The 72089-nt window shown below is 39.6% G+C and overlaps 1 protein-coding gene and 1 pseudogene across 1 annotated transcript; one reads left to right on the top strand and one right to left on the bottom strand.

Moving 5' to 3' along the window:
- Nucleotides 1-24506: 24506 nt before the first annotated feature.
- On the bottom strand, nt 24507-24876 carry LOC100338813 (gamma-aminobutyric acid receptor-associated protein-like 1 pseudogene; annotated as a pseudogene).
- Nucleotides 24877-31016: 6140 nt separating this feature from the next.
- ZC3H15 (zinc finger CCCH-type containing 15) lies at nt 31017-57227 on the top strand. Its single transcript, XM_002712328.5, has 10 exons — nt 31017-31486; nt 40977-41078; nt 46248-46359; nt 47822-47974; nt 48209-48300; nt 49723-49905; nt 51495-51641; nt 51793-51894; nt 53158-53281; nt 56417-57227. Exons 1-10 carry the CDS (start codon nt 31412-31414, stop codon nt 56605-56607), a joined length of 1281 nt encoding a protein of 426 aa, XP_002712374.1. The 5' UTR covers nt 31017-31411; the 3' UTR covers nt 56608-57227.
- The last annotated feature ends 14862 nt before the right edge of the window (nt 57228-72089 follow it).

Raw genomic sequence — 72089 nt, 5'->3', positions numbered from 1 at the left:
ATATGACTGGTTTAATTCTGTAATTAATACACAGTTATTCTTAAGTGTTGAAATTTAACTGAAATGTGATCCCTGGTAAACATAAGAGTGGGAATAAGAGAGGGAAGAGATGTACAATTTGGGACATGCTCAAGCTGACTTGCCCCAAATGGTAGAGTTAGAAACATACCAGGGGATTCCAATTCAATCCCATCAAGGTGGCATGTGCCAATGCCATCTCACTATTCCAAGTGATCAATTTCAGTTCACAATTGATCATAATGAAAGGACTAAGAGTCAAAGGGAGCACATAAACAAGTCTAGTACCTGCTAACACTAACCGATAGAATAAATAAAGGGGAGAGTGATCCAACATGGGAAGCGAGATACACAGCAGACTCATAGAATGGCAGATGTCCTAAATAGCACTCTGGCCTCAGAATCAGCCCTAAAGGCATTCGGATCTGGCTGAAAAGCCCATGAGAGTATTTCAGGCATGGAAAGCCAAGACACTCTGGAAAAAAAAAAAAAAAAAAACCCTAAATGAAAGATCTCTGTGAGTGAGATCCCAGTGGAAAGAACAGGTCTTCAAAGAAGGAGGTACCTTTCTCTGAAGGGAGAGAACCTCCACTTTGACTATGACCTTGTCTAAACAAGATAAGAGTCGGAGAACTCAAAAGGCTTCCATCGCCTTGGAAACTCATGACTGGAGCATAGGGAGATTACTGATGCCATAAACAAGAGTGTCAATTTGTAAAGACAACAACAGGAGTCACTGTGCACTTACTCCTCATGTAGGATCTCTGTCCTTAAGGTGCTGTACATTGAGATTTAATGCTATAACAAGTACTCAAACAGTATATTTCACTTTGTGTTTCTATGGGGGTGCAAACTGTTGAAATCTTTACTTAAGGTATACTAAACTGATCTTCTGTATATATAGAAAATTGAAAATGAATCTTGATATGAATGGAAGGGGAGAGAGAGCGGGAAAGGGGAGGGTTGCAGGTGGGAGGGAAGTCATTGTGGGGGGAGGGGGATGCCAATGTAGTCCATAAGCTGTACTTTGGAAATCTATATTCATTAAATAAAAGTTAAAAAAAAAAGATGTATTTATTTATTTATTTAAATGTCAGAGTTAAAGAGAGAGACCGAGCAAGAGAGGGGAAGACAAAGAGCTTTATTTTCCATCAGCTGGCTCTGCTGAGCCAGGCTGAAGCTCCAGGAGCTCCATCTAGGTCTCCTATATGGGTGGCAGGGACTGAAGCACTTTAGGCATCTTCTGCAGCTTTCCCGGGCCATTAGAAGGGAGGGAGCTGGATTGGAAACAGAGCAGCTGAGACTTGAACTGGTGCCCATTTTGGATGCTGCTGTCACAAGTGGTAGCTTTACCCACTATACCACAAAGCTGGCCCATCTAATTTTTTTTAAAGATTTATTTATTTGAAAGTCAGAGTTACACAGAGAAAGGAGAGGTCTTCCATCCACTGATTCTCTCCCCAATTGGCTGCACCTGTCGGAGCTGTGTCCGTCCAAAACCAGGAACCAGGAACCTCTTCCGGGCCTCCTACGTGGGTGCAGGGGCCCAAACACTTGGGCCATCCTCTACTGCTTTCCCAGGCCATAGCAGAGAGCAGGATTAGAAGCGGAGCAGCTGGGACCTGAACCAGCACCACATGGGATGCTGGGACCACAGGCAGCGGCTTTACCCGTTATGCCACAGCACCAGCCCAGGCACCTCTAACTTTGATGTTTATACCATCCCACAGGGTCTCTGGAGAATGGAGTCTTTAAGGTTTCAATGACCACTTACATGGTAATGATTTCAAAGTCTATATTCAAGACCTGTATTTTCCAGTACTGAACAGTTTGTTCCTTTCGGATTTCCCACAAATACCTCAAATTCAATATTTTCAAAATAAATTTATAATTTTAGATAAGCAGTCAGAATATTTTTGTACAGTAGGGTGCAGAACCAAGTAAATAGTTATTAGCACAATCATCTAATTAGTTACTTGGGCAAAAACCGAGTAATTATCTAAACTTTACTTTTTCTCCATCATTTGTCATTTCCAACTAGTTAATAAGATACATGGATTTTCTGAACTCAGTTCATGCTTCCCTCTTCCTTATTTACTTTGTAGTGCTTTAGTTGGACTCATCTCTTGTAAAAGGTTAGTAGTATCCCTACTTTTCATTTTGGCCTCCTCTGGGCCAATCCCCTTTTTGTTATCAAAGTACTCAGAGTAATGTTTCTGCAAGCATTATTTTTCCTCTAATTAAAATTCTTCAAAAACTCTTTATTTCCAATAAGAGTCTTTGTATACAAGGCAAAACCCTTCTTCCAACTTGTCTTCAAATACAGTAACTGTGGGGAGCAACTCGGACTAGACTAAGTTACTGGAATTAAGACTTATTCTATGCATCTGCTCTCCCACAATATGGCGCTGAGAGAAAGAGACCAAACAACCTCTACTCAGCTGCCTCATCAGTTTGACAAGCTGCAAGAGCTGATCCTGCTCCTGATTGGAGGAGAGCAGTGTGCTCGGCGTGTGGGTAGCAGAGTTGGGATTGGTGGAAGGGGACTATAAAGGAGGAGAGAGACAACATGCACCAGGAAGATCTGAAGGAACACCTGAGCAGCCCCTGAGCGAGCCGGCCGGTGGTGTGCCGCTTCTCTGCGGAAGTGGGGAAAGTGGCAGGGGGAGCCGCCCTTCCACGGAGGTGGAGGGGTCGGCAGCCAACCCGGGAAGAACCAGCAGCAAACCCGGGAAGAGCCGAGCAGACGAAAGAACAACGCAGGGTCCTGTGTCGTTCCTCCGCGAAGAGGGGGAGCAACAGTAACCCTATCTTAACATCACTATTTCTCCAACTCAACAACTTTTTAATATACTAACTATCAGCTATTCATTGTCAGTTGCTTCCTGCTTTCCAACAACAAATCAAAAAGAGACTTTCCCCTTCACATACATACACACATGCACACAAATACACAAATCATTTTCAGCAGTAAAACCATTTTTTGGTTCCAGTAGACACAATTCTGTCTCAAGCTGTGACTCTTCACAGGCTGGTTCTTTTCCTGCAGTTATGGTTTTCTTTTCAGTATTTGTAACTCCAGACTCAATAAAATGTTCCCACATGGTCTTATGCTATGGCTTTTCTGAACATTGTAAAATTTTCTTTTTCTAAAATTCCTGACCTCTTAAGACAAAGTTAACTATTGCCTCTTTTGTATTCCCATTGTCCTTTATAGATTTGTTATAAGTATTGGATTAATATATTTTAGTTTTATTATTATATTTATTGTTATTAAATATATTTATTATTATATTTATTTATATTTATTATTTAGTTTTATTATTATATTTTAACTTTGTATCTATTACATGTGTTTGAAAGGGAGAAAGAGAGAGCAACGTACCGTCCACTGGTTCATTCTTCAAATGCCTATAGTGGCCAGAATGAGGCCAAGCTATAGTTAGTAGCTGCAAATATAATCCAAGTTTCATACTTCCATGGAAGGAATACTACTACCTGATGCATCACCTACTGCTTCCAAGGATGTTCAATAACAGGATGTATTTTTATTTTTTATTTATTGAACTCATTATTTAGTAGAGATGTAAAACCTTTGACTATAATGTATATTTAAAATGTGTTATAGCAAAAAATTTTAAATATAAAAATAAGTAAGTCAATTATAAAAAATGGTTATCTTTGGTAAATAAGACTAACAGTGGGAATGAGTGAGGCAAAGTACTGATGTTTTTAATGTCTTTTTGATTTTTATATCCACATAGAATATAATTTTTAAATAGGAAATTTAAGTTTTTTTTAGAAATCTCTGGGACTATAATAAATATCTGCAATTCTCAAAAAAAAGCATTAATAATTCAAAAAGAAGAAAACTAAGTTTCCAGATAGCTGAATCCTAAAAGCATGAAAAGTATACATTTGTGGTCATGTTGCAAAACTCTGTCTTTGGGGAAACAAAGCAGTGAATATAGAGTATGACATTTGTGATAGATTAATTCCAAATAAAAAGGACCCTAATTATCTATTTTTCCCTATATCCTGTATCCATACTCTTTGCAATGTGAATTCAAACACTTTTCATCAAGCAACAGAGTATATTTCCCTAGCACTTGGATGTTTGGCCAATTTGCATGTGGTGGAAGAGATAGTGCACCTATCCAAAAGTTAAAGCTTTATGAGTTCTAGTCCATTTCCTTCCACTCTCTTTTGGAACCCTGAAATCACCATGAGAGTAAGCACGCAATAGACAGCTGGAGGATGAGTGATCAAGAGAAACAGAGCTAAATCATCTCAGACAAGGGCAAGGGAGGCTACCTTATTCTCAGCAGACTCACCTACTGACCACAGACCCATGAGTGAGTCCTGTTGGCACCCAGTAGACCAGACCAGTCCATCCATATGTTCAGCAGCAAAGAAATAAGTGCATTTTTGTGTCACCAAGTATTTGTGGTTTCTTATTTTATATCACTATTGTGGCAATAGGTAGCTGATACAGCACTCTTGATCACAAATCCATGGTAGTTAAAAGAGTCTGTCTCTCCTTCTGTGTAGATTAATAGCAATATTTGGAGATATGTGATGGCTATGCCCCTTATCTGGACCCACTGATGGAAGACCAGTCATGGAAAGCAGTGATTTAGACATGAATTTCTGGAGAGCAAAGTTTTAGCTGTGGCTTTGCCACTAAGAAAAAACCAAGTGCTCCTAAATCTGGCTATAAAATAAAAGCACTAAGGAATTTTTGTTGGTGTTTTTGTTGTTTTTCAAACACAAATTCCCAGTAGATCAGAGGTGATACCAGAAAGAACTTTTAAAAGTTTCTTATCTGTAAGATTGGAGTCTCATAGCCTTATCTTTCCCATTCATGTTACACCTGTGATGATTCCTGATATCCTTCTTTATTATGAGATTTTCTTTGGTAGGTTATTTGTATGAATAAATTTACTTAGAAAATAAATGGTGCATCAGCATCTAAAAAAATAAAGATGAAGACCTTCCTTATGAATTAACCAGTACAATATGAAAACTTCCAGGTAATTTCTATGTACATTGGGTTTATAAGTCCATTTGTGGTAGGCAGAATTCTAAGCTTTCTAGTTCCTCATATATACACACACCTTCTCTCATTCAATCAAATGCCAGCCTGAGTGCTGGTGTGAAAGGCATTCCACAAATGTAATTAAGGTCCTAAAAACAATTGGCCTTAAAATAAGAAAATCATCATCAGTGAGTCTGCCTTAATCAGGTGAGCCTTCAAAAGAAATCGTGTTCTTCTTGACAAAGGAATTCAAAGCATGAGAGGTTCTGATGTGAAGGAGATTCTCTCTATGACTGGCTTTGAATATAGACAGAAGCACATGACAAGAAATGTGAGTGACTTCTAGAAGTTGAGAGAAACTCTTGGATAACTGTCAACAAGGAAATAGAGACCTTGTCCTACAACCACAGGATACTGAATCTTGCCACAGCCACCAACGTTTCAGAGAGAACACAGCTCTGCCAATCCTTGGATTTTAGCCGTGTAAAACCAGGAGTTCAAAACTCCATTGAGCCACAAACTAACTTCTGACCTTCAGAACTGTGAACTATTAAGTGGGTGCCTTTTCAAACAGTAAAGTTTATGACAACTTGTACAGAATTACAAAACCAGCACACTGATATAAATAGCTGTGTGTTTTAGTTTTAGAATTCTGGGAAGATGGGGGCCGGTGCTAAGGCATAGTGGGTAAAGCCACCGCCTGCAGTGCAGGTATCCCATATGGGTGCCAGTTTGAGTCCCGGCTGCTCCATTTACAATTCAGCTTTCTGCTGTGGCCTGGGAAAGCAGTGGAAGATGGCCCAAGTGCTTGGACCCCTGCACCCATGTGGGAGACCCGGAAGAAGCTCCTGGCTCCTGTCTTCAGATCGGTGCAGCTCTAGCCATTGTGGCTATCTGGGGAGTGAATCAACAGATGAAAGACATACCTCTATCTTTCTGCCTCTGCCTCTGTGTAACTCTGACTTTCAAATAAATAAATCTTAAAAAAAAAGAATTCTGGGAAGATGAACTTCCTGGATTCATGGCTATATTTGATGATATGACTTGAAACAAGGCAATCATTGTCCTTGATACCTTCCCTTACCCTGTAGAAGTACAAGGCAGCTTAATATAATACAAAGTAATATTTTCAGAAATTAAAATATTCCCTTAAAATAAATGAATAAATAAAATTTTCACTGGATTTGGTACTCTTTTCTTGCATCATGAAGAATTCCTCTTACCCATTATAAAAATGGGTTGATTTTAAGTCTAACCAAATAATGAATGTAATATTCTAAAAACCTCAGTTATCAGTTCTGACATATTTTCCAAAGACTATTATTACTGCTTCATATGCTTAATTTTTAATGCTGCTGAATATTCATTAGTATTAAAACTTATTCTTTAGTCCTACTGCTCTAAATGTAATTCCAAGCTAACATTCTGTAGAAACTACTGCTCTGAAAGCAGGGGAGAAGGATAAAAGAGAAATCTCTTCAGCTTGTTTCCTAAACTACTCTGAGCAAGCTCTTAAAGCACACTTACGCAGAGATAGCCACATTTAGAAGTTCAGTTTCAGAATTTTCCATGATTATTTCAGTGCTGATGTTATTAAAATAAAGAAACCACATGAGAAGCATTGCCATGATAAAATATCAATGTAAGTCATTTATTCTGCAAAAGGTGTTGGCTGCCATCTCTTGGACTGTCTGAGCAATGTATTTTCAAAAAAGAACAAATTAGGACTTCAGCCTTTAAATTGTTACTATTTCTTCACAAAAGAAATAATAAAAGTGATAAACAATTCAGCAGCAAAAAGTATTATTTACATGTACTTAGCTATTTACTAGAAATCTAGTTTACATGGCATTTGTATATGTGGTTAATTTTTCCTTGATGTGTTAAAAAATTTTTATAGAAATTGGAAGTCTAAAAGAGTACACATTATCCTAACTTTAAACTTCTTGTTTTGACACTTGAGAAAATGCTCAGGATCACTGGCCATCAGGGAAATGCAAATCAAAACCACAATGAAGTTTCACCTCACTCCAGTTAGAATGGCTCTCATACAGAAATCAACAAACAACTAATGCTGGTGGGGATGTGGGGAAAATGTTCCTTGGTCCACTGTTGGTGGGAATGTAAACTGGTGCAGCCACCATAGAAGACAATATGGAGATACCTCAGAAATCTGAATATAGGCCTATCATATGATCCAGCCATCTCAGTCCTGGGAATTTCCTAAACCAAAAGAAATCAGCATCTGAAAGAGTTATCTGTACCCCCAATTCACAATAGCTAAACTATGGAATCAACCCAGATGTCCATCAATTGTTGACTGGATCAAGAAATTATGGTGTGTGTATATATATATACACACACACACACACACACACACACACATACTATGGAGTACTACTCAGCTGGAAAGAAACAAAGAAAGAAAGAAAGAAAGAAAGAAAGAAAGAAAGAAAGCAAGAAAGGAAAAAAGAAACCTGTGTTTTACAACAAGATGGATGCAACTGGAAACCATTATACTTAATAAAATAATCCAATCACCTAAAGACAGATATCATATGTTTTCCCTGATCCGAGGTAACTAATAGAGTACCTGAAATGTAATGTATTGGAGTGAAATAGTCATTTTGAGATTCAATGATTGTTTACAGCCCTTGTCTCCTCGATTGAGGAACAGTGTTTTTGTTTGTATTTTCTTCATGCTATTTGTTGGACTCTTTTACTTAGTGTTGGGTTAACTATATGGTCATTAAGTAAACTGAAAATAGATCTTTGGGGCAGGTGCTATGGCACAGTGGGTTAACACCCTGGCCTGAAGCACTGGCATCCCATATGGGTGCCGGTTTGAGTCCTGGCTGCTCCACTTCCTGTCCAGCTCTTGGCTATGGCCTGGGAAAGCAGTAGAAGTTGGCCCAAGTCCTTGGACCCCTGCGCCCATGTGGGAGACCTGGAAGAAGCTCCTGGCTCCTGGCTTTAGATCAGCACAGCTGTGGTCGTTGCGGCCATCTGGGGAGTAAACCATCGGATGGAAGACCTCTCTCTCTCTCTCTGCCTCTCCTCTCTCTGTGTAACTCTTTCAAATAAATCTTTAAAAAAATAGATCTTTGTAAAAATTAAGAATGGCAATGTGAGAGGGAGGAAGAGAAAGCGTTGGAACATGGGTGGGAAGGAGGTAAGGGGGAAGTGTCAGTAAGTGTTCCTAAATCTGTATATATGAAATACAATGAAACTTATACAACTTAAATGAAATTTAAAAAAAAACTTCCTATTTTTATTTAGCGTGTTATCTGCATATCTCTCCATAATGCCTCTTCTGGTTTCTTGTATAAGGGCTAGCATTGTGGCATAATGGAATAAGCTACCACCTGTGACTCCGGCATCCCGTGTGGGCAGTGGTTCAGGACCCAGCTGTTCCATTTCCAATCCAGGTCCCTGCTAATGACCTGGGAAAGCAGCAGAAGATGGCCCAAGTGTTTGGGCCCCTGCATCTATGTTGGAGACTCAGAAGAAGCTCTTGGCTCCTGGCTTTGGCTTGGCCCAGCCTTGGCTGTTCTGGCCATTTGTGGAGTGAACCAGCAAATGGAAGATCTCTGTCTCTCCTTTTCACTCTGTAACTTTACCTTTAAAATTTAAAAACAAACAAACAAACAAACAAAAACTAAGCTGAGATTCCAAGGCTGATGTAATATTTCTGAAGCTAATTGGTAATATAAATCCTTGAGAAATAAATGATTATGGTTTCTCATTAGAATCAAGTTTATTTTTATCTTGCATACATTATACTGTTCAGCAAATTAGAAAAAAAGAAAGCTTAACTGATGCAAAGATAGAGTCCAGGTAAGCAATATTCATTTTATGGAAGTTAGTGATAGAAATCTACATCTTCTCCATTCATTACTGCTTCTGAATGGCATTTGCACACATTTTCTAAATGCTTTATATATTAACAATTTTCTGAAAGTGAAAGACAAAGTATGTGAGAAGACTCAGTATCTAAATATATATATTTTGTTTTACCTACGAGATATTTAAAATAAAAGACTATTAAAATGAAAAACCACAGAATATTAAGACAAAATATTTCTCTCTCATTTAACAAGGAATCCTGTAACCACCTGCAAATATCCAAACAAACAGTCTTAAATGATTCTGCTTTTCAAAGTAATAGTAAGTGTGAACAAGCTCAAACATCATAATCCCTTTGGGAACTGACTGTATGCAAGAAAGTAGAAACCTCTACTGGGAATTAGTCCTTTGCAGTAATGGTATGCACTTTTGCAAAAGAATGTTTTGTCACCTTTAAAAACTTCAAATTTCTAATTTTAATGTGACCTACTAGACAATTTGACAAAGTAAAAAGAACACCATGTAATTGCTTTTGAAGTTACAAAAAATTCTTGAGTATTTGAAATTTGCAACTTTAAAATAATTACCATTATGTTGTTAAGTATTGAGTGTGATTAAAAGTCATAATTATTTGCTCTTTTACAAGGCAAGTCTTCTGGGATGAAATTACAGAAATCATTTTTAATTTGAACTTAATTAGTAAAAATTTACATTGTTTGATTTTTTTTAATTACTTAAGCAAAACCTTCAAGTGAAATTCCAAATACACTGAAAGTGAAAAAATGTGTGAACACAAAGAGAATCCCAAGTCTTATCAACAAGAGAGAGGAAAGTTGCTGGGGCTGCTGGCTTAAACCTGTAACCTTATTGACACCTGGTGGATGTTTTTGAAAAGACAAGTGATAGCAGTTTGCAGCCCAAAACAGCAGCCTCTACAGCTACTGAGCAGGTAAAATGTGCCTAGCTCAAAAGGAGATATTGTGTTCAGATACTTAGTATGAAAATTCATAACATCTCATCAAGGTTTTACCTTAACTATATGTTGAAATGATAATATTCATCTTATGGATTAAAAAAACTATTAAATTAATGTCATCAATTTTTGTTGTATTTTTCTATGTGGCTACTAAAAAAAATTTTAAGTTATATATGTGGTTCATTTTTGACTTGCATTATACTTCTATTGGATAGTGCTATGATAATATCTAAGGCATTTAAGCATTTCAATATTTCTCAGCCCAATAGTGAATATAAGAAAAAATGTATGTACTTTAAAGATTAACTATGGTAGGTAGAATTTTAAAATGACTCCCAATAATGTAAATTAGTACAGCTATTACAGAGAACAGTATATAGGCTCCTTTTAAAAAGCAAAGCAAAACAAAATTGAACTACCATATGATCCAACTATCTCACTTCTGAGTATATATCCAAAGGAAATGAAGTCAGCATGTCAAAGAGATACATGTACTCCCTTGTTTATTGCTGTACTATATTGTCACAATAGCTAAGATACAGAATCAACCTAGAAATCTATCAGTGGATGCATGAGTAAAGAAAATATGATATATATATACAATTCAATATTATTCAGCTATCAAAAAAAGAGTGCTATGCTATCGTTTGCAGCAAAAAGGAGGTAACTGGAGGGCATTAAGGCAAATACCACATACTAGCTCTTATTTGTGGAAGCTAAATTTTTTTAAAGTCAATCTGAACGTGAAAAGTGGTTAATAGAGATTGAGAAGAATGTGTATAGGGGGTGATAAAGAAGTTGGATAACAGCTACCAAAATACAAGTAAGCTAAAGGACAATGGAGGGATTATGGTTGATAATAAATTGTAATATATTTGATGAATGCCTGAAAGGGAAGAGCTCAAAGACTCTGACACATGAGGTGATGACAGGGGAGAGGAAACTATTAATTGCCCAGATTTGATCAATACACATTGCACGTTCACATATGTATTGGAGTGTCACATTGTATCCTAGAGTCATGTTCTTTTACTTGTATTAATCAAAAAATTGTTTAAACTGTTTAAGGAATTGAACATACTAACTGTCCTATGTGATCATTCACCTTATAGCCAAATGATGAAGTATCACACTGTACCCTACAAAAGGTAAAATAAAAACAACTACAGAAAACATATAAAGCAAAATAAAGTTCCTTTGAACTTGAAAATAGATTAGTAAAATTGCTCCAATGACACACATTCACATAATCCCCTCTCCACGGGTCAAAGAGGACCTGTGAAAATGATGGGATTTCATCCCCCTTTGGAGTATATTATATAGCAAAAGTGAAGGGATTTTGCATATGTAATTAAGATCTCTAATTAGTTGAATGAGTTAAAAGAACATTATTCTGTGGGGCCAGAATCAATCAGATGAACCATTAAAGTACCCTCAAAGCAGCTGCAGGCATTCTCTTGTTGGCTAAGAAGCAAACTATGATGTTTGTGAGGACAGCCACACAGCAAGGAACTACCAACAGTCTCCCAGATCTGCAGGCCTCAGTCCTTCAACTGTAGCAAATCAAATTCTGCTGACAACCAATGACCTTGGCAAAGAAATCACACCTCAGATGAGGCTGTAGCTCTGTCAGCTTCCCTGTAGCCTTGTGTGATCCTGAGGAGAAACATGGAAACTGAGAGGTAATATGTGTTGCTAAATTTGTGACAATCTGTTACACGATTCAAAAGAAAGAGAACACTGTACATATCAGCTTTTTTTTTTCATTATTACTAATAAACACTAATTATTTCATTGTTAGTCTAAGACATCCTAAGAATTCAAAATCAGCAATGGAACAATTGTTTTACAGCATATAAGTTCTGTTACTTTATTCATTTTATCATAACATATACAATGGAAACAAACAAATACAATAAAATTACATAAAATCTAACATAAACTTCTCAATAGAGAAGTTCCACAGATATTATAATAGCCCCAATTCAGATCTCTTAAACTTAAGGCAGTGATACATCTTTTTTCTATTTAACACAGTTTTGGTACTTAGGGTTAGTAGACTCCTAATGGTTTAGAAATGGATGAGTATCAGTTCAAGTGAAATCAGGGGCTGGCACTGTAGTACAGTAGGTTAAGCCATGGCCTGCAGTGCCAGCATCCCATATAGGCACCCATTTGAGTCCCAGCTGCTCCATTTCTGATCCAGCTCCCTATTAATGCACCTGGAAAGGCAGTGGAGGATAGCCTAAGTCCTTGGGCTCCTGGCCAAGCCCAGTGGTTGTGGCTATTTAAGGAGTGAACCAGCAGATGGAAGATCTGTGTGTGTGTGTGTGTGTGTGTCCTTCTCTCTCTAACTCTACCTTTCAAATACATATTCTTTTAAGAAGTGAAATCATGGCAAGTGGAGAGGTAAAATCAATCCCTATGAGCTCAAATACCTCCAGGAAGACATTTAAACAAGACTTTTAAAGAACTAAAAATTCATCTAGTATCAGATTTTTCACTCTGTTTCCTTGAATTCCCAAAATTTATACCATGGTCTTGACCCACAGTTTCTTGAGTTAAAGATTGGCTCAAATAGTAGTGCACAAAGAGCTGTGCCCTGCAGCTTTGCCAACAATTCTGAAAGTGGTGACTGCCCCCTAGCCCTTCCAATCAACTTACTTTTCATCAAACTCGCTAGAATCTCTCTAGATTCTCGAGCCTTTGCATAAACACCTGGTTTTTCCTGGAACAAATGTTCCATTGCTTCCATGCCTGGAAAACATCGCTTCCACTGTGAACCATTCCCATTTCCTCCTGTTGACTCCTTGCACAGCTTGTTCTTTTTTCCAGTTAAAAATTTCTTCTATTCCAGGGCCAGCGCTGTGGCGTAGTGGGTAAAGCTGCCGCCTGCAATGCCGGCACCCCATATGGGTGCCAGCCTGAGAGCAGTGGAAGACGGCTTAAGTCCTTGGGCCCCTGCACCCACGTGGGAGACCAGGAAAAAGCACCTGGCTCCTGGCTTTGGATTGGCCCAGTTCCGGTGACTGCAGCCATTTGGGAAGCCATTGCAACCAGCGGATGGAGGATCTCTCTCTCTCTCTCTCTAACCCTGCTTTTCAAATAAATAAATAGGGGCCCGCACTGTGGCGCAGTGGGTTAACACCCTGGCCTGAAGTGCCGCCATCCCATATGGGAGCATATGGCTGCTCCACTTCCCATCCAGTTCTCTGTTATGGCCTGGGAAAGCAGTAGAAGATGGCCCAAGTCCTTGGGCCCCTGCACCCATGTGGGAGACCTGGAAGAAGCTCCTGGCTCCTGGCTTTGGATCCGTGCATCTCTGGCTGTTGCGGACAGTTGGGGAGTGAATCTCAATCTCTCTCTCTCTCTCTCTCTCTTTCTCTCTCTCTCTCTCTCTGCCTCTCCTCTCTCTGTGTAATTCTGACTTATAAATAAATCAATCTTTTAAAAAAATAAATCTTTAAAAAATTTATTTTCTTCTATTCCATGATGCTGACTAGAGAATGTGTGTGGCAACATGGCTTGGCAATTTTGTGTTTTGTCTCACCAGAGTCAGTGAAAGAAGCTCTAAGTTTGTAGTACCATAAAAAGCTCTTACAAGCATAGGCTTGGATACACATATTAATCCACAAAGAAACAAGCACAAAAACTCCCTTTGTTTCTTCACTTGACCACCTTCCCCTGGGATTGCATTCACATATTGTAGGTTTCTCCAATTTGCATGTTATTGTAACAGAAAGTTACCTATCTCCTCCTTGCTGTATCCTCCCCTGCCCCACCCCCACAGTATGATGGTCATAGGCCATGTGTCTGTTTTCTATCATTATATTTTGGGTTCTGATTTTTGGAAGAGTCCTCTTTTTCTTAACTTCTTTTATTTACTTTATCAACATATTTCCAAAATACTAGAAGACCTACTTTTATGTTCTATTACATTTCTTCTCATCCAAAGGCAGAGTTGCTTCAGCATTGTAGTCTCAGAACAAGACAGACTTCTGTTAGAGAAGGTACCACGCTGTTAGCTACTTCAAGTCTACATCTGCTGTTAAACTAGGAACAGGAGTCATACCAGATTCAAACTTGCAGTCTTAATCTCTGGAAGACAATAAAATAAAACAAAACAAATATATAATACACTATGTCAGTTAAAACCTCACTGAGCTTAAACATTTTAAGGAAACTAGCATAATCACCAACATAAACTTTCTTCTCTCGGCAAATAAGTTAAACTACTCAGTTGGGTGAACTGTAACTATCTGAGGCTGGGTGGTAAGCAGGGGAGTGGGCAAGGAGAGCGAGGAGAGGCTGTTCCATGCTCCCTCTTCCCTTGCCCCACACACCCACAGTGATTTAACCAATGCCTTTATTTCAGAGCTGGAATTTCTTTGACAATAATTAAGATGTGGCTAGAAACATGATCTTCCTTTAGGTGAATTTGATGTTACAGATTATAGGACAGAGCAGAGGTAAAAAGAAGGATATAGTTCTTACAGAGAAAAACATGACAATAGGTCTGCTCTGATTTCATCATCATTTAAAAAAAAATCATCTATTATTTTTCACTTTATGTTTCTGTGTGGGAGCAAACTGTTGAAATCCTTACTTAATGTATACTAAGCTGATCTTCTGCATATTAAGATAATCGAAAATGAATCTTGATGTGAATGGAAGGGGAGAGGGAGTGGGAAAGGGGAGGGTTGTGGGTGGGAGGGACGGTATGGGGGGGAAGCCATTGTAATCCATAAGTCGTACTTTGGAAAATTATATGCATTAAATAAAAGTTAAAAAAAAAAAAAAGATGAAACTATGCTCTTGTTTTCCACACTAAAAGTCATGAGTGTCCTTGAGAGTGTTTTGGTTCGCTTTATTTCTCATTACTGGTGATGTTTATTTGGATAATTATAATGTAGGAAAGTTTTTAAGTGAACATTTTGTGACTCCTGTATTTGTCTGAGTTATTATCTCTGTATGAACTTAACTATTGTTTGAGCCTGTCTCAGCCAAGTTTATTGGCAATTCCAGTCTATTTTCTAATAACTTAAGAAACACTCATTTTAACTAAAGTATGCCCCACTCTTTAGATGCAATCCTGCCTTGAGTTCATAAAGCCAAATCGATAGAATCATTCAAATCCAAGGTTAGCTCTTATCTTGGAACCAAGCTCATTCCTATTGATTAAACTTGTATTTTTGCCTTATTATGAAGAACAAAAGGACCTTGGGAGTGCTGTTGGAAGAAAGGCACCCTAAAAAATCTATTTATGTTCCTATGGAATACCAAATTAATTCATGAAATTCTTACTCCTTATTTCATTCCAAATATAATAGGATAAGGTGTTGGTGGTATAATGGTGAGCATAGCTGCCTTCCAAATATAATAGGCTGTCTCCTATATAATAATTATTTATTTCTGGCTGATGGTAAGGTTTTTCAAATACTATTATTAGCACTTTTTAAAAAGTATTGGGGAAAAAAAATGGAAGCAAATTAGACATAATGTACTTGAAACAGTCCCAATAGATTTCTATAAAATCAGAAATAAAAATGTAGGTTCTTATTTCTAAGGATTAATCTTTTCTTTTTCTTTTTTGTCAAAGATTTATTATATTTATTCAAAAGGCAGAGTTACAGAGAGAGAGAGAGAGAGAGAGATCTTCCATCTTCTGGTTCACTCCCCAGATGGCTGCAACAACCAGGGCTGGGTCAGACTGAAATCAGGAACCAGGAGCTTCATTCAGGCCTCCCATATAGGTGCAGAGGCCCAAGGACTTGGGCCGTCTTCTGCTGCTTTCCCAGGTACATTGGCAGGGAGCTGGATTAGAAGTAGAGCAGCTGGGACCCGAACCAGCACCCATATGGGATGCTGGCATGGCAGGCGGCAGCTTAACCCGTTATGCCACAACACTTACCTCAGAATTAATCTTGTTTGGTTAACATTAACATTGTATTACGTGTTATGAGTAAACTAGAGACAATTCAAAGTATATGGGAGGATGTGCATAGGTTATAACCAAATACTACATGTATGATTATAAGACTTGAGTAATGCTCCCCATCAGAGTCTTGAGCATCCACAGATTCTGGAACCAACCCCTCATGGATACCAAGGGATGACCGAATAATTGTACTGCATTTTCGACTACAAATAGTTGTGAAAGAAATGTCAAATTCCTATATTTCTTTTCAATCCAATTAATTCCAACTCCATGCTCCTAGCACATGTGCCAGTAGGATATTCAACTTCAGTGCTTAGGGTTTGTAAGCATCCTCTCCATCTCTGCTTACCATGTTCTCCTTTGATATGTTATTTGACAAGGTCGTTTGTCAGTTCCTAAAGGAAGACAGCTCTTTTCAGACAATGTCAAACCTGACCACAAGAATCTTTGTCAAAGCTGGGAGTCCCATTGTGATGAGCCTATTCTCTCCGGAAGAACCACAAAGCAAACCCCCTCAAATGTCTTGCTGGTTCCTGAAGGTACTGCCAAGGATGACATTATTGGAATTCATGAACCCCTAGTTTTGGTGGAGAAGTCGTTTCCTTCACTGGAATTCAGCTTGCTCCTCTACACTGAATATTTGTTAGAAGCTCAGATCTCCACATAAAACAAAAGCCCCCAGAAGGCAAGCCGTTTGCAAGAAATATCTACTTTCTACCATGTAACACAAATTCTTCATGAGATAAAAAAGAACAAGGGCCAAACTTTCTGCTAGTAATGAAGGAGAGAGAAAAACTAAGATGAATAAAATTCTAATCTTTCAAGAAATCATCATATTCAGTGATACCTTGATACATGTTAACTGTGGGGAGCAACTCGGACTAGACTGTTACTGGAATTAGGACTTATTCTGTGCATCTGCTCTCCCACAATATGGCACTGGGAGAGGAGAAAACAGCTTCTACGCAGCTGCCTTTTGCCAACTTGAGTGCTGACCTCCAGGAGCTGATCCTGCTCCTGATTGGAGGAGAGCAGCGTACTCGGCGTGTGGGCAGCCGAGTTAGGATTGGCGGAGGAGGACTATAAAGGAGGAGAGAGATGGCATGCACCAGGAACATCTAAGGGGAACATCTAAGGGGAACACCTGAGGGAACACCTGTGCAGCCCCCGAGAGAGCCGGCCGGCGGTGTGCTGCTCCCCTGCGGAAGTGGGGAAAGTGGCCAGGGGAACCGCCCTTCCACAGAGGTGGAAGGGACGGCAGCCAACCCGGGAAGAACCAGCAGCAAACCCGGGGAGGGCCGAGCAGACAAAAGAACAGCGCAGGGTCCTGTGTCGTTCCTCCACAAAGACGGGGAGCGACAGTTAACAAATTAGGTCTTTGGTTGGGAGGAGAGGTGAAAGGAACCTTAATTTTTAGGATTTGTATACTCCACATTGTAAATACATTGTAGGTGATTTCAGCTTAACCATGACATAACTGAGCACAGAGTTCAAAAGAAATACGCAGTAGCACAAATTATGTGTGATATTTCTACTAAACAACACACTGCTTAACATTTATTATTTCTCCATAATGCAAATTATTTTATTATAATCTTATGTACTTAGTCATTAACAATAGCTATTTAACAACTGGATCACAAAATTCCAGAGAATTTATCAATCCTCTTTTTTTTCCACAGCCAAAACCAATTTATTCAAGAAAAATAAATTTGCAGAGGTGGCCTGCACACAGATGGAACACGTGGCAAAGGACACAATTCTCCAGCAGACGGGGCCTTATACATTCTTGGTGGGGGGCTGAGGGTCCAGAGAGGGAGTCGAGGGCAGCAGTGGTGAGTTTCTCAATATAGGTTTCTCAGGTTTTTCCTGGGCTTTCACACTTGGAAAAGAATGCAGGGGGTGGGGTGGGGAACAATGCAGGGCAAGGGGCTGAGCTGGTCTCTTGAAAGAAGGCAGGGTTAAGGGGTAAGAAGGACTTTTATCTACTTTCACGCAAAGAACTAAAATGGCTGAGGCTTATGTCCTTGTTCCATCAATCCTGACTCTGAGCATGGATAAGGAAATGGGGTGCCAGTTTCCTTCTGGTTACTTCCTGCTGATACCAGGTGTTGATGTGGAGCAAGGTATCTATACTCTGGATTGGACTGATTGAAGAAGATTACTCTTACATCATTTCTGCATCATGGCTTGAGATATAGTAATTATTCATTCCTAAAAGAACTTTTGAAATATATTAATTGTATGTGGTAGGAATAGTAGCAGTATGATTATGAGGATACAAGGAAATACTTAGAGACATTGCCCATGGCGGAAAAGATAGCCAAAATGAAGACAGAGGGGGAAACAGGAAAGCAAGAGTACAAGTCCCTGTCTAGTTAGTGAGAAGACAGATATACGTCTGGTTGCCACAGAGAAAGAACACTCCCATTTTGTTTAGTGTGTATGTGCTGACAAGGAGTTGTGGGATGGAGTTGGTGTAGCCTGCTTCTTGTCCTGGGCCCCCTCATTTCCTCTCTGCTTATGAAAACCCTGGTTTTCGAGACCCGGCTGCTCCACTTCCCATCCTGCTCTCTGCTATGGCCTAGGTAAGCAGTAGAAGATGGCCCAAGTCCTTGGGCCTTTGTACCTGCATGGGAGATCCAGAAGAAGCTCCTGTCTCCTGGCTTTGGATCAGCACAGCTCCAGCTGTTGCAGCCAACTGGGGAGTAAACCATCGGATGGAAGACCTCTCTCTCTCTGCCTCTCCTCAGTCTGTATAACTCTGACTTTCAAATAAATAAATAAATAAATAAATCTTAAAAAAAAAAGAAAGAAAGAAAACCCTGGCTGCTGTCAGGGGTTAGAGTGATAACCACTCTGGCTGTTTCAAGCTAAGTAGAGGCAAAGTAGGAACCTGTGGTCAAGGTTCCAGTGGGAGGTGGCCTCTCGAGGGGGCTGCAGTGGCAGCTCACAGAAACTGTCTCCATTCGAGGTTTCATGTGCATGGCCAACTAGAATTTCAGTGCTTCAAGTCTGGAGGGAATATATCTAGCAGATTAATACAAATACACAGGGTCCAAAACAAAGGACAGATCAATCCACTTTTGTGACACAAAGTCAAATAAAGGGTTGCACACCTCTGATCCCATTGCCTTGTGAAAGACCCCAGGACTGACTTCAGTGGGAATTCTGTTGCTACGGTTTGAATGTTTGTGTCCCTGCAAAATTCACATTGGAACTTAAACTTCAAATTCATTGTATTAAGAGGTGGCACCTTTTGGAAAGTGATTAAGTCATAAGGATGCTGCCCTCATGAATAGGACTAATGTAAAAGCAGCTACAGAGAGCTGTCTGCCCCTGTATCTCTTCTAGCATATCAGGACAGAGTAATTGCCCAGTTTTCTTCTTCTGCCATGTGAGGTCCCAGCAACAAGGCACCATTTTGGAAACAGAGAGCAAGTCCTTACTAGATATCATGTGCCAGTGCCTTGATGGTGGGCTTTCTACCTCCAAAACTTGAGAAACTAATACCTACTGCTTATAAGTTACCCAGCCTGTGATATTTGGATATAGCCTCAAGAACACACTAAAATACTTGTGTAATAAAAGTTGACTCATTTTTGTCATCCTTGCAAACAAGGGCTGTAAACCCAATGTATTTTTACCTCTTCAGGACAGGTGGAAACCTGGCCTGCTCAACTCAGGGCACCCAAGCTTTCGACCAGATCTGCTTTGTGGATTGCCATCAACAACACCAGCTGGCAAACCTGATCTCATGATCACTTAGCACTCAAAATTACCAGGAAACCAACGAACTTTTGTTTATTAAGGAAAATCCCTCAATATTTATCACATTAGAAGTTAATACTAAGAAGTTTCTTTAATAGTTACTTTCCATTTAAAGCAACAATAATTAACATATTACATATTAATATAAATAACATATTTTGTTAAATAACTGTATTTTATGGAATAAAAAATCGATGAGAATAGCATTGTTTTCCTCTTGTGCAAATGTCTTTAATGTCTGTCTTAACAGAAAGTGGCTGGCTGCTTACACAGTAGCTCTCCCTTATCCTTAGGGGATATGATCCAAGACCCAGAGTGGAAGCCTGAGGCTGCAGATAGGACTGAACCCTATGGAAATATACTGTGTTTTTATCACTATACATATAGACAGCACAGCATAGATACACTGGATAAAGAGAATATTCCTAGCCCAGGAGGGAAAGAAAAAGATGGCTCGAGATTTCTTCACGCTACTCAGAATGGTGTACAGTGTAAAACTTATGGGTAATTTATTTCTGGAATTTTCCATTTAATATTTTCAGATCACAGTGGGTAATGGGGTAACTGCAACTCTGGGTAACTAAAATCACAAAAAGAAAAACAATGAATAAGAAAGGACTATTGGCCGGCGCCGTGGCTCAATAGGCTAATCCTCCACCTAGTAGTGCCGGCACACCGGGTTCTAGTCCCGGTTGGGGCGCCGGATTCTTTCCCGGTTGCCCCTCTTCCAGGCCAGCTCTCTGCTGTGGCCTGAGAGTGCAGTGAAGGATGGCCCAAGTGCTTGGGCCCTGCACCCCATGGGAGACCAGGAGAAGCACCTGGCTCCTGCCTTTGGATCAGCGTGGTGTGCTGGCCGCAGCGCGCCAGCCGTGGCGGCCATTGGAGGGTGAACGAACGGCAAAAAGGCAGACCTTTCTCTCTGTCTCTCTCTCGCACTATCCACTCTGCCTGTCAAAAAAAAAAAAAGAAAGGACTATTATATCTGCTTCTGTATTCAAAATATGTTATTTTGCAAGATGCTATTTTGTTTAAATAGAAGATGAATATCCACTCTGATACAGGTACACAATGGGGCTTCAAAGAGTTTGTGAAAAAAGATAATGCACATTTTTTTTCATAAACCTCAAGAGACGTTTTTGTGTGTGCGTGGGTTTTTTAAAGATTTATTTATTTATTTGAAAGGCAGAGTTACGGAGCAAGGGTTGGGGAATATGGTGCAAGTCAGGGAGAGATTTTTCCATCTGCTGGTTCACTCCCCATATGACCACAAAGGCTACAGCTGGGTCACGTCAAAGCCAGGATCCAGAAGCTTCATCCAGGTCTCCCACACAAGTGTCAGGGGCCCAAATGTTTGGCCTATTTTCTGCCACATTTCCCAGGACATTAGCAGGCTCCACATCCAAATAAGCTCTGTGCCTGGGGCACAGACCTGACTCTGATGGGCTGGAATCACATGGTGGTGGTTTGACAGGTCTCGGGTCTTGAGTATGGCCCCACTCCTGATGCTCCACTAGGCACTGCTCTAATGGGAGCTCCTTGCAATTGCCCTGCTAATACTAGGGCTTTTGCACTCTGGGCCTGTAGTAGGGATAGCAGTCCTTATGGTTTCTGAGGATTTTTCAAATTTTTAAGTTCTGCTTCCTTTTTGAGCAACAATTCCACCCTTAAGATAATTTTCTCTTCTCACATTTTACTATAAGCAGTCAAAACCAAGCTGTTGCCATAACATTTTGCTTAGACATAGCTTCTGCTGGGACCAGTGTTGTGGCATAGCAGGTAAAGTCTCTGCATGCAAAGCAAGCAGCCAATATTGGCCTGGGAAAGCAGTGAAAGATGGCCCAAGTACTTGGGTCCCTGCACATGGTGGAAGACCCAGAAGAAGCTCCTGGCTCTTGGCTTTGGCCTGGCCTAGCCCAGGCCTTTGCGGCCATTTGGGGAGTAAACCATCAGATAGAAAATTTATCTCTCTGTCTCCTCCTCTTTCTGTAACTCTGCTTTTCAAATAAATAAATAAATCTTTAAAAAAAATCATTGTCATTAAAGTAAATTAAAAAATGGTTCTTGGAGCCAGCATTGTGGTGTAGTGGGTTAGGCTGCTGTCTGCAACACCAGTATTCCCTATGGGCACCAACTCAATTCCAAGCTGTTCCACTTCAGATCCAGCTCCTGGCAGATATGCCTGGGAAAGCAGCTGAGGCTGGCCCAAGTGTTTGAGCCTCTGCCACCCATGTGGGAGACCAGGATGAAGCTCCTGGCTCTTGGCTTCAGCCTGAACCAGCCCTGGCAGTTGTGGCTATTTGCAGTACAAACCAGGAGATGGAAGGTCAGCTTCAGTCTCTCTCTCTCTCTCTCTCTCTCTCTCTCTCTCTCTCTCTCTTTCTGTGTGTGTAACTCTGCACCCATATCAGATGCCAGTGTTGCAGGCAGCATCTTAACCTGCTAAACCACAGCTCAGGCCCCAAAAGAACAGTTTTTTGAGCTCGTATTAGGTAATACATTTGAAAATACCTGGAAACATTTGAACCACTGTACAATTCTTGTAGCTATCCAAGAAGGGCTGTCACAATATGGTCACCAAAACTATTTTTTAGATTACAGCAATTGAAAACCATACTTTCCTGTGGATTTTGATATTTAGCTTTGACAAGTGGCAATGAAACATGAATTGCATGCTGTATTCACACATAAATAGCAGGCGGAAAAACTTTCCTTATTTTATACATTTTCCTCTGAAAATTGAGGATCTGTTGCATTTTTACAGGAAATTAATAACTTCATCAAAGCCATGAAATAAGGTTTGCTGCATTTACTTTACCTTCCTTTAAACAATGACTTTTTCAAATCTATATGTGCTTTTTCTTACAACATGAAAATAGACCACTTACTTAAGGATACTATCTGCTGTATTTTGGGCTCTTGTTTGCACATGATGCCCTATTCTGCAAACCTCAATGAAGCAACAGAAATTTTCTTCCTCTAATAGAAGGTAGGTATCAAATTCCTTGAAAAATAGCCTCTTTCCCAAGAATACACGGAAAATATATATGCTATATTTAATATAACCATATATTATGTATACTAAAAACACCAATCAGCATGATTTATCTAGTTGTATTCTGTCGCAGATGAGTAGGAGAGAAAAGATGGATTGTGAAAACATATATCAAGAAGAGAAAGACTCATTCTTCTTGGGTTTTTTTTAGAGTTTTTAAGGTGAGCAATAATTATTCCTGAGGCCCGAGAGAACTGACTTTGTTACACAAGAACCTGCAGCTGACAGAACTGACACACAGACTTCCCAACAGAAAGGACTCTTTCTATTAGCAGAGAAGAAAGGAAATGTTCTGTCCGAGTACAATTCTTGGGCCCCACTCCCACCCCATATAACCCCTGGAATGCAAACAGATCAGTAAAATCCCCATTAAAGACTGCAAGTCAGCTCTCCCAGCTTTTCTAATGAGCAGCTGCAGTGTTGACAATCGAAGGAAGGAAGCAGCTGGCCACCACGTGCATTCCTGTGCACGTGAGACTGAGGGCACCGCAGCAGGAGAGGAGGAAATCTGGATGAGCGGCAGTTGCAGAGCCACCTGCCCCTTCCACAGCTAAGACAGCTCTGTCCCTACACCTGGAAACACTAGAGGATACACTAGGGAGTAGTTTTAGCCTGCAACTGGAAAGGTCTGAGGCCCATTATATCCCAAGGGAGGTGTGGGACAAGGGGCATCAGAGAGAGCACTGATTAGACAGACAGGCTCAGCACTCAAGTCCATTCCAGTCCAGTGCTAGGTAGCCTACCTACCTCACAATCACAACCACCTTCAGGGCAGACCCCTGTTTTCAGGGTGAGAGAGTGCCATCTCAATTTCTGCCTGTGTCTGTTACCATCACTGGGGTGGCACTGAGATGTTTCTGTGTGACAATATGATTTGGGTGGAAGGGAGGAATCGTGGAAGACCACAGTGCCTCAGTTACAATGGGCTTAATTTCCAAAAGGCACCATCCACTGTGGGGAGCAACCGAGACGACTAAATTACTGGAACTACTAAGACTAATTCTATGCATCTGATCTCCCACAATATGGTGCTGAGAGACAGCAAACAACTCCTACACAGCTGCCTCTCGCCAGTTTGACTGATAAGCTGCAGGAGCTGATCCTGCTTCTGATTGGAGGAGAGCAGCGTGCTCGGCATGTGGGCAGCAGAGTATGGATTGGTGGAAGAGGACTATACAGGAGGAGAGAAACAACATGCACCAGGAACATCTGAAGAACATCTGCGCAACCCCTGAGAGCCGGCCAGCGGTGTGCCGCTCCTCCGTGGAAGCGGGGAAAGTGGCAGGGGTGCCGCCCCTCTGCGGAGGTGGGGGGGCCGGCAGCTAACCCGGGACAGCATTGTTCCTCCGCAAGTGGGGGAACGAACGGCAGCAAACCTGGGAAGGGCCGGGCAGAAAGAACAGCGCGGGGTCCAGTGTCGTTCCTCCACGAATGGGGGAGCGACAATCCACCACCACACATTGTCAAACATTCCCATTCCCTCCTCTTTTGGTCTCATGTGACTGTCAAAAACTAGAATGGTGAGAAGGGAGTCACCATTGGACCACAACCATCTGTGCCCCGCCCCGGCCCACCCTTCTGATCCTCCTATAAAACCGTATAAAAATTCTCAGCAACGCTGTAAAACTATGCCATCCACAATCCTTCCTCAAATCCAATCCAAATCCAACAGCTCTGTTCTGATATGCTTTCTCCCTGGGCTGAGGAAGCAGCAAAAAGTACGAACTGAGCATGTGAAAATATGATAGCGTGTGCTGTGTAATCTCTTCTCCACGTCTTCAAGTTCTGTCTCCTCCATGGTAGGAACCTTCTGCTCTTTCCCCAGGTCTCACACACACCCCTTCCTTACCCCCAAGTCTAAGTGCTCCCATCTGCTGGGCTTCCAACACTTATTTCCCATAGACACTCCCATTGCTGTAGGCCACATTTAGAAAATAGTCTTCCTCATGGTTGTCCTCATACAGCTGGCCCATGGAGGCACTAATGGGAGAGAGAGTATTGTTGACAAAGAATAAGGTGCTCTCGGGGCTCAGGGGCATCCTCTTCCGGATTAAGTAGAACTGGCCAACAGTGAGGTCAGAGGGCACTAGGTACTTCCTCTTGACCAGGTCTGGCACACTGGCTTAAGTGCCTTCTCCAAAAATCACGGGGACCCTGTCGGGATGTTTCTTCCGGATCTTTTCTCCTTCCTTTTTCTGATACTCAAAAGAGTGATTTTCCATGTTCTGGAACTTCATGATGGACCGCAGGTTTTCCAAGAGCCCCTGACGGGCCCTACCACACTCATGGAAGATTGCCTCTCGCATTTCAGAGCCTTCGGCCTACTTCTGTGGCACCAGGGTGGCCACAGAAGAGTCCGAAGCCTTCACCAGGCCGCCTGCCCCAGGGCTCAGGAGGGAGACCTTGGGCCCCTGGCCTGGAGGTGGTAAGCGGCCAGGTGAAGAAATGCGGGCAGCTCTCCAAAAAAGAGTCATTCTGAAATGGACATAAAATGCTTTCCAGTGAATTCTGTTACTTGCCTAGCCATCCTTTTCTGTTAATTGTATAAAATGACCACTTGGTACAGAAGTGGATCACTGAAGGCAACTCACTTGTTCTTAATTCTGCCTCCAAATACCTTCGCAGGTATGTGTCCATTAATACTCTATTTCCTGTTATCTCACAAAAACAGACAATTTCTCCACCTTTTTATGGAGAACACTTCTCCATATGTTCTTCAGACTCCTTTATTTTTTTAATTAATTAATTTGAGAAACAGAGAGTGCTCCTTTTTGCTGGCTCACATACAATGGCTGGGATCAGGGGCCCAAGCTAGGAGCCAGGAACTCAATTCCAGTTCTCTAGGTAGATGACAGAAATCCAGTTACTTCCGCCATCACGACTGCCTCCCAGGATTTGCATTAGCAGCAAGCTGGATTAGCAATGCTCACTCTCCACCCTCGATTTTGCTTTATCAATCATTTGCTTAGAACTTCCATGTCTAAGGGCTGGCACTGTGGCACAGTGGGTTAAAGCCTGGCCTGCAAAGCCAGCATCCCATATGCATGTTGGTTGGAGTCCCAGCTGCTCCACTTCTGATCCAGCTCCTTGCTAATGGGCCTGGGAAAGCAGTGGAAGATGGCCTAAGTCCTTGGGCCCCTGCACCCAAGTGGGAGACCTGGAAGAAGCTCCTGGATCCTGTTTCGGATTGGCCCAGTTCTGGCTATTGCAGCCATGTGGGGAGTGAACCAGCAGATGGAAGACCTTTCTCTTTCTTTCTGTCTCTACCTCTCTCTGTAACTGTCTTTCAAATAAATAAAATAAATCTTTAAGAAAAAATAATACAGAAGCTTGTCATGTGAGGATTTGAACTTCTTCATAATAATGAGAGGTTTAAGACCTCTGTGCCTTAAATTGAATACCTGGTATGACATATTCTAGTTGTAAGTAGCAACATTTTTGTTTTGTTTTGTTTTAAAAAGAGACCATGAAGGAAGATGGGAATACAAAGGAAAGGTAATTTTTTCTTTTAAACTTTATGTATTTATATGACAGTCAAAGTTAGATAAAGAGAAAGAGAAAGGCAGAATTACAGAGATTGAGAGAGAGAGAGAGAAAGAGAGAGAGGGAGAGAGAAAGAATCTTCCACCTGTTGGTTCACTCCCCAGATGGCTGCAAAGGCCAGGGTTGGGCCAGGCCAAAGCCAAGAGCCTGGAACTCCATCCGGGTCTCCCACGTGGGTATCATGGACCCAAGTACTTGGCCCGTTTTCTGCTGCTTTCCCAGATGCATTAGCAGAGAGCTGATTGGAAGCCAAGTAGCTGGAACTTGAACTGGTGTCCATGTGGGATGCCAGCACTGCAGGCAGAGGTTTAACCTGCTGTACCACAATGCTGGTCCCTAACTCACATATTTATAACTCTAAAATATAATATTTTAAACATTATAAAACATAAAAGTAGAAAATTAGCTTTCATTTTAAAAATAAGTATTTAATTTGGGAGTTCTTTCCAAGGACAACCTTACCACTTCAATGATTTTAGGACTGTAGGATAACTGGTACTAAGTCCAGCAATAAAGAAGACATAGAGTTCAATCTATTAAACTGTGTTCTAAAACGTGTTCAGATGACAAACACTTGGAAGTTGTAGTGTTGTCTGGAAAAAAATTGATAAACTTAATTTCACCAAAAAACCCTAGATTTAATGTTCTAACATTAAATTCAGCTGTATTTTACATAAACAACCCCATATTATCCTGAATACATGAAATATTTTTAAGTTACATAAAATGTTCTATCCACTACTGATTGTTCATCCTTAGTTTTTGTTCTGTTTTCATTGAAAACTTATAGAAACTCACTAATCTTTAAAGAACAAACATGAAGGAAGAAATGTTAAAATTGAAAGGTTCATGATTTTTATGTGAATGAGAAAGAAATCAATTTAGTAGATTATCTTAGTCCAACTTGCTGAATTCTTCCCTATGAGCATAACTTGAGAATCATTATGACATGTGTTTTAAGCACCTATTATATTTAATAAACTATGCAACATGTTTTTGTGAAAACAAAGAAAAGTAAGATATAATCATTAGTTGGGAGGTGCTGTGGCACAGTACGTAATCCTCTGCCTGCAGCACCAGCACCCCATTTGGGTGCCGTTTCTAGTCCTGGCTGCTCTTCTTCTGATCCAGCTCTCTGCTAAGGCTTGGGAAAACAGTAGAATATGCCCCAAGTGCTTGGGCCCTGCACGTGGGAGACCCGGAAGAAGCTCCTGGCTCCTGGCTTTGGATCGTTGCAGCTCTGGCCATTGTGGCCATTTGGGGACTGAACTAGTGGATGGAAGATCTTTCTCTCTGTCTCTCCCTCTCACTGTCTGTAACCCTACCTCTCAAATAAATAAATAAAATCTTTAAAAAAAAAAGATATAATCATTAGCCTCAGTTTATAAATTTACAGAGATTTTACATTCAGACTTGGAAACAAAAGAGGGAGTAACAGCAAAATTGAAAGTGGGTCCAGTGCGGGACCGGTCACTGGTCTGTCACCATGGGACTTCATATATTTAGTCTTTTAATGCCCTGAACACCTCCTGGATTCTTCTTGTGTGTTAGTCTCATTCTTTTGACAGTAAAAAGTTTCATGCATAAGGGGAAAATGACACAGAGAATCTACCTGCTCAATCCTAAATTGCACACCTGGAATTTAACTCTGAGGGATATGGAAGAGGGAGAAACTTGCCCCTTTGCTTTTTTTATTTTTTTGACAGGCAGAGTGGACAGTGAGAGAGAGACAGAGAGAAAGGTCTTCCTTTTGCCGTTGGTTCACCCTCCAATGGCCGCTGCGGCCGGCGCATGGCGCCATCTGATGGCAGGAGCCAGGTACTTATCCTGGTCTCCCATGGGGTGCAGGGCCCAAGCACTTGGGCCATCCTCCACTGCACTCCCTGGCCACAGCAGAGAGCTGGCCTGGAAGAGGGGCAGCCGGGACAGAATCCGGCGCCCCAACCGGGACTAGAACCCGGTGTGCCGGCGCCGCAAGGTGGAGGATTAGCCTAGTGAGCCGCAGCGCCGGCCGCCCCTTTGCTTTTAAAAAGTGGAGATTTTAACATAATGGGTAGTCCCTCCCACATACACAGGAAGGACCATAGAATACTGGGTAGCAAAAATTTGTACTTCATTACCAGATCAATTGCCTAGCAGCTCAGGTACAAGAAATATATTCTAACACAAAATTATTCACAGCCAGTCCACCAAATCAAACATGTCAGATGGGGGGCATTTGATGTAGTGGTTAAGATACTGCTTAAAGGGGCTGGGGGTATGGCATAGCAGGTCAAGCTGCCGCTTGCAGTGCTGGCATCCCATATGGGTGCCGGTTCGAGTCCAGGCTGCCCCACTTCCAGTCCAGCTCTCTGTTATGGCCTCGTAAAGTAGTAAGAGATGTTCCAAGTCCTTGGGCCCCTGCACCCGTGCAGGAGATCCAGAAGCAGCTCCCATTGTTGCGACCATTTGGGGAGTGAATTGGCAGATGGAAGACTTCTCTTTCTCTCTCTCTCTCTCTGCTTCTGCGTCTCTGTAACTCTTTCAAGTAAAATAAATAAATCTTAAAAAAAAAAAAAAGATACTGCTTAGAGACCTACATCTCATATCTGGGTTTGAATCCTGATTCTGATCTCAATTCCAGGTTCCACTAATGCATACCCTGGGGGACAGCAGGTGATGGCTCAAGTAGTTGGGGCCCCTGTCATCCACATGGGAGACCCAGATTTAACTCCTGGCTTTGACTTGGCCCAGCAGTGACTGTTGTGGGCATATGAGGATTGAACTAGCGGACGGGAGATTTCTGTTCATTTGTTTGCCTTTTTGTCTTCCTTTCAAACAAAATATTTTTTAAAATTCAGATTTGGCACTATTTTTCTTTAAGTTCTTTTAGGGTGGACATTTACTTCATGCTTGACCCTGTTCCCACTATTTACTGATGTATGTTACTCATCCTGACAGTCAAGTTTATAACCCTGTTATTTTGGGCACTTGAATTTGTTAATCTTTGGACCATGCCTTCTAAAGTTGGTAGAAGTATAGTCTGAATCATGATCAATACAAACAGAAATGGGAGGTTTACAATTCTAAGTCCTGATTCCAGGTGACATTGAAGAGCATAAAACAGCATTCACCTTGGGGCAGGCGTTTGGCCTAGCTATTAAGACTTCGGTTAGAGTGCCTGTGTTCCATATCTGACTGCCTGGATTTTGACCCCAGCTTTCTGCTCATGCAGACCCCAGGAGGCAGTGGTGATGGCCCAAGTAATTGGGTTCCTGCCACCCATGTGGGAGACTTGTATTCTGTTCCTATGCTCCCAGCTTCAGGCTTGACCCAGTCCAGCTTTATGCTTGATCCAGTCACGATAATCCTGGACATTTGAGAAGTGAATCAGTTGACAGGAACAATCTCTTAAATGAAAACAATTTTTTTAAAGTTCACTTTTATTAAAAAAAAACAACAACAGTGATTCAATGAGTTGGATTACATTACTCATAGTCTATGAAGGGATGAATGGATGAGGGGAGCCGGCTATCAGATTAAGACCAATACTCAGAAGTGTATATTTTCCACTTGACGTAAGGAAAGATCTTTTTTTCTCTGCTTGAATTACAACTTTAGGGAAGAAATAAACAAATGTCAGAGGGGCAAAAAAGAGTTAAGAACTATGACCCTGGAATCACTGTTATAACACTATACACTTCTAGATTCTTTGCAATTGTCCAATATGTTATTTACGTAGTATGCATCAGCTTTGTAATAATGATCACTAATAAAATTCTTTAAAAAGGGCTCAAAGTGTTATCTCTGGGGGCACTAAAAGGACAAAGTGAAGAAAGCTGCATTTTCCCCAATCAAATAGATTATAATAAAGCAGAAAGAATGAACAGGCTGCATCCCTGCATCCTCTGACAAGAACTACAACTACAGCAAAAAAACAAACAAGGTAGAAAAATGAATACTGTAGTTCATCAAGCTGGGATAGGTGCTTAGGTGAAGAAGCATACGCACCTGCGTATTTGGGATTCTTTGATATCACTTTATTATGTAGGAAGTTACTACACAAATAACCTGTTGCACTAATTAAGGGAGCTTATCGTTTCTCCCTATTTAAATTAATAAAAAGTATTTTAAAACTCTTACCTAGAAATATGATTGTTGGCCACACAATGCTTCCCAACAGAAACAAATTAAACAATGATCATGGAACAGAAATAACACCTAACCATTGCACATTTTAAAAAGATACTATTTTAGTTTACACATATTAACAGGCATCATCCTCGCATTCACCAAGTAAGTTTTCAAACTGGACCTACTTTTGTAATGTTAGATGACAGGTACGGAGGCTTTGAAGCCAGGCTGCCAAGGTTAGAATCATTTTCTCAACCCTTAATGTATCCTTGGCATCTTCCTTTTTGTGCCTAATTTATGACATGGGAAGAGTAGCAATGCCTCTCTCAGTGTCCTTGTGATAATTACATGAAATGAAATGTGCCCCACAGTTTCTACACTTGCCAAGTAAGTACTTAAACTAAGTTAAAACTAAGGTTAGCCCAAATTAAGTTGGTTACTTTTACACCAAAGAGGGCTTTTTCTGAATCAGCTAGACACACTTTCCTCAAGTCTGAAAATAATCTTAATCACTTAAACTCCAGCACTCAGTTTCTCCGGAGCATCTTCCCTGAGCGCTTTGAATCAAAGAAAACTTTTTCCATTTCTTTACAATCATTTGCAGGAACCTGAAGTACCCTACACTCCCCCGCCGTCCAGTACTGTCCCGGCAGGACACAGGAAGGGATGGTACTGGCGACCATTCACCCAAAGGGAAAATGAACACGGCACGCCCATCCTCAGTGAACGAGGCGGAGAAAGCACAGACAGGCAGCGCAACAATCCTCTCGCCCACATTCATTTTGAGCCTTCCAGCAGCATAGAAATTCTAGGGTAAGCGCACGACATCACGCGTGACGCCGGATTTATTTTCCCACGTCCCGTCCCTGCCCCCTCCTGGCCGGAGGCGGCAGAAGCGCACGCGCTGCTCCGCTTCCGGGCGCCGCTCCTCGCTACCCAACATGCTCCGCGACGCCGACCTGTCGCAAAGGCCGCGTTTCGGCAGCGAATGAGCGACTTGCTTTCCGGGCGGTGCGGCGGCGACGGCGGCCGGGTCTTCCTCCTCTTGCCGCGGGGCCAGATCCCCCGACGGTATCCAGCTGCGTTTAAGTCTGGCCGGTGCCACCTGTCTCCGCAATGCCCCCCAAGAAACAGGCTCAGGCCGGGGGCAGCAAAAAGGCGGAGCAGAAAAAGAAGGAAAAGATTATCGAAGTGAGTACCCACCCCCCCTCCCCCACTCATTCCGCGAGTCCTACGGGAAGCAGCCTCCAACTCCCCGGGGCTTCGGCCCCGGGCTCCGTGGGCCACGTGTCCTCCCTTTCGACTCCGTGTAGCCCACTGTCCCTTCTCCAGCCCCCTGGTGACGCTTGCTACCTCTCATTGCTATAGTGACGCTGCTGGCGCCCGCGCACCTGGGCTCTGCTGTTCCGCCTACACGTAGCTCGCCTTCACCCACCCGGCTGCGAAGCGACCACCGGGCCCGCCACAAGGTTTCATCCTTGTGTAGCACTTTTCAAAGCTGGAGACGTTTTCAGGGTTGTGTTTTAAAAAGTGCTATGAACGGGCTCGGGTCAGTCTTTCTGGAAGGCTGACTCATGACGGGTCTTTGTGTTCCTGGGTAGGTTTTTTTTTTTTTTTTAAAGCTTCAGAAGTATATTGCTAATTTTTTGAAGCCAACCGATTATTATTTGGTGACCTTTTCGAGCCACCTCTGTAAGAGTCCTATAAAGAATGGCGGTTTCTTTCAAGTCATAGCTAGCTCAGCCGTCTTGCACGTAGTGCTTGATAACATACATTCTGAGTCAGATTATGTAGAATAGCTCTTTAAAAGGAATTAAGGATGTGTCGTTAGCTGTATGAAATACCATACTCCAGTATGTTTTTTTCTGTATTCGTTTATTAGGTAACCCTTTAATAGCCTGTTGATGCTACGTGCTCTACACTTGTTTTCAAACGACTGTATCAGTTCTCCAAAGTGAACTATACTTGACATTTCGTAAGCATATTCCAGTAACGAGATTATCTCCTTCCTCGATTTCTATTACTCCTTCTCATAATTAAAATCTGTAGTACCGCGAGTACTTTTGAGTATAGTTTGAAAGACATGACCATTTTACTGCATGAGGGTGTCTGATGGACAGTAAAATGCTTATGAAGAATTAAGTTACCTTGGCCAAGTTTCAGCTCCGAAATAGAACCTGTATTCTTAGCTAATTTGTGCAGTTTAAAAACCGTGCCTGGTAGCGATATTTAAAAACAAAATAATTGCCATCACACCTCAGTTCACCATCACTTTTTCTTTTTACATTTTCTACTATTTGAGAGGCAAAGAGTGAGAATGCACACACTCCTCCATTGGTTCACTCCCAAATGGCCAAGACTGGGCCAGAGCCTAATATAGGCTTCAGGAAACAGGAGAGAGGCAGGAATCTGAGTTACTTGAGCCATCTCTGTTGCTTCCCAGGATTTGCATTAGCGGGAATCTGAAGTCAGGAATCAAAGGCATCAAATCCAGGTATTCTCATGTGGGACTCAGGCATCTTAACCACTAAGCTAAACTCCCACTCCCATCTCTACTATCACTTCTCTGAACGATCTGGATTCCTGCCACTTGGGTAAATCTGAAGATGATGATCTGATGACATTTATTGATGTAAACCAAGGACGGTTTAGGAATGTCATTCTATTTCTAAATTTTCTTTACTGGATTAACGTAATAGACTATGATACAAAGTAAAATTCCTATATGGGGGCAGGTGTCTGGTGCAGCAGTTAAAAGACACACCTTGGAATGCCTGCCACCCATATCAGAGTGCCTGGGTTCAAGTCCAGGCTCTCTCCCAATTCCAGCTTCCTGCTAATGTGCACCCTGGGAGGCAACAGCTGATATCTCAGGTAATTGGGTATCTCAGGTAATTGGGTCCCTGCCCCATAGGAGACCTGGATTGCATTCCCAGCTTTTAGCTTCAGCCTGGCTATTGAGAACATTTGAGCTGTGAACCAGCCAATAGGAGATCTCTCTGCATGTCATTCTCATTCTGTCTCTTTCTCTGCCTTTCAAATAATTGAAATAATGCAAATTTAGATGAGAAAATGATGTTACATGACAATTTAAACTACGCTTTATGCATAAATATAAATGTTGGGTTTTTTTGTTTTTTTTTGTTTTGTTTTTTTTTTTTTAATTTTCTATTTGAGAAGCAGGCAGACAGAACACCCATCTTCTGGTTCACTCCTCAAATACTTCCAGTGCCCAGGATTGGCTGGGCTGAAGCTGGGAGCCAGGAAATCAACTACTGAAGTCATCGCCTGATGCTTCCCAGGGTCTGCACTGACAGGAAGCTGGAATTGGGAGAGAACCAAGACTCAGACACTCTGATGCTGGCTTCCCAACCACCATCTTAACCACTAGACTAATGCCTACCCCTGTTTTATTTTTAATGGGTAGGGCTAAGGTTTATAAGAAAGTGTATATGAAAGTTATTTATAGTATCCCATCAACTCTAAAACCATAATAATCTTGTAGTAAGATTATTAAGATAAAAACTTTAGTTAACATGAGTGAAGATAACTGCCAAAGAAAAATACAAGGATTGCATTCTTTAACTGACCAAAGAAATGTTATATAAGTGATGAAATCAGGCCTGGTTTATTTGTTTGCCTTTAATATATCAGATGAGCTTTTTTTTTTTTTAACTGTAGTAAAGTTCTGCAGACTCAAATGTGCTTTATTGATGCTACACTGAAAGGGTATAAGAATACTGTAGATAGTTAGGTCTGCTCTGGTTAGGAAACAATATATTTCACTTTATTCAATAGCATAGACAATGTTTTCTGTCTTCCCTAAAGGTCCAGCCTGTCTGCAGAGGAAGTTTAACTCCCTGCTCCCTAATCAAGTTTTATACACTTTACCCATATTTTTGTATGCATTTCTAAAATATCAAGTAAAATGACTTTGTTGTTACAACATATAAAAATTAAAGTGAAATATATTTTGTGGCAGATTCACAATGAACGTAATTGAAGCCTGGTTCAAACTGGTTATTAATCTATTTGGTTATTAAAAGTTTTGTTACCAAACACTTCTCCATATTCTATTTTGACATGTAAAAACTAATACTTCAGAGTCTGGTTAATTTGGGGAGATCCCATGTATATGATCTGAAGTTCTAAATTTAGTCAAAATTAACAGGCAGACCATGTGCTTTTAAGCAGCTGTCTTGAAAGGACTTTAAAATAAAATTGTTGACTTACATACCTGTCCCGTGCCTCTAGTGTTTTTTCTGCCACCACTAAGAATACTTACTATGAAAGAACAATAACATGTAACTTCTGGAGTTCTTCAGGAAATGAGAGAATACATGAGATGTAGTATAATTTAATGAAAGGAGCACCAGCTTTGGAGTTCAGTAGACCTGGGTGAAAGTCCACACTTCAAATGCCAGGCTTTGTTATTCGGGACAAGTTACATGTCCTGTCTGAGCCACAGCTCTCATTTGCAAAGTGCAACTAACTTTTAAAATGTTCCAGAGGAGTGAGTTAAATGATACAGTATGTGGAAAGTGCCTGCCATATGACGTGTATTCAGTAAAAGGTGGCTACTATTACTAATACAGGATTACAAATTAGTACTAGTTGGGAAATAGACTGATTTTTCCCTCTCAATATGGTGCTTGCTCCCTGCCTACCTGAAGTAATTTCTTTTTATCGCCCCTAGGTTTTTCTTCTATAAATGCCCTCAAATTGCATGAATTCATTAGCACTAATAAGTATTTTCTTTCTAAAACGGTATGTCAGAGGGTTATGATTCTGTTAGATATTCACATATTATTCCCAAATGATATATGTCATTTGTGTTCTTACTGCTAAAATCTTACAATAAATTGAAGTCAGCTTTGGGCAGTGTTTGGTTGTAGAAAGGGAAAATAATCTGGTTTCAGGGCAAATAAAGAATGCATAGATAAGGACTATTAGCAGCAAGGAAGGTGCTAATACAGACCTATAGAGATCGGATCCAGGTGTGTAAAAGAATGGAGGAAAAATTACTGGTTTATCAAAAAAATTTCAGCTGTGGTCAACTGTTGATTATTTGATCAATCAGTTGCAGACTATCCATTATATTAATGGACAACAAAATAACATTAAACAGTGCTTTTGAGGAAAAGTTAATTAAGGTAAAGTGATGCCAGCCTTTGTTTACCCTGGCATTCTGAGGTAAATTTCAGTTACCTTGGACTGCTCTTTGATTTTGACCCACCCTTCCCTGCCTTGTTTTTTACCACCATCTTGTTTAAGGAACAGAGGCTGTCTTGTGAAGGGAGCAGAATTATCTTAAAGGTGGGAAGGGGGAGGAAGGGTCAGTGTTTTAAGAGAAGTCTGCATTTCATTGTGTGTTAAGACTCTTTGGAGCCTCAGGGAGGCATGCTTTTTCAGCTGTCTGCTTTCTAAACTCTGTATTCAATTCCAAATTGTCTTCTGAAGCGCATGCACACTTCCTTCCCTATAACTGATTTTTTGGTACCCTGTTAATCTGGTGAAAAGCATCATTTCCCTAGTTTTTTTTTAACCGTGACGTGGAGTTCACTGTAACTTTCTTGTTTCTCACTTCATAGTTCCCCATTCCTAGATTTAAGTTAATCCTTAGTTAAGGATCTGTTCTAAGCTCCAGGAAAAAGGAAGAAGCCTTTTTGAAGAATTCCAAATTGTAAACCAGCCTGTTTTCCAGAGGCATTGTGGCATCCCAGATCTACAATGTGATATTTAGAAAGTTTTTAAAGTACTAATCAGCCCAGTAACTTAACCAGTTTTCTGTAGGAGTACATAGTTTTTCATGGTAGAAAGAACAAGTACTTTCATTAAAGTCAAATACATTTTGGTTTAAATACCACCTTCCATTTAATAGTTAATGATGGGCTACACACAGTTCTCAGTGTTTTGGGGAAAGGAGAGGAAAGAGACACACAAGGCATCTGTCAGTGATACGTACAAAGCTCCCTTAATTCTGTTAGTTAACTATTATTACCCTTTTTATAGTTTGAGGAAACAAGAACAGATTAAATAACTTGCCCAAGGTTACTAAACAAGCAAGTAGCAGAGCCTGGATTGAAACCCAGGAAGTCTGGCTTTTGAGTCCTTAGTATCAACCACTGCGCTGTACTGTGTCTCTATAGTCAATCTTTTAACTTTCACAATAAACCTAAAGGTTGAGAATTAGACTCACTTTCCGGTTTAAAACAACAACAACGAACCAAAAACTTTGGCAAAGAATGATTTCCCAGCTCTGGTTGGTATTAGATCTCAGGCAGTCCAGCTACAGAGCTTGTATCTTTATACCACATTGCCTGCACCTTATTAGTAGTGTAACTTCAGAAGAGTGGTTTGCCACTTCTGAGTTTCTGTATTCAGATTTCCAGAATGAGGTGTATCATAGAACTGTTGAAGATTCAGTAAAGTATGCATTCAGAAGTCTCTGTTTAATGACTGCTAGATAAATGTGTCTCACTATAAAAATAGTTTGATTTCTAATCTAATTGGAGACTTCCAAAACACAACTCATTCATTATCTCTTCAGACTGGTTAATCATGTACTAAAGCAGTTTCATTAAACCTGAAAACTTTTTTCTTCTAGGATCTGTAGTTTATATATCTCTACCAGAAACTACCTCTGTGAGTACTTTTTTCCTAACTGACCAGGTTACTTTAAGGGACTTTTTTTTTCCTTCCTGGGATTTTATATATTTATACCTACCTTGCTATATTTGGCCTTGTTTATTCATAGTTTGTATCTCTGTAATTATGTATGGGTGATGGTTGAACACTAGTCATACTATTTTCTGGCAAAGCATTTGTAGATGCTGTTACACTTGTCCTGATTCTGTTTTACCTAGAGTCTCATCTCCCCATCAGAGCTCATCTTTTTTTCTAAAAGAAAACTAGTATTTCAGACTTAGCTGCTGCACTAAGATCAACTCTCTCCATATGTCACATTATGCTTGACCATCTTTCCTTCAAATTGGATTGTGTTAAGCTTTCTCTTCTGTAAAAATAAGGGCAACCATCTATAAAAACTCGATGAGGAGAATCTCAGCTTGTGTGTACTTCCTACTATCCTTTTTCATATACATAGGCATTAGAAAATTCATGTGTGATTTTGTAATACCATATTGGGATGGTAAAGTATGAGGCAGGAGCTGCTGGTTGGCACAGTGATTAAGACACCACTTGAGATAGTCACATTCCATATTGGATTGCCCAGGATCAAGTTCTGGCTCCACTTATAACTCCAGTTTCCTATGAAGCACACCCTAGGAGGCAGCAGATCATAGTTCAAATACTTGAGTCCCCATCAACCACATAGGAGACCCAGATTGGATTCCTGGCTCCTGTTCCAGCCCTGGCTGTTGTATTTGTTTGGGGAGTGTGAACCAGTGGATGCATGTGGATTTATCCACCTGTCTGTCTCTTGCTCTCACTCTCTATCTGTGCTTTTCAAATAAAAATAAATTTGACAATCCCATGTTAAAAAAAAAAAAAGTTGAAACATGAAGCAGGTATTTAGTGTAGGGAAAAGCAAAGTTTTGGTGTTTGGATGGAGATAGATGTCATGCATAAAGAAATATTTCCCTTGGGGCTGGCGCTGTGGCTTGGCAGGTAAAACCAGAATCCCATATGGGCACCTATTTGAGACCTGGCTGCTCTACTTCCAATCCAGCTGTCTACTGTAGCCTGGGAAAGCAGTAGAGGATGGCCCAAGTCCTTGGACCCCTACATCCACGTGGGAGACCCAGAGGAAGCTCCTGGTTTCTGGCTTCAGTTCGGTGCAGCTCCTACCATAGCAGCTTTTTAGGGGAGTGAACCAGTAGATGGAAGACTTCTCTCTTTCTTTCTCTGCCTCTGCTTCTGTGTAACTCTGCCTTTCAAATAAATAAATAAATCTTTGGAAAAAAAAAATGTCCAGGATGAAGGATAAGGTGAGGTGAATTGGAATGAAGTTTTAAAAAAATGTTTTATTTGTTAAAAATAAAAGTATTTCCCAAAGAGAAACAACCTTTTAGAACCTAAACTTTCTTGAGCTTTTTTAACTTAAGAACTGTGAAAGATCTGTTTTATTATTTGAATTGCTGTACAGGTTGTCCTGTGGGATGTTTCAGAAGCTAATTTTCTCAAAACTATTGTTTTCCACTTGCAGCTTGTCCACATAGGAGATATTCAATATCTGAATTGCATTTAGTGTATTAACTGCCTCTCAGAGGATCGATCTCAGGTTACTTTCAGAAGTAGGCTTTTTGCCTCATTCTTTGCTGAAACTAGTTATAAACAAGAGAATGAGTAAGAGAGTAAGAAATACAAATCTTATTTTGAAATTAGGAGAGATCTAAAATTTAAATGTCAGCATGTAAAGATCTGACAGTGGATATGTGAGTTGGTACCTGACTTAGTATAGCAGAGCAGTCAGGGCTGAGTGCTTACATAGAAGTGCATTGAGATTCAATTGCGTTTGCTTGGGAGGTACTAGGTAATATAGGTGAAAGACAGAAAATTGGGCATTAGACATGTTTCAGTAGCTGATAGTTCTTACCTAATATCACTTGATGAGGTGACTACCATGCAAGAAACAGGAGGTATATTTTTTGCAGTGGGGGAGGATCAAGGGAAAAGCAGCACAAGATGGCATAAGTGTTTGGGCTCCTGCCATGTACATGGGAGACCTGGATTAAGCTCCTGACTCCTGGTTTCAGCCTGGCCCGTCTGGGAGAGTGAATCAGAGCATGGAAAACCCATTCTCTCTCTCTCTCTCTCTCTCTTTGACTTTTAAGTAAATAAAGCCTTAAAATAAATAGATAAATGTTGGTTTTTTGGGACTGTTACCCAAAAAATTAGTCTAGGCTTATTGCCCTCCTATCCAGTGGATTTTCCTAGAGAAATAGAAAATACACAGAAAAAAAAAAGACTTGCCGCCCATTCACATATGGTAAAACCCATTAGTTACACCCACTGTATTAGTTTTTCAGGGCTGCTGTAGCAAGTTTCTAAAAACTAGATGTCTTATTTCACAGTTTTGGAGAGTACAGATATAAAATCAGGTGTCAGGAGAGCCATACTCCTCTGAAGGTTGTAAGAACTTTTAGTTTCTGGTGGTATCTGGCAGTCTTTGGCATTCATTAGCCGTGTCACTCTGTGTATCTATCCTTCCATCTTCTACACTAGTTGGACTTAGGGTCACCCTAATCTAGTGTGACCTCATCTCAACTGCAAAGACCTATTTCCTAATAAAGTCACATTTAAAATCAAGAGGATGTGATTTGGGTGGAGGTGGGGGGTAATTTTCCAGTTTACAGTCCCTAAACACACATAAACACACACACGCCCTGGATTCTAGGTTTTTTTTTTTTTTGTACTGCATGTTCATTAAAGATGAACAGATAGCCAAAGACCCCATGAGCACCTTACACATAATAAGCATTCCATAAATGATAGCCACTACCATAGTAATAGTATAATCATGGTCCCTTAATGATAGAGGTAATTCTGAGACCTACATCATTAGGCAATTTCGTCATTAGCATATTTACACAAATTAACATCACTAGGTGATACAGTGTTAAGTCATTATATAAATGGAGGAAGCACATGAATACATTCTGAAACTGTAATATGAATATCACAAATGAATTTTTTAGTAGTATTGCTTAGGGGCCAGCATTATAGCATAATAGGTAAAGGTGCCACCCATGACACCAGTATCCCATGTGGATGCCCTTTCAAGTCCCAGCTGCTTTGCTACCCATCCAGCTCTCTGCTAATGGCCCAGGAATAGCAAGGAAGATGGTTCAAGTGCTTGGACTTATGCTACCCATGTGGGAGGTCCCAGTGAAGCTCCTGGCTCAGTCCTGGCCATAGCAGCCACATGGGAAGTGAACCATCAGATGGAAGATACCTGTGTGTGTATAACTCTGATTTTCAAATAATTTTTAAAAAAATGTTGCTTGGGGCTGGCATTGTGGCAGAGCAGGTTAAGCCTCTGACTGCAATGCCAGCATTGGTATGGACACTGGTCCAAGACTGGGCTACTCCACTTTCGAGCCATCTCCCTGCTAATGCACCTGGGAAAGCAGCAGAAAATGACCCAATCCTTGGGTTGCTGCACCCACATGGGATATCAGGAATAAGCTCCTTGCTCTTGGCTTTGGTCTGATCCAGCCCTGGCTGTTACAGCCAGGTGAAAGATCTCTCATTCTCTCTCCCCACTTTGTTTCTAACTCTGCTTTTCAAATATATAAATAAATAATTGTTGCTTATTAGGTATGCTTTAATTTTAGCATTTCTGCTTTAGTGACAATTAGGAATGTGTACATTTCAGTTTGACTCCATTATTAAATTAGTAGTTTTTGAGAAGCTCTCTATGGTAGGACTTCATATCCCAGTATAACAACTCTGTGTGGCCCATAAAATAGTTGTTTTGAAATGCACTTTGGAAAAAGCATCATAGAATAAAAAGTATGTGTTGATTTATAAAGAATCCTTGGTAATGTTTTGTGGTCATTATGTTGCCTTGACTTGATGTTTGAGTAGTTTTTTACATCTGTTTGTATAGCATTAGGAAGAATATTTTTTCAATCAATAGGTTAAGAATCATTTTTAGGTATAATTGGAAGAAATATAGTAATATACATTGCTGAGGTATTTCCATGTTCTCTTTTAGGACAAAACTTTTGGTCTAAAGAATAAGAAAGGAGCAAAGCAACAGAAGTTTATCAAAGCTGTCACTCATCAGGTTAAATTTGGTCAACAAAATCCACGTCAGGTAAATAATTTATATTTTTATATTATGAGTGTAATAATATATAACATTTGTTACAGATAAAAATATTTGGTATTATAATTTTATTTCCAAATGAAACTTAATTTTAAGGTTTTTTGCATGTTGCCTTTCTTACACAGATGTATATCTTAAATATTCCTGCAAGCCATTTTGATATAGTTCTTTTCTGTTGTAAAAATGACTGCATACTATTCTATAGTACAGATGTATTTTATCTGTTTCAGTACTCACAAGTGATCACTGTGTTTGCAACTCTTCTACAAGAAGTATCTATATGTATTCTTACATGTGGTTATGCTTTTACTGGTATCCCTGTGAGATAAATTTTCTAGTAACTTTCTAGTTCAAGGGAAATGAATTTCTAAATTTAACAGATTTGCCTAATCACTTTCTGTGTTATACGTTTTCATCTAGAGTCGGTACTAAAGTTCTTTTTAATGTATTCCAGTCTGATCAGTGTAAAGATGTCTCATTATTGTTTCCCTAACTATTGGAGAGTTTCTTTTCATGTGCTCATTGGCTATTTGGGTTTGTACTTCTGTGACTGGACTATTCAAATCCTTTACTTTTTTGATTTTTTTTTCTTGTCCATTTATGAAAAATACCTTTTGTATACACTGCAGGTAATTGCTGATATTTCAGCTATATTTTGCCATACAACAATTTTTAGTTTTGTCACCTATGTAGTTTTTAACACAGTTGAGTGATCTCTTCTGCCACTAGGCAATGCATGCTTTTCCTAGATTTTTTTTCTATTTTTATTTTCACAATCTACAACTTGTCATATAAATTTATTTTGCATATCCTTAGGTTTGTTTTTCTTTAAATGAATAGCCTTTTATACCATGATCATTTATCACTGAAGTTTGAGCTATATTATGCTCTTATTTCTAGTTCTCTCTTTTCTACTTATTGTGTATCCCTGAGTATCATATTGATTTTTATTATGGAGACCTAGTAATAATTCTGTTACCTATTAAGGCAAGTCCTTTCCCCAGAATATTCTTCCTTCTATTGTTGTTGGCTGTTCTGAGGTCATATGAATTTGGAATTTATTCATTGGCAACTCATGCAAAAATATTTAGCTCTTTTTTCCCTTAAAGCTTTTATAGATCTTTTATGTGTTCAAATTTTATAGACATAGCTGTTTATTTTCTTAAAGGACTTTTTTCACTGTTCTTAATTCCTTGTCCTTAACTTATAGAAACACTTTGTTTTGTTTGTAATTATTTGAAAGGCTTGGGAGTTGGGGAGAGAGGAGAGAAAGAAAGATAGATCTATATCTTATCTTCTGTCATCATCTGGTTCACTCCCCAAATACTCAAAACAGCCAGGGCTGGGCCAGGCTGAAGTAAGGACTGGAAGTCCATCTGAATCTCCCACGTGTGTGGCTGGGCCGGTCTGAACCCAGAAGCCTCAGACATCATCCAGGTCTCCAGCATGGGTGACAGGGACCCAAGTATTTAAACTCTTTAACACAGGAGAGAAGAATTTCTAAAGTGTTTAAATACACATTCATTTTTTTCACCTGAGAATATCAGAATATGTATTTATGAGATAATCTGTATCTGCAATAAATTTCTTTAGGTTGTGCTGACTACATGTCAGTGCCCAACATTTTTCTTTTCCCCCAGCCCAATTCTGGAACCAATAACTTGTTCTTTCAAGCTGCTAATTTTAATAGCCTGGTTTAATAAAATGTGCTGTTAACTCTCAGTATCTGTAAGTTCTGCATCTGTGGAGTCAAACAACTGGGAATCAAAAAGATTTTTTTTTTTTTAATATTGTTACTGGCATTTACTATGCAGTTAGGCCTATGGTGATTGATGGTTGCCTCCATACTGTACATATACAGACTTTTTGTTGTTATTCCCTGAGCTATTTTACATAGCACTTACATTGTAATCAGTTGTTAGAGGTAGTCTACAAATAAATGTGAGTAGGTTATATGCAAATACTTTGCCATTTCATACAAGGGACTTGAGCTTCCATGATTTGATATCCTCAGGAATTGGTCCTGGAACCAGTCCCACATATGGACATCCATGGACAGCTGTATGCTCAGAACTTGGAGTCAAATAGACTTGGGTATCAGTTGTACAGCAGAAGGACAGTTAACCCTAGTAGGGCTCCTCTGGTGGTTAAATGAGACAAAAATGTAAATTTTCTATTAGACCTAGGACTGTAAGAAGTATTCACTTTCTTCCCTTACTCTCTTTTTCAATCCTATTTCAATCCTATGTTCCCTCTCCATCAAACTTTTTTTCTTCTGGGGGAAGTATTTTGAACGATTTCAGATTTCACAGATCTGGAAAAACCGTAAAATTTGTGGTGGTAGTTAGGTTTTAGAGTACATTGAATATTGTACGTTCGATAATTTCTTGACATGTGGGACTTTATCTGTGAACATGGAGCACTTTAACCACTCACACTAAATTTAGAAGTGAGCAGCAATCCTGCTCTTAGGGCTGAACTAAGGTGAGGTGCCCTATGGCTACAGAGGATAGCTGTACTCTTATGTCTTCTCAAACATGTCTCTTCCTCACACGTAGAGTCAGTGAGGCCAAAAGGATGTACCCACCCAGATTTTTTACACTGCTCCCCAAAACAGCTTAGAGCCCACTCTCAGGACTTACAAAGGCCTATTCCCCTTGCTCATCTCCACCTAGGATTTGCTGTGCTGCCAATGTGCCTGAAGTTGACAAAGGGAGAATTTGTGCAAGGAGGGTAGACAGAGCCTGGGTTTATACCGTTTTTTCCCCCATGCCTTTTACCTACCCCTGTACACATAAGGTAGAATAAAACTGAGAGTGGAAAGAGGAGGAAGAGGAGCTGTGGGCTGACTCAGTAACCACCTTGCTTCAGTGTGAAACTCTGTGGAGCCTGAGCATTTTAAATTTGAACCAGTCCTTCCAAGTCATCAAGTATACATATTTGTAAATTAGTAATACAAACCATGTTTTACTTAACATTATCTTGATTTCTAATGTTTAAATACTTAGACAAATAGTTTGTGGATCTCCATTACTCCTGCTCTTTTCCCACATGTTTGAGGTGGGCCTAGTGAGCAAAGAGTATTTTTAGTAGATTTATATAAAGTAGCTTTTTTTTTTTTTTTTTTTTTTTTTTTTTTTTTTTTTTTTTTTTTTGACAGGCAGAGTTAGACAGTGAGAGAGAGAGAGAGACAGAGAGAAGGTCTTCCTTCCGCTGGTTCACCCCACAAATGGCTGCTATGGCCAGCGCGCTGCGCCAATTCGAAGCCAGGAGCCAGGTGCTTCCTCCTGGTCTCCCATGCGGATGGATGCAAGGCCCAAACACTTGGGCCATCCTGTACTGCCTTCCCAGGCCACAGCAGAGAGCTGGACTGGAAGAGGAGCAACCGGGACAGAATCCTGCGCCCTGACCGGGACTAGAACCTGGGATGCAGGCACCACAGGCGGAAGATTAGCCTAGTGAGCCGCAGTGCCAGTGCTTTTTTCTTTTTAAAAAATGTTTTCGTTTAAACACTTCCACCATGTGGTCAGGGCCCGAATTGGAATATCTTTAACCTTATTACAGCATTTGGCCATTCGTTTCCTAAAATTTCTTCCTTCAACATTTTTTATCCTGATTGCTGCCTACTTCTTTGATGTTTTTTAGTGTTTATAATGGACTGTTTACATCCTGTTCACCCATGTAATGGTATTATTCAAGGAATTGTCCACTACTCTTGGCACTTTTTTGTAATTTGAATAATTTCACATACACTCCAAATTTTAACCAGTTACTATCTAAGCTATTACTTCTAAAATCTTTATCTCAAACCAGACTTTTTCTGGTTTCATGTAATCAGTATCTATATACAACTGCCTTCTAAGTAACTCCACCTAGCTCCTCTGTAAGCATCTCATACTCGGTATATCCAAAACAGATCATCTCTACCTTCTACCCTGAAACCTGTTCCTCCTGTATTCCCTGTCTTGTTTAACAACACTAGCCATGCATATGATAATCCTAGACTCCTCCTCCTTACCCCTCAAGCTCAGCTATTCATTTAATCAGTTATACCTCCTAAAGAGTGCTACCTGTCTTGTTTTTTCTGTCCTCACTACTAATACCCCCATTTAAGCTCTTAACGTTTTCTTGCCTACAACAATTACAATGGCTTCTTTGCCTTCATTCTTAGATTCTGGTTCTATCCTCCACAAAGCTACCATCAGGATCCTTTACAAAATATGACCTGATCTTGTCACTGATTTTAAACTCTTTTAAGTTCTACTTTATCACTACTGATATGGTCCAGATTTCTCATGGATGTTTCTCATACCTTGTCCCTCTGATCCTGGTGTCTGCATTGGCTGGCTCTTTCTGCATTTCTTCTTTGTTGCTCTTCTTTCTTGCTCTTCAGTAGAATGCATCCAGTTTTCAGCTCAATCTGATTTTCTTAGGCATGTAGTCATTCTTTGTTCCCAGATTCCCATATATTATTATACATAGATGTTGACATGTCTGTCTTCCCACTAGGTTCTGAGCTTTAAATAAGATCTTTGTCTTTTCACCTTTGTATTCCCTGTCATCTAACATAGGACCTGACATGTAAATGTCTGGATGACTCTTCTAATGATATTAGGTATGTAAATTGTGTGCCTGGAACTATGTTACATGTTTTGTTTAGTCTCTTGCACTGACCTAGCCCAGTGTTTTCCCACAGGGACACTGTAGGTATTTGGGGTGGTACAATTCATTATTCTGTGGCACTATATGTTCAGAATATTTGCATCTCTGATCTTCAAAATGCACCCACACATTTCTGGGGAATGGGTTGCTTTCATAGGAAAAATGACCCAGGTGAGAACCATTTACTAAAAATGCTGGGCCTGTAGTAAAAGCTTAATGCTTGTTGCTATAAGCTTTTGAATACATATTTTTAACTAGGCATGATACCATTTGTAGAACAAAAAGAATCATTACAAGATATGGCAGTTTTGTTTTATAGTTCAGCCACACATTTATATTTATAAATACTACAAGGCTATTTTAATACTTATGTTAAAAGGTAAAGGCTATATACCTATCAATATGCAACTGTACTTGTTACATTAGTGACTACCATGTATTGAAAAGAACTTTGTAGACCGTCAAATTTACATTTTAAACCTGGGAATATTATAGGTAGCACAAAGTGAAGCTGAGAAGAAATTGAAGAAAGATGACAAGAAGAAAGAATTACAGGAACTAAATGAGCTCTTCAAGCCTGTAGTTGCTGCTCAAAAAATTAGTAAAGGTAAACTTTAAATTTCAGAGGTGTTACATTATCAAATGTAATTTAGGTTAAAAAGTGTTGATTTACTGTGTTTATCTTTTTTAGATTATAAGCCAATTGTGTCTGCTTTGGAAACTGTACCACTTTGTCAAAATTAATGTGCATCAATGGCTTGCTTAGGGCTCCTCTATACAAGGATATTTCAGAAAGTTTGTGAGAAAATGGAATTAAATGATAAGATTTGAGACAGTTGTTTAGTCTCATTGTAGCTCCTTACTCCAGCTTTCTACTAACATAGATCCTGGGGGCAAGCTGTGATAGATAGCTCAAATAATTGGGTTCCTGCTACCTGCATGGGAGACCTGGGTTGAGTTCCTGGCTCCCGGCTTCAGCCTGGCCCAGTTCTGGCTGTTTTGGGGAGTAAACCAGTGGGTGGGAACACTTGCTTTCTCTCTCTCTGCTTCATTTATAAATAAATATAAAATATAAGTTTGTTTTGGTATAAAAAATTTGAAATTCATGTATAGTTTTTCATAATACACATCATTCATGGACTTTTTAGACATCTGATAGGCATGGTTTCAATTTTTTGTGCTGAAATAAATTCATCTTTTCATTCCCATTTTCCATGAAATTTTTGAAGTGCCCTCATATGTGCAAAGTTGTACCTTTGTACAAGTAACTATAATTGCCCCGTACTTAAGGCAAATTTAAGGATTTAGAAAGTCTACCAGTTGATTTATAATATCCAGTCTTTGGGCCGGCGCTGCGGCTCCCTAGGCTAATCCTCCGCCTAGCGGCGCCGGCACACCGGGTTCTAGTCCCGGTCGGGGCGCCGGATTCTGTCCCGGTTGCCCCTCTTCCAGGCCAGCTCTCTGCTGTGGCCAGGGAGTGCAGTGGAGGATGGCCCAGGTGCTTGGGCCCTGCACCCCATGGGAGACCAGGAAAAGCACCTGGCTCCTGGCTCCTGCCATCAGATTAGCGCGGTGCGCCGGCCGCAGCGCGCCAGCCGCGGCGGCCATTGGAGGGTGAACCAACAGCAAAGGAAGACCTTTCTCTCTGTCTCTCTCTCTCACTGTCCACTCTGCCTGTCAAAAAAAAAAAAAAAAAATCCAGTCTTTGATAGTAGTCATGGCAAAGCATAGTTGTATAAACTGTCAGTTGCAAATTTTTGGCAGTATTCCTCTATTTATGTGTTTCTCTTGCCTTCTGCCTCATTTACTGCAGTTAGACTAATGACTATGGAATAACCCACGGTTGTGTTTGGTTTCCCATTGCCTGCTGCCTTTCTTAATGAGAAGAAAAGAAACAAAAATAGATTTAAAGTACCACAGGAAGGACTTAAAAGAAATTTCTTGATAAATAAATAAAAGTGATATTTTCCTCTAACATCAGTGAATAGAAAAATCATCATTTAACCAAAAGTAATTACGTGTCACATACAAACTATGCTTTATGATCTAGCCAATGCTGTTTGTCATAGGTGCAGATCCCAAGTCCGTGGTATGTGCATTCTTCAAGCAAGGACAATGTACTAAAGGAGATAAGTGTAAATTCTCTCATGACTTGACTCTGGAGAGAAAATGTGAAAAGCGGAGTGTTTACATTGATGCAAGAGATGAAGAACTTGAAAAGGGTATTTCTTTTAACATTCTCTTAAAAGTGAATACCAGTTGCCTTCGGTTTGTTAACTAAGATATTAACTAACTTGAAGAATATTTCAATTTTAGGATTATGTTTGTAAAAATAATTGGATTTAAGAGTTTTGTTAGGTTATGAATCTTATACAACATTCTCATCTGTTTAAGGAGATAGGTATAATGGAAGCATTAGATAAAATTATTTAATCTTCATAACTCCTTTTATTTAGATACTATGGATAATTGGGATGAGAAAAAGCTGGAAGAAGTAGTGAACAAGAAGCACGGTGAGGCGGAAAAGAAAAAACCAAAAACTCAAATAGTATGTCCTTTTCTTGAATTGAGTTGCTGTGGTATTTATCATTAGACAGAATTATGTGGCAAGGTATTTGCTGCTATTTTCTACTGCATTTTTCTTTTTAAGTTGTTGGGAAATTTCATTTCATCAAAATAAGGTGCATGTTTTTTGGGTGGGATTTTGTGAGCTATATTTGATGATATTAAATTCTTCAGAAAAAGCTTTTGAAAGTCATGTAATACTGAAGTCTTTTAAATGTCGTTTTTCTGAGGATTTTACTTCCCTGAATATGGGTTGAATTCAATCATATTCAGATAGGGATTCTTTTCTTATTTTTGTTATAATGAATGGAGATGCGTTAAACAAACCCACTTAATTAAATTAATTAAATGCTTTGTTTTGATGCAAAGAAGTTTTTGATTACAAAACTGCACTTTTTTTTTTAATGATTTTTTGTTTATTTATTTGAAAGGCAAAGTTATAGAGAGGGGAAGAGATAAAGACAGATCTTCTATCCACTGATTTACTCCCCAAATGGCTGCAGTAGCTGGGACTGGGCCAGGCCAAAGCCAGGAGCCTGAACTCCATCCTGGTCTCCTATGTGGGTGCAGAGATCCAAGCACTCGGGCCACCTTTCACTGCTTTCTCAGACTTATTAGCAGGGAGCTGAATTGGAAAGGGAGCAATCAGGATATTACTATGTACAAATTCCAAAGTGAATTTTTGGTGGGTGGTGGCTCTAGTATTCCAGAAAATGTACCTCTAAGGATTATTGAGTATTTTCTCAGACTTTGCATTGATGTTGACATACTCATCTATAATCTCATTATAGTGAAAAATCTTAGTGTGCTAGAAAAATTCTAAAATGTTAGTTGCACAAAACTTTTTTTTTAAGAGAAATCCTGTTGGTTACTTTTTCCTTATTCGTAAAGCTTATGACTACAATCTCCAGTACAGTTGTATTTTGCCCCTCTATTCATGTTTTGAAAGGTACCTATACTTTATGTTCCTTTTGTGCCTTGTGCCTTATGCCCTTGTGACTCAGATGTAAGAAATTTCCTATAATGTCAGGTAAATCAAATAGTGTTTATATAGTTACTGTATTGATTAATTTTTAGGAACAATAAGAACAAAGTAACATTTAATCCATTTATACTTTTTAAAAAGCAAACTTTGGGATTATATATATAAAGAATAACAAGCAACTTTTTGTATAATTCAGAATGCAAAACAGTGACTAAAATAGAATAAATATTAATCTTCTCTAAAGAGAATATGCCATTGTTTTAAAATAAATTTTTATGTGTATTTCTGTACATAAGAGTATTCTCTACCTAGGTGGTTTAGCCAGAGGGTATGAATAAGATGTATTTATTCCATATACTTAACCATTGACCTTGGAAATAAATGACACTGAGCCACTAGTGAATAATATTGTCTCTATAGGTATGCAAGCATTTCCTTGAAGCCATTGAAAACAACAAGTATGGCTGGTTTTGGGTTTGTCCTGGAGGGGGCGATAATTGCATGTATCGCCATGCACTTCCTCCTGGATTTGTATTGAAAAAAGACAAAAAGAAAGAAGAGAAAGAGGATGAAATTTCATTAGAAGATCTAATTGAAAGAGAGGTAACTAATATTTTTCCTACCACTAAAAAAATAAGAAGTATTGTGGAATTCTAACAGTTACCGTTTGGAGGCAATAGCATATTATTATGAAAGGGGAAAAATATTGTGACATTTTCCCAAAATTTCCCGTACTTTGATTCTTATGTATCTAAAATGTAAATCGAGGCAGGTCAGTAATTTTTGAATTTGTTAAACGGTTTTTTTCTGACTAGCTAGTGGGTTGTCAAATTGCCCGTAAGACTGAGTTATCAAAAACACTTAGTCTCTTCTTAGATTGAATATATAGTTTATATCTTTTCTCTGGTGCCATTTGTCCCCCACTGTAATACTAATTAGCACATATATAAGAGATCACCTTGTTTTAAAAAAAAAAAAATTATTTATTTATTTATTTGAAATTTGGAGTTAGAAAGAGAAGGAGAGGCGGGAGGTGCTGTCTTCCGTCCGCTGGTTCACTCCCCAGTTGGCCACAACAGCTGGAACTATGCCTATCCAAAGTGAGGAGCCAGGAGCTTCTTCTGGGTCTCTCATGAGGGTGCAGGGGCCCAAGGACTTGGGCCATCTTCTACTGCTTTTCCAGGCCAGAGAGCTGGATTGGAAGTGGAGCAGGCAGGACCCGAACCAGCACCCTTATGGGATGCCAACACTGCAGGTGGCGGTTTTATGTGCTACACCACAGCACCGGCCCCAGAAGGAGATCACTTATTCCAGTTTTTCATTTATTTTTATCATTATTCCTGGGTTCTAAATACTAATTTTGCTGATACAGGAGGATGCATCTATGTTGTGTAAACACTTTGTGTTGAGATTACATACATTTATGATAAACAGACATGTTTGATTTCTCACATAATGGATATATAATAATGGATATAATAGTACTATAATAGAAAACATACACTTATGAGTAAGGTATATTTGAGCTTGTGTCCTAGTTCTGCCTCTTGTTAGCTATTAATCTTTCGTAAATTTCCTATCACCCACTGTTAGCTTATTTGTGTAGATCAATGTATTAGCATAAATGTGTAAATCATTTAATACTAAATACCAGGCTGAAGTTCAGCAAGTATGAAGGGGTTGGAAATTGTGTGTCATGGAAAACTACACATGACTTCAAATTTTTTGCTCCAAAATAAACTTAGTTCCGTTTTACACAAACTTTTTGAAATCCCCTTATGTGACTTTTTTTATCTATTTATTACTCAATTATTGGCCCTGAGAAGCAGTTGATTTTTTTTCTGTTTAGTTTTATTTCTCTCCTGAGAAACACAAATGAAATTTGATACTGCTGTGGTATTCTTTATATTTATTGTTTTTTAATATTGCTTATGTTAAAAAATTTTTTCATCATAAATGTTACTACTCACATTCAGTGCTGAGAAGATAGCTAGCTCAGAATAATCTATTTTAACTATCTGTGTCTGTGGACACTCATTTTCCCAATTCTCCTATAAAACAAAAGTAAATTTATTCCAAATTTAATGTCTTCAGGATAGTCATAAGCAGATGTTAATTGTATTAAGAGAAAGCTGCTATTAAACCTACTGTAGATCACTTTTGGAGGAAAAATTAACTCTTTATATTTGCAGCGTGCTGCCCTAGGCCCAAATGTTACCAAAATCACTCTAGAATCTTTTCTTGCATGGAAAAAAAGGAAAAGACAAGAAAAAATTGATAGACTTGAACAAGATATGGAAAGAAGAAAAGCTGACTTCAAAGCAGGCAAAGCACTAGTGGTATGTGTCAAATTCCCACAGTTGATTCTTGTTTGATTTTATAATTTTTGGGTCATACAAGATTTCACCCTTATGTAATCATGTGAATGTCTAAAATCAGTAATTAAGAAGTTTTTGAATTTTGGCTGATTTTATATTTATGTCTTACTAGATCAGTGGTCGTGAGGTATTTGAATTTCGTCCTGAATTGGTCAATGATGATGATGAAGAAGCAGATGATACCCGTTACACCCAAGGAACAGGTGGTGATGAGGTAAGAGGAAAGTTTTCTCCTCATCTGCTTATGTGTAGGAAAGAAACCATTGAGACAGTAGAGCAGCATGGTGAAAAACGCCAACACTAGAGCCAGAGTGGCTCAGTTCAAATCCTTAGGCTGTCAGTGGGAAATTACTTTGGGCCTCCATCTGTGTGTAACTTGGACATAATGCTAATCATCCATCACAGTGCTTGTGAGAATTAAATGAGTTTAAAGTCTTTTTTTGTTTAATACTTTTAAAAGAGCAGTGGTGAGAAAGAGGATGAATTAGAAAGTGCAGAGTTGGGAGTGTAAGAAAATAGCAGAATCACTCGGGAGCAAATTTAGTTATCACAGGTATACTGTTGACTTTTTGTGTAGTTGTCATAAAATTTTAGCCTCTGAGTTCCAAGAGACTGTTATAATGTGATGTCAGAGGAAAAAGCTTCACATTTGGCATTGCTGTTCTTTTTTTAAGAACAAAATTGAATAGTGGCCACACTTTTTTTTTTTTTAACTTGGTATCAGTGATAATTTTGTTTCATTAAGACCAAAGTAAAACTAATTTATGAGGGGTCTTTTTTTATTTTTTTGACAGGCAGAGTGGACAGTGAGAGAGAGAGAGAGACAGAAAGGTCTTCCTTTTTGCCGTTGGTTCACCCTCCAATGGCCGCCACAGCCAGCGCGATGCAGCTGGTGCATCGCACTGATCTGAAGCCAGGAGCCAGGTGCTTCTTCTGGTCTCCCATGCGGGGTGCAGAGCCCAAGCACTTGGGCCATCCTCACTGCCTTCCTGGGCCACAGCAGAGAGCTGGCCCGGAAGAGGGGCAACCGGGACAGAATCCGGCGCCCCAACCGGGACTAGAACCTGGTGTGCCGGCGCCACAAGGCGGAGGATTAGCCCATTGAGCCGTGGCGCCGGCCATGAAGGGTCTTTATGCGGTGGCTTACTAGGTTAATCCTCCGCCTGTGGCACCAGCATCCCATATGGGCGCCGGTTCCAGTTCAGCTCTCTACTGTGGCCCGGGAGGGCAGTAGAGGATGGCCCAAGGGCTTAGGCCCCTGCATGAGAGACCAGAAAGAAGCACCTGGCTCCTGGCTTCGGATTGGCGCAGCGCCAGCTGTAGCGGCCATTTGCGGGGTGAACCAACAGAAGGAAGACCTTTCTGTCTGTCTGTCTCTCACTATCTGTAACTCTACCTGTCAAATTAAAAAAAGTAAAACTAATTTATGAGAATACTATTTTTATTTGTAACAATTTTTTTTTCTCTGTTGTTAAAGGTTGATGATTCAATGAGCGTTAATGACATAGATTTAAGCCTGTACGTCCCAAGAGATGTAGATGAGACAGGTATTACTGTAGCCAGTCTTGAAAGATTCAGCACATATACTTCAGATAAAGACGGTAAGTGTGCTAATTTTTGTATAATTCTGAGAAATAGGAAGCTGTCTAAAGGGGATTAGACCAGGCTTAATAAGCTTGGATGTTTTTCAGTTAACTAGCTGGTAACCTGTGGTTTGGCTGTACACAAAAGTAGAAATGAGTAGCAGAGGCTGTAGAAATACAGTGAGTGGCGTGGTGAATGTTGAAGCTGTTAACTGAAACTGGAAGGGAAGAAAAGGAAGTTTGCAAATGTAACTAATGAAATCAGTTTGGGACCTCTTGAATTCAAGATTTATTTTTGGCTATCAAAAGTGACATTGTCTGGGATCCTTTCTAACATTACAGAAGAAAATTTAGAAAGTCATCTGAATTGGTACTAGAGAATAAATGAGCTCACTCAGGTAAATAGCATAGAATAAGAACATTTTGGAACACATTGCAAGGGACCAGCATTATGGCACAGCCCTTAAAGCCGCTGCCTGTGATGCTGTCATCCCATATGGAGGCCAGTTCGCGTCCCAGCTGTTTGCTTCCAATCCAGCTCCCAGTTAATGAGTCTGGAAAAGCAACAGAAGATGGCCCACGTGATTAAGCCCCTGCAAACCAAGTTGGAGACTCAGATGGAGTTCCAGGCTTCTCCCTTCAGCCTGGCCCACCTGGCCCAGCCCTGGCTGTTGCAGCCATCTGGGGAGTAAACCAGCAGATAGAAGATCTCTTTTTGTGTGTAACTCTGCCTTTCAAGTAAATAAAATAAATCTTTGTACACAAAAATAGAAAGATATCTGTGTGTATAACTCTGTGTTTCAAATAAATAAGATAAATCTTTTTACAAATTAAAAAAAAAAACTCACTGCAAGCATCATTTAGGGTAGGCAGAGGAGAACAGGCTTAGGAAAGATACTGAGAAATAAAAGATTCGAAATAAAAGCTTCTGAAAAATAAATACGATGATTTGTTAATAAATATGAGTTGTCAAAATTAGGAAAGGAGTTACAGATTCAGGGTGTTTTCATCAGGACTGTAGTGATTTGAGAAATGAAAAAAATGAGGGCAAATCCTACTTAGAGAGGGAAACATTGTCACGGGACTGACTTTTGGATACAGGAGACCTAGATACATGTGTAAGTCAGAGAAAAAGATCTGATAGAGTAAATCAGATCTGATAGAGTAAATCTGATAGAGTAAATACTGGGGGAAGAAAAAATCTGATAGAGGAGGAGAAATTGAAGATGAAAAGAGCTTGGGACGGATATTTGGTGCAGCTTGGGATACTCACATCCCACATCAGAGTTGCTGGTTTATCTGCTTCTGATCCAGCTTCTTGCTAATGTACACCCTGAGGGGCAACAGGTGATGGCTTGAGTACATGGGTCCTTGCCACCACATGGGAATTTCAGACTCCTGGTTTTCACTTTGCTTGGCCCTGATGGCGGGCATTTGGGAAGTGAATCAGCAGATGGAAAAACTTTATCCGTCTGTCTACATGTCTCTTTACTCTTGAAATAAAATGAAATGAATTAATTTTCTTCAAACAAAGGTTATTTTAAAACAAGACCTTGGGGCCGGCGCCGCGGCTCACTAGGCTAATCCTCCACCTTGCGGCGCCGGCACACCGGGTTCTAGTTTGAGTCAGGGCGCCGGATTCTGTCCCGGTTGCCCCTCTTCCAGGCCAGCTCTCTGCTATGGCCCGGGAGTGCAGTGGAGGATGGCCCAAGTACTTGGGCCCTGCACCCGCATGGGAGACCAGGAGAAGCACCTGGCTCCTGGCTTTGGATCAGCGCCGTGCGCCGGCCGCAGCAGCCATTGGAGGGTGAACCAACGGCAAAGGAAGACCTTTCTCTCTCTTTCTCTCTCTCTCTCACTATCCACTCTGCCTGTCAAAAATTAAAAAGAAAAAAACAAGACCTTGAAATGTAAATAATGATTAAGTAGGTGTGTTTGGAGATGAGGTTTTGTTGGTATAATTTATGTCTAATTGTACCATGAGTACATGAGGGGTTTGAAGAGAGGTAAAAGTTTGATATGCTTGGTGTGGGATAAAAAGGTAGGAGTAGTAATTAAGCCAAACCCTAAAGGAGAAAAGGACACAATTGATAATTTGAAAAGCTGCCTTCCCTCCTGAGATCTGAGAATACTGTCAAGCGTGTTGCTTCACCAACATGCAGACTAAATTGCTTCTTTTAAAAGAAGTAGAGCTTTGGTGACAGTACGCACAATTACAAATATTTCAGAGGTTATAATCACAGGACTGTATTAGACATGTTTTAAGCTGCTACAATTTGAAGTTAGGCTGATAAAATTATTTGTGTGCATATTGGTGTCATTTAACAAAAAAAAGGCAAAATTTTTGTTAGTCACTTAATGGTCTCTGAAGAAAAGTAGCTGCATAGCTCTGTGTTCTTTCTTAACAATTTAACATGATAGATTGGTCTGATTTCACTAACATTGCAGCTAGTGTGATTTAACTATTTGAAAAACCAAAAACCAATTGCTAATATTACAAACATTTTTGGTTCCATAATGATTTAGTCAAACAAAATACTACATGGATGTTGATGATTTTAAAACCTAGTTGCTAGGTTAGGTAGGGTACACAGTTATACAAGATTTGTCTTACCCTCAAATGTATAAACCATTATGCAAACGTCTAGTTAAAGTATTTCATAGCAGATATATAATAGCAAATAAGCTCAAAAATTGTTTTTAAATATTTATTTCATTTATTTGAAAGAGTTACAGAGAGAGCGATATCTTTGATCCGCTGGTTCAGTCCCCAAATGGCCGCAATGGCCAGCGCTGAGCTGATCCCAAGCCAGGAGCCAGCAGCTTCCTCCAGGTCTCCTAAGTGGTTGCAGGGGCCCAAGGACTTGGGCCATCTTCCACTGCTTTCCCAGGTGCATCAGCCGGGAACTAGATTGGAAGTGGAGCAGCCAGGACCCGAACCGGTGCCTACATAGGTTGCTGGTGCTGCAGGCCAGGGCTTTAACCTGCTGCACCACAGTGCCTGTCCCTCAAAAACATTTTTGCTAGAGTAATTACAAGGAAAAATTTCATAGAAAAAGGACAAGAGGAAATATAATTAGTTTGTGCTGTCAGTTGCCAGTGGAATAATGTATGTTGTTTCTAGGCCTTATTAACTTATATTTTTATTTTTAGAAAACAAATTAAGCGAAGCTTCTGGAGGTAGGGCTGAAAATGGTGAAAGAAGTGATCTGGAAGAAGACAATGAAGGGGAAGGGCAGGAAAATGGAGCCATTGATGCCGTTCCTGTTGATGAAAATCTTTTTACTGGGGAAGATTTGGATGAACTAGAAGAAGAATTAAACACACTTGATTTAGAAGAATGACACCAAGCAAGTCAATGACAAAATTAAGTCAGCTCAACGTGAGTTGAAATTGACTACATTAATTTTTTTCCGCCTAGAATCAACAGGATGTTTGTTTCTCATGCTGATTCTGGAGGGTTTGTTCTCCAAAAAAGGAATATTCTCCCTACGTCTTCTCTTCTGACTTTGACTACATCTCATAGTAAGTTCAGAGTAGTTCATGATAAATTGAAAATATAATGGTCATTGCAGAAAATGATTGATTGTTGTAACTGTCCACTCAAGTAGGAATTGTAACTGCTTTTTCAGCTTTTGGTTCTCATTGGGCATGTGTTATTCCCTAAACAACATAAATTTACTTTAAAATACCCTTCATTTGATGCAGTTTTTAGTGAGTGATTTCATTTCCTTTGTATTTATATGTTTAAAAGACTGCCTGAATATGAGAACTGTACTTCATAAAGGAAACTGCATATGCAGATTCAGTATTGTATATCTTTGGACAAGTAGATGGACATTTAAAATGGGACTTTAATCTGACAGGATCAGTTATAATGCCCGTTGTTAAACTGTTTAAAAGTTTTCCCTCTTCTTTTTTGCCAATAAAGTTGTAAATAAAGACCGTCATACATTAAAATTAAGTATGGGCCTTCGTTTTATTTTTTCTGTGAAAATTTTCTTAACATTTTTAGCTTCAGGATTTTAACTAGGTATCATATAGTATCACATAAGGCAGGATACTTAAGTTATCTTAATAACTACACAGAACCATGTAGAGTACTGATCGTGCTATGAGTTTAATACTTAGCTTCCAAAAGAGACTGTAGACAGTGTTATATGAAAAGGTATTTCTTGAAATTAATTAACCTAATTAAAAAGCAACTGATAATTTAGCCAAATACTACTTAAGAATCGTTGCTAAGAACCATGTGTTAAAATAGTGCATATTAAAGTTCGATTACAGTTGGGAAGAAATTGAACAAATTCACCAGAAAACTTTGGGCTGAAGGTCTTTGGGTAGTAGCACATTTTAAATGGAAGTAATTTGTTAATGACATACCTTTTTAACCATCATTGTATTGTTTTTTTTTTTTTTTTTTTCTAAATAATACTGTGGTTCTTTTGTTATTTGCAAATATAAGTGGATTTTAAGGTTACTAAGATAATAGCTTAACTGAAGTGGTAAGTGACCTAAGATCCAGCCTCAGGTAAATTGTAGGATTTTTTAAATTTCTAGTTTCTTTGTTCTTTATTTGCATGTAAAAATTAAAACTAAATGATCTCTGAAGTGCTTTTAAATTGTAAAACGTAAGACAACAGGGTTGTAAATCAAAGTTGATAAAGAAATTGACTTCCTAGCTATTCAATACTAGTAGTACTATAATTTGCACTTTTCAAATATAGGCTGTCATAGGCTAAGGTTTTCTTCCCATCTGTGGTAAAATTGTACTTACATACTTCATATATAAAAGAGACTGCTTGAGTTTTAAAGTTTATATTCATGATATATTTGTTCCATTCTTTTTGTGAAAAACCTTAGATTTCTTTTAAAGCTAAGGGAGATGGAGAGAGGCTGGTATATGTCTATGCTGTCCAAAAATTTAAAAAACAAACAAAAAAAAGATTTATTTGAAAGAGTTACAGAGATAGAGGGAGAGACAGAAAGATCTTCCATTGGTTTACTCCCCAGATGGCCTCAATGGCTAAGGCTGGGCCAGGTCTGAGACAGAAGCTTCTTACAGGACTCCCACTTGTATGGCAGGGCCCCAGACACTTGGGCCATCTTCTGCTTTTCCCAGGCCATTACTGGGGAGCTGGATTGGAAGTGGAGCCCAGGGAGCAGTGCTGTGGCGCAGCAGGTTAAAGCCCTGGCCCCAGTACCAGCATCCCATGCGGGTGCCAGTTCGAGTCCTGGCTATTCCACTTCAGATCCAGCTCTCTGCTATAGCCTGAGAAAGCAGTGGAGGATGGCCCAAGTCCTTGGGCCCCTGCAACCACTTAGGAGACCTGGAGGAAGCTGCTGGCTCCTGGCTTGGGATCAGCTCAGCGCTGGCCGTTGCGGTCATTTGGGAGTGAACCAGCGGATGGAAGACCTTTCTTTCTCTGGCTCTACATCTCGCTGTAGTTCTTTCAAATAAATAAATAAAAAAAAAAGAAGTGAAGCCCATAAGGTATGCAGGCATCATAGGCAGCAGCTTAACCCACATCACAACACTGACTGCAGAAAAACTTAAATGTTACTGCCTTATTTAATAATGAAACATTTTCAGAATGGTCTAAAGAGCTTGAGCCTTTTAGAAGCTGTAACCCAAGGCAGCATTGTGGCATAGTAGGTAAAGCTGCCACCTGCAACTCTAGCATCCCATATGAATTGTTGGTTCATGTCCTAGCTGCTTCACTTCCAATCCAGTTTCCTGTTGATGGCCTGGGAAAAGCAGTGGAGGATGGCCCAAGTGTTTGGGCCCCTGCTACCCATGTAGGAGACCCAGGTGAAGCTCCTGGCTTTGACTTGGCCTGGCCCTGGCTATTGGGGCTATATGGGGAGTGAACTGGTAGATGGAAGGGAGGTGACTTTCACGTAAATAAGTAAAAATCTTTTAAAAATTAGAAAAAGCTATAACTCAAACAATCCTTTTATCATCTAAAATTTAAGAGTTTGTATCAAATGGAAGTTAATCATTTAGTTTAGACCTGAATTTTGGGGGTTTCTGCCCCCCCACACACACACCCTTCCCACATGGAAGGTAGGTCTGTATAAACAAAAATATGCTTGGAGGCTTTTAGGTGTTTATTTTCAAGCATCATGACTTCGTTGTAAATATTTTTTGATTTTGAAAACCAGGTTTTCTTTAGTAAGTGAGTCAAAGGAAAAATGCTTCAATATGGAGGTAGTTACTGCTACCTACCTACCTGTCTTTAATTCTTAAATAGCCTTTGTTTATCTTATCTATCGTGCTCTGAGGCAGTCACTTCATGATTCTGATTATCTTTGCTCAGAAAATGCAAAGGCATTTTAAGCTAAGAAAATCAAAATGGAGGCCAGTAGAAATAATTTTGTTTATGGTACAGTTACTCTATATTATTAGTACAGCTAATCTGGAAGTGACTAATTTGTCAAGTCTATTTCCTTTTATTCTGAAAAATGAGATTGTTTTCCCAAATGTAAAAGCTTTTCATTTTCTCCTTAGTATCTATGAAATTTCCACTGTCTACACTCTTTCTATCCTATTGTCAACAACTATTACAGCATGTAATAATGCCATGTTTTCCAGAATCTTTCTAATTCATTATAGTTATATTGTAGACTTGACTTTCTTTGCACAGAAGGCTTATCAAATACTGTGTCCATAATGTTCTGATGTAAGTTGTGTAATTTGGCAAATTTTTTTTAATATTTGATGTAGTAGTCAACTGAACATTAAGTGATTTAAAATGTAATAATAATGAAACTAATGGAAGAGAGGTTTAGATAAAGATCATTAAGAAAGTTTTGCACCTATCCCCACAGAAGTTTATACAAATGATTATTGGTATTACTGTATGTTTTATTCTGGGTAGTTTATTTTGTATAAAGAACTTTCAGGATTACACACTACAAATCCGTTACTCCCTATGAAAAGTAAAGAACTGATTCAGATATAAATACTATTATGTTAATGCTTGTGGGTACTTAGCACACTGTTCATATCTCATGAAATCAAATACATATTTCAATGAATGAGCACTAAGGAATACCAAATAAGAGGATGAACTGTCAAAATTTAGTTTGGGGTTTTTGTGTTTTCTTAAAGTATAAAGTATATATCCTACTGATAATTGCAGTGTTTTGTGAATAAAGATAATACCTAGTTTGTCAATAGTCGAAAGTACTAGGAACTGACCTCTTAATTAAATGTAGAATATCACAATATCCACAAAATTTTATTCCTTCAGAAACAAACCTTAATGAAATGTTAGTATAAAATGTGTTTTCATATCTTCTGCCACCTTTCTTAATGCTGTTTTCCCTTTTATTAATTGCTGTTTCTTAATGTGGAAAGAGAAATGATGGCTAGTTTTCATTCATTTAGCTAAGATATTTTTGTGCATTTTCACATATGTATATTGAGCACCATAGATAGTATGTGACATTTAAATACATGGTCTCTACCTAGTTTGAGTATACATTTTAGAAGGGGAATAATAACCACTGCAAGGTGGAAGGGGTAAGTGCCTAACCATTAATATGGATGCCTTTTCAATCAGACTATAGGAAAACCTTTCAGTCATGTTACATTCAGATTTAATTGAATGTTTAAAAAAAAAAAAACGAAGATGTTCCTATGAAAATACTGTGTCAAAAGGCATTGAACACTTAACATTTTTTGTCAGTCTTGTCTAGGATATGCCTGTTTTTTTTGTTTGTTTGTTTGTTTGTTTGTTTTTAAGATTTATTTATTTGAAAGACAGAGTTAGAGAGGTAGAGACAGAGAGAGAGGTCTTCCATCTGCTAGTTCACTCCCGAGATGGCCGCACCGGCCGGAGCTGTGCTGATCCAAAACCAGGAGGCAGAAGCTTCTTCCAGGTCTCCCACGTGGGTGCAGGGTCCCAAGGACTTGGCCCATCTTCTACTGCTTTCCTAAGCCATAGCAGAGAGCTGGATCAAAAGAGGAGCAGCTGGGACTAGAACCGGCACCCATATGGGATGCTGGCGCTTCAGGCCAGGGCTTTAAACCACTGTGTCAACAGTGCCAGCCCTTAGGATATGCCTGTTTTAAAAGAACCATGTATCAGTTTCATTCCAAATGAGCCGCTGTTTCATTTCTCCTGTGACTCCTTTAAACCATATTTTCATCAGTCTTAAGAAACTATTTCAGAGACAAAAGGCATCTGTATGACTTTTTTACTGTACATTTTAAGAATTTTATGGTATTTAATTGGTATTTATTTTGAATAATATGACTATAGTATGTGTGGATATATAGTATCAAAGAATATATAATTAAAAGTAAATAACAAATCTCTTAAGTTAGAAGTGTAGTATAGTAACACGATAGTTGTGTAGTTCACTTCATGATTAGGTATTATTGTAAAGGGGGCGGCACTGTGGCATAGAAGGTAAAGCCTCTGCCTGCAATGCTGGCATCCCATATATGTGCCAATTTGGGTCCCGGCTGCTCCACTTCCTATCCAGCTCTCTGCTAATGCTCCTGAGAAAGCAGCAGAGGATGGCCCAAGTCCTTGGGTCCCTGCACCCATGTGTGAGACCCCAAGGAAGTTCCTGGTTCTTGCCTTCGGCCTGGCCCAGGCCTGGCCATTGTGGCTGTTTGAGGAGTGAACCAGCAGATGGAAGATCTCTCTTTGTATCTCTGCCTTTAAAAATAAATAAATAAATCTTTTTTTTTAAGGAAAGGTATTATTGTATAGATATTTCACTTAAAAATGAGAAATGTGGAAGAAGTAGAATCCGTGGCATTAGGAATGTTCATCCTTGTGTTTTTACACAATACTGAAGAGTGGAAAATAAAGATTTTAGTACCAAAATCCTTTTTTGATAAGTAATTTAATAAGTTAACATTTAATTGAAATAGACAAATAGATAAAAATAAATTTAATTCCATTTTCCATGAACTTCTTGAAGTACCCTTGTAGAAGATGAAATAAGGTGAACTTTTCTTGAAGAAAGAACACCAAATAGTATACTTCAGTTGTTGTCTTCCAGAAATAGTGAGTTTGTGCTTTCAAAGGAATGAATATAAGTATAATAAAACATCTATAACAAAATGTCTTTCTGGGCATTTGAATTAAACAAGACTTGTTAATATGTTAGTATGAAGAGAGAGAGAGAGAGGTAGATATTTACCACTATCACCACCCAGAATCAAAAATATGCCATTCAGGTAGTAAGAAAAAGCAAAATTGTGATGTAAATTGTTCTGATTTTGCCTATTGACATTTGAAAGCTAATGGTACTTTGTAGCCAACTTGTCTTAAGCTTGATTATTACTTTTACATAGTTTTTATTAGAAAATAGCACCTATTCAAATTTAATAGGAGTTTTGTGTACTACCTTGAACTCTGCCTGTTTATTGGGAGTCAAATGAAAATAACAAGTTTGGGTTTTGTTTTGTTTTGTTCTGTTTTGTTTCTTAGGTTTCAGTGAGGTTCTTAAATGCATAATGGAAGGATTAAACTGCTCTTTCTTCCTAAACCAGAAAAGCATCTTTTGCATCTCTTCATCTTCTCTTCCCTTTGATAGTTGAAGATTAGAAGACTGAATGCAGAATTGTCAGGACTTGCCCAGAGTCAAACATAAGCACAAGAAAAAAGTTGTGTGCCAAGGAGATTTCAGAGGCTTTGACAGTAAATGTAGGCCATTGACAGGTTTATTCTTGTACAGCTTGTATTTTTCTATCTGATTTATTATATAACTGGATAAGAGTCACAATACTTGCCTGTAGGAATGAGAATGAAATCTTCTGTGAGAAATAGGATATTTTGGAATTTGTTGTGCAATGACTTTTACATGAAGACTTTGCCAAATAAAAGTGAAATATATTTTTTCAAAATGTGAACTTACATAGTGATTTATTAACATCAAAACAGAAAAACCTTGGGGTCAGCAACTGGCGTAGCAGGTTAAGCCACAGCCTGCAACTCTGGCATCCTATATGGATGCTGGTTCAAGACCCAGCTACTCCACTTCTGATCCAGCTCCCTGCTAATGCACCTGGAAAAGCAGCGGAGGATGGCCCAAGTCCTTGGGTCCCTGCACACATATGGGAGACCAAGAAGAAGCTTCTGGCTCCTGGCTTCAGCCTGTCCTAGGCCTGATCATTGCGGACATCTGGGGAGTGAACCAGCGGATGGAAGATCTTTGTCTCCCCTTCACTCTCTCTGGAACTCTTGACTTTCAAATAAATTTTTTAAAAAAACCTTTAAAATAAATTAATTAATTGAGCAGAATAAGCCAAATTTGAGAGAGAAATTGGTTGTGACTGATTAATTCCTCTGATAAAACTAGTTTTGAAGAGATCTTTACTAAACTTTTTAAACCGCTTTATTGCTAAACATTTTTAAAGTGTGTAACTTGGTGTTTGACAAATATATTTGTCTAGGAAACCATAATCACAATTGTAAAATAATGCTCATAGTCAGCACTTCCCTAAAGGATTCCTCATGCCCCTTTGTATACCTTTCCTCCTCAAATAGACTACATCCCCAATAATTTATATTTTTAATGCAAGTGGAATCATATGTATTTTTCCTTTCTTTTTGTTTTGTTTATTTTCACTCTGTCATTATTTGGAGATTTACCTGTGTTACTGCATTGATCAGTAGTACATTTCTGTAAATTGCTAAATAGTATTTCTTTGTATGGACAGAACAGTTTGTTTCTCCATTCACTTTTTGTTGGATGTGAGTTTCCAGTTTGGGATTATTACAAATAAAGTCAGTATGAACAGTCATGTACAAGTCTTTGAGTGAAAATGTAATTTCATTTCATTGGGGTAATGAGTGTGGAATGTTCATATGTTTTAAATTTTTAAGAAATTTCCGGGGCTAGCATTGTGGTGCATCAGGTTGAACCACTGCCTGCAGTGCTGGTGTCCCATTTGAGCACCAGTTCAAGTCCCAGTTGTGCTTCCTGTTCAGCTCCCTGCATGTGGGCCTGCAAGTACAAAAGAGGATGCCCCAAGTGCTTGGGCCCCTGCCACCCATGTGAGAGACCTGGGTGGAGATCCAGGCCTAGCCCAGCCCCAGCCCCTGCAGCATCATCTAGGGAGTGGGCCAGTGCACAGAGGATCCTGTTTCAGCCTCTCTGTGTGTAACATTGTCTTTCAAGTAGATAGGTGAATCTTTTTAAAAACAGAAAAAAAAATTTTGCAGTGTTTTCCAAAGTTGTTATACCATTTTATATTCACAACAGCAGTTTATACATCTTCACTAACACTGGATTTGATCAGTTTAAGTCTATAATAAGTTTTTAGTTAAATTTTATATGTAGTCCAAAGTAGACTGGAGTTCACACTTTTTGCATATTGTGAACAGACCTAACTGTTCTGGCACCATTTGTTGAAAAGACTGTTCTCTGCTGAATTTGCACTGTGTACCTGTTAAAAACAACTGACCATCAATCAGTAGTTCAATGGCTTTCTAAAACTTTGATTCATTTATCTGTCTGCGTTAATACCAGGTGCTTCTCCTGGTCTCCCATGGGGTGCAGGGCCCAAGTACTTGGGACATCCTCCACTGCACTCCCGGGCCACAGCAGAGAGCTGGCCTGGAAGAGGGGCAACCGGGACAGAATCCGGCGCCCCGACCGGGACTAGAACCTGGTGTGCCGGCGCCGCAAGGCGGAGGATTAGCCTAGTGAGCCGCGGCGCTGGAGGAATACCATGGTATTTTCTAAAAATTTTAATTTATGAGTGTTCTTGCTAGTAAATAGAAGTAAAATTGATTTTTCCATTTCAGTAATATCTTCTTACCTTGCTAAACTCACTAGATCTATTAGTGTTTTGTTTTTACTTTTTTTTATATATAAAGAGGACAGATTTCATGCATTCCATGGGTACAGTTCCAAGAGGACAACCACACTTCAATCACTCCCCCTTTACCCCAAATCCCCTCCCTCCCTCTCTTCTCTTCCTTTTGTTACTTTTGTAGAACATAATTTTATCTACTCTGTATTCACAGACTTAATACACCACTAGCCTTAATATTCAGCAAGTAAAAGGTACGAAGACCACAGTAACATAGGAGTATGAACAAGGGCTAAGAACCACAGTCATCTCACAAAGTGTCCATTCCATTCCTATGCATTTTTTCTTTGTTAACTGTGGTATATCAGAGAAAATATATGATATTTGTCTTTTTGAAACGCTTCTTTCACTAAGCATAATGCTTTGCAGTTGCTTCCATTTTGTTGCCAAAGACAGAATTTCATTCTTTTTTTGGCCAAGTAGCATTTCATAGTTTAAATATACCACCTTTTCTTTATCTAGTCATCAGTTGATGGATACCTGGGTTGATTGCTTTATCTTACCTGTTGTGAATTGAGCTGCAGTAAGCATGGAGATACAAATAATTCACAGGCTGTTTTCATTTCATTTGGGTAAATTTCCAGGAGTGGGGTGGCTGGATCATATGGTAGATTTATTTTCAGATTTTTAAGGAATCTCTATACTGTCTTCCATAATGGTTGTACTAGTTTAACATTCTCACCAACAGTGTATTAGGGTACCCTTTTCCCCACATCCTTGCCAGCATTGATAGTTTTTTTTTGTTTGTTTTGTTTTTTGTTTATTTTTTGACAGGCAGAGTTAGACAGTGAGAGAGAGAGAGAGAGACAGAGAAAAAGGTCTTCCTTCCGTTGGTTCACACCCCAAATGGCCGCCATGGCCGGCGCGCTGCACCGATCCAAAGTTAGGAGCCAGGAGTTTCCTCCTGATCTCCCATGCAGGTGCAGGGCCTAAAGACCTGGGCCATCCACCACTCCCTCCCCAGCCACAGCAGAGAGCTGGACTGGAAGAGGAGCAACTGGGACAGAACCCGGAGTCCGGTGCCTCAGGCAGAGGAATAGCCTGGTGAGCCGTGGCGCCAGCCAGCATTGATAGTTTTTTGATTTTTGGATGAGAGCCATTCTAAATGGGGTGAGATGAAGCCTCATGGTCATTTTTATTTGCATTTCCCTGATAGCCAGTGATCCTGAGCGTTTTTTCATTTGTCTGTTGGCCATTTGTATTTCATCTTTTGAAAAATGCCTGTTCATGTCTTTTGTCTATTTCTTAACTGGATTGTTTGTTTTGTTTTTGAGTTTCTTTAGCTCTTGATAGATACTGGATTAATCCTGTATCAGTTGCATGGCTTGCAAATATTGTCTCCCATTCTGTTGGTTGCCTCTTCACTTTGTTGAATGTTTCCTTTGCAGTGCAGAAGGTTCTTGCTTGACGTAATCCCATTTGCCTATTTTTGCTTTTATTGCCTTACTTCTGGGGTGTTTTCCAAGAAGTTTTTTGCCTGCCAATATCTTGCAGAGTTTCCCCCAGTGTGTTCCTCTAGAAATTTGATATTGGGTTGTAGATTTAGATCCTTGATCTATTTTGAGTTAGTTTTTTTTTAAAGTTTTTTTTTTTTTTTTAAAGATTTTATTTGAGAGGCAGAGTTACAGACATAGTGAGAGACAGAAATGTCTTCTGTACGCTGGTTCAATCCCCAAATGGCCGCAACAGCCAGAGCTGGGCCAATCCGAAGCCAGGAGCTTCCTCCAGGTTTCCCACGTGGGTGTAGGGGCCTAAGCACTTGGGCCATTTTTCACTGCTCTCCAGGCCATGGAATGAAAGCTGAATCAGAAGAGGAGTAGCAAGGACTTGAACCAGCATCCATATGGGATTCTCGAGCCACAGGTGGAGACAGCCCACTGTGCCACAGCACGAGCCAGGGTTAGTTTTTATATAAGGTGTAAGGTAACAGTCTTGTTTCATGCTTCTGCTTGCATAGATACAATTTTCCCAGCACCATTTGTTGAAGAGACTGTCCATTCTCCAGGGATTGATTATAACTCATTTGTCCAAGATTAGTTGGTTATAGATAACGTAGATTAATTTCTAGAGTTTCTGTTCTGTTCCATTGGTCTATATGTCCTTTTTTTTTAAAGATTTATTTATTTATTTGAAAGTCAAAGTTAGAAAGGGAGTGATGGAGAGAGAGATCTTTGATCTGCTAATTCCTTCCGCAGATGACCGCAACAGCCAGGGTTGGGCCAGGCCAAATCCAGGAGCCTGGAGCTTCATCCAGTCTCCCACATGAGTGACAGGGGCCCAAGCACTTGGGCCATCTTCCACTGCTTCCCCAGGCCATTAGCATTGGTCTGAATCAGAAGTGGAGCAGCTGAGACATGAACCAGCACTCATATGGAATGCTGGTATTGCAGGCAGTGGCTTTACCTGCTTTGCCACAATGCAGGTCCCCACGTATCTGTTTTTGTGCCAGTACCAGGCTGTTTTGATTAAAACTGCCCTGTGGTATGTCTTGAAATCTGGTATTGTAACATGCTACTAGTGCTTTTGTTGATTTCAGTGCCCTGCCTAGTCATGTCCTCAAAAAATAAAACTGGTTCTGAAAGATTCTTTTCAGTATATGTATATTTTATTTCTTCTGTTATTGCATAAGTCAGTAAGCCTTTTATTGTAGATAGTTGTATTCAAACACATCCATTATGTATTATCTGCACCCACTTTCATGCTACAATGACATACTATCTCTCCCTTTACAGAGATAATTGATGCAACTCTTCCTTACTGCCCTGGCGGCCAGGACCTTTAGTATGATGCTGGATCATAGTAACAGCAAACATTCTTGCCTCATACTACTGAAATAATGATATTAGCTATGGTTTGTTCTTAGATGCCATAGTTCAATTAAGGAAGTTGCCTGCTGTTCCTGGCACACTGAGACTTTGGCTTTTTTTGCTTTGTGTTTTGTTTTAATCAAGAATGGATGTTGGATTTTGTCAAATGTTTTCCTGCATCTTTTGAGATGTTCAACTGGCTTGTTTTTAATTTGTTAATATAAAAACAGCCTTGAGTTGAGATAAACCTCAGCTGAACCTGATGAGTTTTCTTGGAATACTTGTGTCTCTTCATATTGATAAGTTGTTCTGTAGTTTTCCTGTGATGTCTTTATTTTTGGTATCAGGGTAATGTGGTCTTCCTCATAAAAGAAATTAGGAAGCATTCCTTTCTCTTTTCTTGAAGGTGTAATGTACAGTATTATTTTTTCACTGAATATTAGGTACAATTCACCAATGAAACCCTCTGGACCTGTTTAATCCACTTTGTTGGCAATGTTTTAAATTATAAATTCAATGTATTTAACAGTAAAGGACTATTGAGATTATGTCTTTTAAGTGAGTTTTGGTAGTTTGTCTTTTAAGGAATTTGTTCATTTTGTCTAAATTGTTGAATGTATCGGTATAAACTTCCTGATCTTCTTTTATCCTATTAGTATCGTACAATATGTAGTAATGTAACCTCTCTCATTTTCCAATACTATTATTTACTGCAATGTATCATGATATTGTCTCAGTATATCATTTTTCTGATACGGCTGGCCAAAGATTTGCCAATTTTTAGTTTTTGGTTTTACTGATTTTTCTTTGCAATTTTGCTGTTATCAGTTTCACTGATTCCTGCTTTGATCTTTCTTTTGACTACTTAGGGTTTGCTATCTTTTAGTTTCCTGACGTAGCAGTTGATGTTATTGATTTGATCCATTTCTTTTCTAAAATAGGCAATGAGGTTCTATAAAACTTCTGACTAATTCCTCTTGTTTACCCACGTATCTTATTTTTAGTAAATGCTACTTTTGTAAAAATCTCCTTGAACAAAAATAGCTTTGCTGCTAATTGAGAATGTTCATATTCAAAAGTAGAGGTCAAGACAGTTTAAAAAGAATAATCTGATTTTTCCTATTAATATTCTTTTTTAGGGTTAAACATGGCACAGCAGGTTAAGCTGCTGTTTTAGGCACTCACATCCCATATTGGAGTGCTGGTTTGAATCCCCGCTTCTCACTTGTGATCCAGCTTCCTACTAATGCAACCTAGGAGGCAGAAGATAATGGCCCAAGTGCTTGAGATTCTGTCACCCACAGCAGAGACCCTAATGGAGTTCTGGGCTTCTGGCTTTGGCCTGGTCCAGTCTTGGCTCTTGTGGGTGTTTCAGTAGTGAACCAGTAAATGGAAGAGAACTCTCCCTCACTGATTCTTATTCAGCCTTTCAAGGTGATGAAAATAAGCATTTTAAAAAGTTTTTTTTTTTTAATGGACAACGAGCATTTGAGTAGAAATTGCTTATATGTGAATGTAGAATGGAAATTTTAAAATCTCATAAAAACAACTCAGGTGTGGCATAGTGAGTAAAGCTGCCACTTGCAGTGCCAGCATCTGATATGGATGCCAGTTTGAGTCTCAACTGCTCTACTTACTATCCAGCTCCCTGATAATGGCCTGGAAAAGCAGCAGAAAATGGCCCAAGTCCTTGGGTTCCTGTTCCTACGTGGGAGATGTGGAATAAGATCCTGGCCCTCTGGCCCCTGGCTTCAGCCTGGCCCAGCTCCAGCCATTTTGGCTATTTGGGGAGTTAACCAAAGGATGGAAGATCTGTCTCTCCTCTCCTCTCTCTCTCTCTCTCTCTAACTGCCTTTCAAATAAATAAATCAATCTTAAAAATAAAATTCAGGTATAATATAAATGTCAAGACTTTGGGAGAAATTAATAAAGCTGTTGAGTTGCTGAAAGAGTAATCTTGTACACATTTCCTTTGAGTGCAACGTTAAAATAATATGTCCTTTTTTAAGATTGATTGATTGATTTGAAAGGCAGAGTTACAGAAAAAGGAAGAAACAGATCTTTATAGAAGCTAAAGTTTTCAGTGGATGGTTTTAGAAAAGATAGAAACATAGGACACAGTCATGTGTTGCAATGACGGTAATATGTTTTGAGAAATGCTTCTTTGGCAATTTTGTTTACATTATAGCACTCACTTAAACTTTGATGATATAAACCAATCAACATGGCTTCTTGATGAGTTTGAGAACTATGGTAGGGGCTGGCACTGTGGTGTAGCAGGTAAAGACACCACCTACAGTGCCAGAATTACATATGGGCACCGGTGTGAGTCCTGCTACTCCACTTCCAATCCAGCTCACTGTCTGGGAAAGCAGTAGAGGATGGCCCAAGTCCTTGGGCCATTGCACCCACATGGGAGACCTAGAAGAAGCTCATGGCTCCTGTCTTGGATTGGCTCAGCTCCAGCTGTTGCCTCCATTTGGGGAATGAAACAGCAGATGGAAAACCTCTCTCTGTGCCTCTGCCTCTGTAACTCCACCATTCAAATAACCGAATCTTTAAAAAAAAAAAAATGTAAACATGAGATGTATGAGGCTGCTGCCAGTGTAACATGGCATTACCATTTTATAGTAAATTTTTTTCTTTGTAAATTATACTCCAAAAATACCAATAAGAAGTATAGTACAGTAAATACATGATCTAATATGTAGTCATCTGTTATCACTACCCAGTATTATATACCATACATAGTTGTATTGCTATGCTTTTATAAGATTGAAAGTGTAGTTGATTTGCTTACACCAGCATCACCACAGATAAAAGTAATGTTTTGCACTATGTTGTATTAAAAAAACTGCGAACTCACTAGGTGATGGGAACTTTTCAGCTCATATGTAATCTTTTGACTGAAATGTTGTTAAATAGTGCATAACTGTATGTTATGTCTTATTTTTACTTCTTCATGTTTAGATTAAAATAGTTGCCTAAAATTGGAAATGAGAGCTCAAGAAATATTTGGACACAAATGACCACTTTTGTTTTGGTTCATTTGCTTGCCAACACACTGATGATTGAAGTTAACTCCACCTGATAAAAGAGAAAAACATTTTACCTTTTTTAAATGCTTTTATTTTATTTATTTTAAAGAGTTACAGAGAAAGGTAGAGACAGAGAGAGAGAGGTCTTCCAAACACTGGTTCTCTCCCCAAATGGCCACAATGGGCCAGGAACCAGGAGCTTCTACCAGGTCTCCCTTGTGAAAAACCGGTGCCCATATAGTATGCTGGCGCTGCAGGCTGAGGCCTTAACCCGGCTGCTCCACAGCATTGGCCCCAAGAAAAACATTTTAAAGAGATAACCTGTTCAAGATCTAACTTTAAAAACTAAACTGGGGGCTGGCGCTACAGCATGGCAGGTAAAGCCACCTCCTGCAGTGCCAGCATTCCAAATGGGTGCTGGTTCAGATTCCAGCTGCTCCACTTCCCATGCAGCTCCCTGCTGATGTGCCTGAGAAAACAGCGGAAAATGACCGAAGTCCTTAAGTCACTTTATCCGTGTGGGAAACCTGCAAGAAGCTCCTGACTTTAGATCAGCCCAGCTCCAGCCATTGAGGCCATTTGGGGAGTGAACCAGCAGATGGATTATTCTGTCTCTCTCTCTCTGCCTCTTTATCTCTAATTCTGTCTTTCAAATAAATGAATAAATCTTTTAAAAAAATAAACTGTAGAAATTAAGGGAATATGCAAGATGTTGCTTTATTTTGCCTCAACTCCTGAACACATTCATTAATGAATGAAGTCATTTTGCTGTATAATCATCCTGAGAACAAGAAATTGCTCAACATCTGCATAGACTTTTCTGCATTAAACATACTGCCAGTAAAGTTTTAGAGAATTTTATGTATTTGTTTTTAATTTTAGCTGCCTCATAGAAAGGAGTATGTTTTAATGCCATATATACTGCAGTCTATTTCAAAAAAAAAGAAAAAAATCCTGAGACCATTAGTAGTGTCAAGCCAGAGTCATATATTTGATTCTCTTTTAGCTTGTTATTAATGTGTTGATGAGTAATAAATTTTGCATCTTGCAGATTCCCACAACTGCCTGAATTCATTTTACAAAATTGGCAAAGAATCTGGATTCTTAACTGGATACATATATATTTCTCTTCCAAG

The sequence above is a fragment of the Oryctolagus cuniculus genome, chromosome 3 (assembly GCF_964237555.1).
Source record: "Oryctolagus cuniculus chromosome 3, mOryCun1.1, whole genome shotgun sequence".
Taxonomy (NCBI): domain Eukaryota; kingdom Metazoa; phylum Chordata; class Mammalia; order Lagomorpha; family Leporidae; genus Oryctolagus; species Oryctolagus cuniculus.
Note: the sequence above shows the minus strand (reverse complement) of the source record. Positions and strands in the feature narration are given on the sequence as shown.

Excerpts from the sequence above, each read along its gene's own strand:
- ZC3H15 (XM_002712328.5), top strand. The coding sequence starts at position 31,412 with ATGCCCCCCAAGAAACAGGCTCAGGCCGGGGGCAGCAAAAAGGCGGAG. Across the intron at positions 41,079-46,247 it reads GTCAACAAAATCCACGTCAG|GTAGCACAAAGTGAAGCTGA; the intron begins GTAAATAATTTA and ends GGAATATTATAG. Across the intron at positions 47,975-48,208 it reads AGATGAAGAACTTGAAAAGG|ATACTATGGATAATTGGGAT; the intron begins GTATTTCTTTTA and ends CCTTTTATTTAG.